This window comes from Durio zibethinus, chromosome 18 (assembly GCF_047325235.1).
Source record: "Durio zibethinus cultivar Kanyao isolate XHJ-2024 chromosome 18, ASM4732523v1, whole genome shotgun sequence".
In the NCBI taxonomy this organism is placed as follows: domain Eukaryota; kingdom Viridiplantae; phylum Streptophyta; class Magnoliopsida; order Malvales; family Malvaceae; genus Durio; species Durio zibethinus.
The window spans coordinates 1,828,430-1,900,518 of NC_143179.1; the positions used below are offsets into that span (position 1 = coordinate 1,828,430).

The 72,089-nt window shown below is 31.7% G+C and overlaps 2 protein-coding genes, 1 long non-coding RNA gene and 1 pseudogene across 5 annotated transcripts; all 4 read left to right on the forward strand.

Moving 5' to 3' along the window:
* The first annotated feature begins 4,231 nt into the window (after positions 1 to 4,231).
* Positions 4,232 to 13,702, forward strand: EMB3011 (RNA helicase family protein). 2 transcript variants are annotated; one of them, XM_022893684.2, is made up of 17 exons: positions 4,232 to 4,392; positions 4,486 to 4,528; positions 4,617 to 4,740; positions 5,578 to 5,799; positions 6,636 to 6,715; positions 6,820 to 7,045; positions 7,376 to 7,549; positions 7,677 to 7,822; positions 8,062 to 8,156; positions 8,553 to 8,661; positions 9,957 to 10,134; positions 10,222 to 10,451; positions 10,546 to 10,722; positions 10,988 to 11,236; positions 11,506 to 11,567; positions 11,669 to 11,821; positions 11,910 to 13,702. In XM_022893684.2, exons 2-17 carry the CDS (start codon positions 4,523 to 4,525, stop codon positions 13,507 to 13,509), a joined length of 3,831 nt encoding a protein of 1,276 aa, XP_022749419.2. In that variant the 5' UTR covers positions 4,232 to 4,392; positions 4,486 to 4,522; the 3' UTR covers positions 13,510 to 13,702. The 2 variants fall into 2 exon arrangements, with proteins under 2 accessions (XP_022749419.2, XP_022749418.2); XM_022893683.2 differs by having other exon boundaries at positions 4,232 to 4,293.
* Positions 13,703 to 15,460: 1,758 nt separating this feature from the next.
* Positions 15,461 to 16,421, forward strand: LOC111300235 (uncharacterized). Its single transcript, XR_016329570.1, has 4 exons — positions 15,461 to 15,572; positions 15,708 to 15,765; positions 16,091 to 16,171; positions 16,308 to 16,421. It is a non-coding gene; the product is annotated as an uncharacterized LOC111300235 (long non-coding RNA).
* A 1,694-nt stretch (positions 16,422 to 18,115) lies between these two features.
* On the forward strand, positions 18,116 to 40,552 carry LOC111300175 (uncharacterized; annotated as a pseudogene). The gene is made up of 17 exons (XR_016329571.1): positions 18,116 to 18,462; positions 18,662 to 18,827; positions 19,707 to 20,010; positions 20,091 to 20,184; positions 29,491 to 29,966; positions 30,104 to 30,211; positions 31,876 to 32,017; positions 32,084 to 32,226; positions 33,902 to 34,265; positions 34,355 to 34,902; positions 34,980 to 35,156; positions 35,240 to 35,396; positions 35,982 to 36,058; positions 37,608 to 37,791; positions 38,652 to 38,802; positions 39,359 to 39,579; positions 39,879 to 40,552. The product of XR_016329571.1 is annotated as an uncharacterized LOC111300175 (transcript).
* A 25,907-nt stretch (positions 40,553 to 66,459) lies between these two features.
* Positions 66,460 to 68,859, forward strand: LOC111300236 (desmethyl-deoxy-podophyllotoxin synthase-like). The gene is made up of 2 exons (XM_022895875.2): positions 66,460 to 67,432; positions 68,120 to 68,859. Exons 1-2 carry the CDS (start codon positions 66,533 to 66,535, stop codon positions 68,744 to 68,746), a joined length of 1,527 nt encoding a protein of 508 aa, XP_022751610.1. The 5' UTR covers positions 66,460 to 66,532; the 3' UTR covers positions 68,747 to 68,859.
* Positions 68,860 to 72,089: the final 3,230 nt, after the last annotated feature.

Here is a 72,089-nt window from a genome sequence, read left to right on the forward strand (position 1 = left end):
CTACTAATTTTTTTTAATTTAGGTGCGATTGGTTACTTAATTGAATTTATTCTTTTTTAAAAAGAAATCTCAAACTTAACTTGAGTATCTTTAAAAAGGTAGATTCTAATTTACGAAATTAAAATTAAGTCTAAAAATACGGTTACGTATGAGAAAAGTTATAGCACTTTCACAACGTCCATCCAAAAGATGAGACAAGTTGATTTTGTGTTATCTAAGCCTTAAAATATATTTGTAATTTTATCAAGTAAATTTAATATTGAAAATTATTGTTAAAATTACTCCAATAGTTTAGTAGTAATTTAAGAAAATTTTTTTCCATTAAAATTATCATGAAGACTAATGTCTCACTGTGAAAAGACTCTATTATCAGATTCATTAATGTGTTTTTTTTTTTTAAAGAACTGATTTCAAAATCAATAAAATTTTTTAATAATTTAGTAAATTTTATTTCGAAGGACATCTTCTAATAGTTTAGTAGGATTTTTATTTAAAAATTTATTTATGAATTTGTTTGAAAGAAACATTAAATCTTTCAATAGTTTGGTAATATTTAACTAAAAAATTTAAAATTTTCAATAGTTTGATAGGATTGAAAATTTTATTTTTTATAAAAATCATTAATTCTTTAAATAGTTTGACAAGATTTAATTGAGATTTAAATCCTCTAATAATTTAGTATGATTAATTCAAAAATATTTAATTTAATTATGAAATCTTCCAATAATTTAATAGAATTCATATTTCAAAAAATATTTTAAACTTCGAAATTTCTCCAATAGTTTAGTAGGATTCATAAATTTATTTAAAAATATTTTTAACAAAAATTAATTTAAATAAAATTTACATAAAATAAATAAAAATAAAAAATACCAAAAAGGCTAATGGTTGGGCTTGGGTTTAACAGCAACTCAGTTACAGAAACAAATGATGGCTTGGCGGCTCAATGCACGACTTGACTCGAGGTTTGTGAGATGTGAGTTGCTGGATCCTAGCACTATGGATCAGGTTTGCAAGTGGATTGATGCTTGAGTTAGGTTGGTTCAGGTTAACGCTTGAGAAAACTGAGAATCGTAGTCAGAATCTGAAAGTATCGTCAAAATCCCGTTGGAAACTTTAACATTCATCGAAAAAAGTCACTGCAATAAAAAATCTTGTCGGAGTCAGGGAATCTCATCAAAAAATTGTAAAAAATTGAAAAAGCCTAAAATTAAAACTTGAATTGTCTAAAACTTTTTTACTTTCAAATTTTCCTTCATGATTGTTGTATGTTTTACTGTTGAATGCTAGACTATTTATAATAATATTACACTGACTTATAAGTTTTCTAAATTGAATAGGAATTAAACTCTTGAAAATTATATCTTATCACCAAAAAATAATAATCCTTAAAAGAATTAGAATTTATCTATAAGAATCCCGACTCAATTTTAACTTTAAAACATGAATTATCACCTAAAGATAAAATCTCTTTTATTTCTCAATTTCTTTAATCATTTTGTGATTGTCAAAATTTTTCTTTTTTTAAAATGTACTTTTTATTATAAAAGAATAAATAAATAACTAAAGATAAATCAAAAAAGGTAAATGGTAAAGATAAACAAATAAGAATATCTAAATAAGAGTAAAAAGATAAATAAAATTAAAAAAATAAAGATAAAGAAAATAAAAAAAATAAATACAACTTAAAATTATAAATTAAAGAATACAAATAAAAAAGTGAAATAAAAAAAAATTGAACATTTGGACTTTGAATTAGACAAAATCGAACTAATTTAAACTTCAAATGAAATGAAATGTCTACAATATAATTTTAAAGATATTTAATTATAGTTATAATTTCTATTTCTAAACCTAATTTCATAGGAATAAAAGTGAGCTTGTAATACGATAATCAAGTTACCAACGATATTGATTTGACATATAGATAGAAGTGGTAGCTATAGAATAAAAATGATTGAATTAAGGAAGACAGCTAATTTGAAAGTGGCAGCTATCAGATAAAAAAAATGATTGAATAAAGGAAGACAGCTAATTGGAAGAGCAATTGTCAATTGGAAATGAAGATTCAGCTTTACTATAAAAAAACAATTACAAAACAACAAGTACATTAAAAAAAAAAAAAAAACTAAACAAGCGTAAGGTCATCTTTTGCTGTCATGATGTTTTAAGGACAATGCCAATTTGTCTTTGCCTTGAAGAGGATATTTGGTGGTGTTTAGGTGTATTGACACTATCACTTAATTCATTACATTGCTCTCACCAACAAAATTTGGAAATTAATGCAAAATGTCAACTACATACCTCAAAAAGATTTTAAAGTTATTGTGGATTTTTTGGTTTTCCCATTTGAATAGCGACCATGACTCTGAAATTTTTATGTGTGGTGTGAAATGCTTAATTTTTTTCTTTAATTATTGGAATTAAAGTTTAGTAATTTATCAATAAATCATATGATTGTTAATAAATACTTAATTTTTTTGAAATAACAAAATGGCTAATTTTAATTATACTATCTTAAATTTAATGGATGGGTGTTTTCTAATATTTAAAAAATTATTAGTTGATTATTAATAATATAATATTTGATTATGAATTTAATTATGCGTGTAATTTTTTTTAAAAAATAGATAGACTAAATTTATGTAATAATTAAAATTCATAAAAAATATGAAAGTATTTTTGGCAATGAAAAAAATATGAAAAATAACTTGTGTATCAACAAAATTTTTTAGCTTCATAAATTAATTTTTCAGATTGTCATTTGATCATATGCTCATTAAATTATAATTAAAATTAAAAAATTATTAAAATTACTAAATAAACACAAATATCAAATAACTAAATCCATTTATTAATTTAAAATTTGATCGTCAAAGTATCCGACAATAATTAAAAAAATATCTTATGAACTGAAATATGAAAGTGGGTAAGGCAAATCATGCGCAGGTTAGGGAAAGATTAACTACTTTAGCATGTTTGTAACGAAAGGCTGCTAAATTGAAAACAACAAATAAAAACATAAGAGAAGACTTGGCGTCTGCCACTAAACCAAAAACTAATGAATATTCCCCATCATTGTTGATTGAACCCTATACGGCTAATCGTGGAAAATTTTGGCAGTGGCATTCAAGTGACGGCTAATTTATGACCAACAGCTCGGGAGCAGGTGTATCGTGTCAATGACCTGGTTGGTTCACCTTCTACCTTTTACTAATAAAAAAACAAAAAAGAAAAAGAAGTTCGGTCGATTTTATTAAATGGAAAAAGCTTTTTGAAAATTTAGGTGTGTTTGGTAGAGTAGAAAAATGAAAGGTAAATAACAAGGGTGAAAAAGTAAAAATTTTTTTTTTTGAATATGTTTGATAAAAAAAAATTAAAAAAATAAAAAATTATTGTTTTTCACACTTATTTAAAAATATAAATTATTTTAAATTAAATAGAAAAGTACAGAAAAAATGAGAAAAATATAAGTAACTGTTCCATATTTATAAGATCATTCTATCATTTAAAAATTTTTCTTTTTACTTAATTTAAAAAAGATCATAAAGATAAACTTATATAATTTTTATTTTTATTTTTCAACTCTAACAAATAATGAATATAAACTAAGTACATTAATAAAAAGAAAAAATATATTTTTCATTTTTTTTTATTTTTTCCTCTTTTTAATTTTAATTTTTCATTTTTTTAATCACCATACCAAGCATAATACTAATAGTATATGATTATGTCTTTTATACCCTTATTTTTATTTTGATGATCGGGCACTATCATAGCCGCATAAAGTCTTTAAGGCTCAACGATTAGAACGTAAAACTTCATTTAAACAAAATTTCAAATTCAAACCTTAAAAATGAACGAGACGAAAGAGGCCTATCATGGAGTTTCCCTTAAGAATTTTTTTTTTTTTTTTTGTTTTCATTTTATATCCTTCTGAATTGGGCCCGATCTTAATTACAACTCTGTTTCGGTCCACATTTGTTTGAAGCTGGGCCCAATGTACTGCTCAACTATTTCCCTCTCTTTGTTTATTTTATATCTTTCCTTTTTAATCGACATCGTTTTGATTCTCCTGCTCGTTTCAGCTAGACCTGGACTCAAAATTTGGGCCGAATTTGTCATAAGCCTACCACAACCGAACCCATTTCCAATTCCTCTATTACTCCAAAAGTCGGTTTCTGGATGCAGCTTCGAATCCTATAAAAGCCCAAAAAAAAAAAAAACAGGTAATAGATAAAAAGGTTTCTTCAAAGATCGTCGACGGTCGATTCTCTCCCGATTTAAGCTTTTGTAAGGATTTTCTTGTTTGAAATCTTACATAACTTTTTCAACATTAAATTTTTTTGGTTGTTCGTTTATTGTTTTCCCACGAAAGCTTCATCTATCACAGTGAGTTTTTTTTTTTTTCCTTTAAAAAATAGTATGATTAGGGTTTCATTAACATAAATTGGTATAAATTTTGTTATTTAATTGTGTTATCAGGTTATATTATTATCCGTAGTTTGGGTGAGCTTGGACGATGGAGGTTGGTTAATTATAAATTGAGTTATTATTTTTTTTAAATATGAAGTTTAGGTTTTGGATTTTGAATTTTTTTTAATGTTTAAAAACAGCCTTTTGATGTGAATAAGACGGTAGAAACGTTGGAGCCTGAAGTGAGCAATGGCGGCAGCGGATTGTTTGTTCCAAAGGATAGACCCAAGTATATAGCTCCTGCTAGCAAGAAGTCTGTTTTAGGTATGTTTGGCATAAACATGGCGCTGTTTTTCCTTTTTACATTCTACAATTTAATGCTATGGGAGGATAGTTTTAAATTGTCCGGAGTATGATTGTGGAACAGAATGTGAGGGTTAACTATCTGCATTGGTGTTTTTTGCTGTTTTTACATTTATGATTTTTAGCATTTTGGTTTATCACTTTAGTCTTATTGTATCTTCTTTCTGAAGAATGTTGGTATCAAACAGGCTGCGGTCAGTGTCTTGCAGTTTGGGAAGTAAAATGTATAATTAGCTATTATTATGTTTCAAATAGTCTTATTTGAGAATAATTTTAGAGAAGATAACAGTCTTGCCGCTTCACTTTCAAAATTTGGTGTGTCTAGAAGGATCATGTCTATATCTTGATGATGAAATTTTTAGGTGAAGCTTTTGGTTTTCTTCTACTTATTGAAGTTGTTATCTGTTTCTTTAGATAGCGGTTTGTCTTTTAAGTTGTGTTTTTTGTGCCCTAATTCAGTTTTTGTGGTGATAGTTGCTATCATGGAGTGTATCTGCTGTTTTGGACAACTTTGTTCTTGAGAGTATTTTGCCTCTCTGTTTTTCTTTTCTATCTTATCATGATTCTAGTCTATTCTCTCTTTGGCTGAGAAAAAATAATAGCATGTTTGCAATGTTGCCTAAATTTACGTGGTGTTTTCACATTTGTAGTTAATCTACGCCACCTAGTTTTTTTCTTCTTCCTTGTTGAAGTTGTGGGTACAATTACAACTTCCAATTGAGTGCCTCTTCTAGGCATTTTCTCCCTCCAAAAAATTAGTCCTGTTGTTTTGTCGATTAAATTTTTATGATTTATTAGGTTTGGACATTCGCGCCAATGAGAAGCAAGGAGGTTCTAAAGTTGATGGTGGATTCAAGGTTCCAAAAGAAAAAATCGCCTCCATTGTGGCATCTATTGGTGAAGATGAGGGATTTGAATCTTCTGGAGTTGAAGAAACTAAAAGTACTATTACAAATGGTACCCGCAGCCACACTAGCAGACGCTATCGTGATAAGGCAGCCAGCACAACAAATAATGCAGGTAATCTATTTATTTTATTTTGTGTCAAATAAGCTTAGCAAGATTTTAAGGTTATGGTTGGTTTTTAATGAAAGAACTGTGCCCTTATTTTATTTTCCTGATTTTCATGTAAAACTCTTATAGAATATGGCAGCATACTCAGTTAAATCATCACATGCTGACTATTAGAAGATTTTATTGCTCACATTCACTCATCTTAAAAAAAAAAAAAAAAAAAAAAAAAAAAAAAACTTGCATGTTTAAGTGCATGCATGGAGTTTCTAGGTAAGGTGGCACAGAAAGAATTTTTATGGTGTATAGCCAGCCTATAGGCCAGGCATTATCTGAGCTTCTGATTTCTGATTGTTTTTCGATCTCTCCACAAACTGGCTAATATATTTTGCAGAATTAGATTTAATTATTTATGCGTACATGTGCATTTTTGTCTGTGTAATGGGTAACCTATCTCTTTGAGGCATAGTAAGATGTATTCCTAGCTTATAGAGGAAGTGACACAGCTGTTGCTTGCATGTAAATGACCAGCATTTACGTTTAAGAATTCAGATGGATTTCCAACTCATGCTTTCTTAACACAGCATTTTCTGTATCCAAGCCCATTTTTGTTTTGAAGCAAAGATTGGGGCTTGGGGTGTGGTGGGGGGGGGGGGGGGGGGGAGGGGGAGGCAAATGTGGTGATTCTGATAATATACACCTTCTTTCACAAGCTTTGAGGTTCTCTTCTGTCTGAAGGACGTGTTCGTTTTTCTGTGCTCTTACAGTGTGTATGTTTTTGGTTGATTCCCTTCTTGAAGCTGATTCTCATAATCTAATTATATTTTGTTTTTCCTACATTGCAGAAAGTACAATTACTGTAGATAGACGAGGCAATGGTGATACATTTGGGACTCCTCGCTCAAGCGAACATAGGAGTTCAGATGTAAGTGAACAACTTGCTTCCGTTATTATGATTATTATTATTATTATTATTATTTTGCAAACACAGCAAACCTTATATGAATCTGATTTTTCTTTCAATTGAAGGTTCCAGCGTCATCTAGTCAGAGTTCCCATGGTGTCTCTTCTAAGAGTCCAAGGTATGAGAAAGATGAGCGTGGTACAGAGAGAAGAGGTTTCAGAGATGATTCTAGAAGTGAGAACAGCTATACAAGAAAAAGGCACTATTATGATGATAGAAGAGACACTCATGGTCGATTTGAAGAAGATTATGGAAGAAGCCGAAGTAGATATGAAAGTAGGAGGACACCTGGTATGTGATACTTCATAGAGTGGATGTGCATGTTTGGATACTATATCTTAGAACTAATGTCATTTGCATTTGGATTGTCGTGCAAAAAAATTCTATTTTGTGCATGTTTTTGAGGCTGGGTGGAATGGCGAAGATGGATTAATCTATCCAAACTTGATTACTTGGAACTATAAGACATAATTTCATTTGAAAAAGTTCTTGATAGCTTATGAATTCATTTGCAGTTAGAGTTTGTACTCTATTGGATTTATGATTTGCTATATTTTTGGCATCTTTGCTGAAGTGGAGTAAGGGTAATTATGTTGATATTCATATCTTAATCTTTTATAGGCAGATCTGATTGGGATGATGGGAGATGGGAATGGGAAGATACTCCACGCCGGGAAAGTTACTCTGGTAGTAGCAGGCGCCATCAACCTTCTCCATCTCCAATGTTAGTTGGGGCTTCTCCTGATGCTAGATTAGTTTCTCCATGGATGGGAGATCGTACTCCTCATTCAAGTGGTATGTTATTCACTAGAAAGCCTTTCTTATCATTGATGGTATTGATTATTTCTGTCTTCTCTTATTTCATTATTTTTAGGTAAAGAGAGTAAACAATTTTTTAACTTCATGCTGAAATTTGGTACAGCTGGCGTTGCCTCTCCCTGGGACCATGCATCTCCTTCTCCAGTTCCGATACGAGCCTCTGGAGCATCAGTGAAATCTTCAAGTTCTAGATATGGTCGGACATCTCATCAGCTTAGCTTTTCAAGGGAAAGTTCACAATCATTTGAGGTAGTATATGTCATTGTCCTTTTATTTCCTTTCCTTTTCTTTTCTCTCTATTTCCCCCTCTTAAATATTAATCTTTAAGTTATATTTCTGGAAACTAATGAACTATTAGTTGATAGTGGGTAATTGCAGGCAATCTTTTCAGAGTAGTTTCTTTCTAATTTTTTTTTCTATATCTTTTTCTTCTTTATAGAAATCTTTTTGCTTCTGTCCATGTTAATTTTATGCCTTAATTTATATAGGATGAAGCAGATAAGACAGGTTCAGCAGAGGAACATAATTACGAGATTACAGAAAGTATGCGCTTGGAGATGGAGTACAATTTTGACCGTGCATGGTAAATTATGTATTCAGTTCATCCTAAGATGGAAGATCCTAGGGTTTCTTTCTGCATTTGGGATTAAAATTTATCATAATTATATGATGAAAATGGCAATATTCTGAAGTTAGCAGCTTAGGAAAATATGTCATACAACAGTAGTGCTCTATATGCCATTTTCGTTTGCTTAGTTACTCTTGGCTTCAAACAAATTGTTGGGAGTTGTTTTCCAAGCATGAAGGAATATCATTTTTCCTTTTTTGACTTTGAAATTGTGATAAAAGTCCCATTATTTGGCCTTAATGTGGTGGCTTTTGACCTTCATTGATTAGTGATTTTCTCATTCATTTGTGGGTTTTATCCATGCTGTTTTAAAGTTATCTTAGCTTTTTTTGTTGGAATGTCCTTGCATAGGTATGATAGAGAAGAAGGAAACACCATGTTCGATGCTGATAGTTCGTCATTTTTTCTAGGGGATGAAGCTTCATTCCAAAAGAAAGAAGCTGACTTGGCCAAAAGACTGGTATTATTTTGGTGCTTTTTTTTTTAAAATGTAGTTTGATGTTCAATGGACGTGTAATATTCCATGGTTATGTCACATGTGATAAACATGTTGGATGCTTGATCTTATGACTATTGTTTCATTTAACCATATTCTGCGTTTGTGCAAATTTGGATATTAACATGGTTTAGCTATTACATTGAAATAAATAAAGACAATAGTGACATGTATTCTTAGACAATGATCAATAATTTTTATGATCTTAGGGTTCCTAATGTTTTACATCTTTGAGTTCAGAATAATGGCTAAATGATTGTGTAATAAGGGAACAGTAATATTTGATCTCTCTTCTTGTTCTGGGTTTCACATTAGTGATAAGATATAAGAAGTAAGACAATTTTATAAAGATAGTATTTTTCCACCTTTTGTTTATTAATTTTCAAGCCAGTGTGGTTAGAGCCAAATGTTTCATAGAGATTTAAAACTGGAGTGGCTGTTCTTTTGTTGTTTTATTTCCCTCAATGTTTCGATATTGAAATAATAGGAATGATAAATTTTTATCTAATTGTCTTTTATTTTCTTGGCTTCAGTTGTCTTAGTTTGAACATGCTAATCTTCTTTATCTTCGTGCTAGTTATTGCTGCTTCTCTGTTTTGCTTGGAGTCTGAAACTATAGTGTATTGTTGCAAATTGAGTAACTGACCATCGGCTAGTTTTACTATGTGGTGAGTGTTGTCTCTTGAGAACAAAGGTTGAAGTTTGTTTTAGTTCAATAGCTTGTAGGTGCAATGTACCAATATTAGATGAAATTTCTATTAGATGTTTTCCTAAGGGGGAGGCTTGTTTTCCTATTTGCATGCATCTTAGGGTTAAATTGATGCTACTTGTACTTGATGATGACCGGTGATAATAACTTGGTACTTTTTGCAAGTTGTATTTAAGTGGTCTTTTGTAAAGGTAGAGATTGACTAATGAACCAGTTTTTTTTTTTTTTTGTGTGTGTGACCGGGTTGAGTGCTCATGTAAAACCATGTGAAGTGTGCTTATCTTTGTCACCAGTTATTTATTTAACTTTGTTTTTTTTTTTTTCTTTTTGTGAATGGGTTGAGTGCTTATGTAAAACCATGTGAAGTGTGCTTATCTTTGTCTACTATGTTTCCTTTCATGATTGCCTTTTGGTGAAAATAATTCCCCCTCCCCACTTTTCTAGGCATTGATATGAATTGATTTTTTTTTTACCATTCTTGGGCTCCTTTCTATTTGTTGTCCTTCGTAGAATACAATGGTTTCTAATACTTGTGTCATCTCATAAACAGGTTCGAAGAGATGGGACTAGGATGTCGCTTGCTCAGAGCAAAAAGTTGTCTCAGCTTACTGCTGATAATGCTCAGTGGGAAGACCGGCAGCTTTTGAGATCTGGAGCTGTTAGAGGTACTGAGGTGCAAACCGAGTTTGATGATGAGGACGAACGCAAGGTGATTCTTCTTGTACATGGTAAGTGAATATTTATAATCTCTGTTAATTGATGAAATGCTTTGTACTTTTAGCTAAAACTTCTTTATATATCTCTCATTGTCATAGATACAAAACCTCCATTCTTGGATGGAAGAATTGTTTTCACCAAACAAGCAGAGCCAATCATGCCCATAAAAGATCCTACATCAGATATGGCTATAATTTCGCGCAAAGGATCTACCTTGGTTAGGGAAATTCATGAGAAGCAAAGCATGAACAAGTCACGCCAACGATTTTGGGAGCTGGCAGGCTCTAAGCTTGGTGATATCCTTGGAGTTGAGAAAACAGCAGAACAGGTATTGTTCATAACATGTAATTTTTTGCCTTTCTTTTTTCTAAAAATTTGATAATGTAGTTCATCAAGTAACTTGTCTCTACATTGGATGCTAGATTGATGCTGACACTGCTAAAGTAGGTGAACATGGTGAAATTGATTTCAAGGAAGATGCCAAATTTGCACAGCATTTGAAAAAGGGGCAGGCTGTTAGTGAATTTGCAACGTCCAAAAGCATAGCAGAACAGCGTCAATACTTGCCCATATATTCTGTGCGAGATGAGTTACTTCAGGTTTGACATTTTTCCGTTAGTATATGTTGGTCTAATTTTGAAATAGACAGCCACTTGCACTCTAAGGTGGTGGGTATTAGCCATCTTGCACATGCAAGATATCTGCAGCCTTCTGAAAGGAATGTTGAAGTTCTCCATTCTAATTTCTTGGATTTTTGTTCTTTTTGACTTTCAAAGCTAAATTTTATCATGTTGACTATACTTTTAAAATATCAAGTATTTTATTGACCATCTCTTATTATATTTTTAATGATATGATTGACAGGTGATTCGAGAAAATCAGGTAGTTGTTGTTGTGGGTGAAACTGGCTCTGGAAAAACAACTCAACTTACACAGTATCTTCAAGAAGATGGGTACACTATGAATGGTATAGTTGGTTGTACCCAACCTAGGCGTGTTGCTGCTATGAGTGTTGCAAAAAGAGTTAGTGAAGAGATGGACACTGAGTTGGGTGATAAAGTTGGCTATGCCGTACGTTTTGAAGATGTTACTGGGCCAAACACCATTATTAAGGTGAGTTGTTGAGTTTACATTAAAAACCAAATGTTAAAATCTTTATACACGTAATATAATCTTGATTGCTTAAATTCTTGTCTTCTTGGATGAGGAGTGCACCAAGTTTTGTGTGTGTGTGTGTTCATGCAGTTTGGCCATCTTTCCATTATCTTGGTCTACAATTGATTTATTAGTTGCTCCAATTAATTGTTGGGAGCATTGTCCAATGTTTCTGTGTCTTCTTCTGATATGACAATCTAAACCTTTTTATTTCTTCAACTTTACAGTATATGACTGAAGGAATCCTCCTTCGTGAAACATTAAAAGATGCTGATCTTGACAAGTATCGGTATGGAGAAACTTCTTAATTTATCTTGTCTATCCCAATTGCAACAAATGAATTAGTGGTAAAACCTATATTATTTACTTTCGATTTTGCAATTATTGCAGCGTCATTGTGATGGATGAGGCACATGAGAGATCACTAAGCACGGATGTGCTTTTTGGAATACTTAAAAAGGTGGTTGCCCAACGCCGCGATTTCAAGCTTATTGTGACCTCCGCAACTCTAAATGCACAGAAATTTTCAAATTTTTTTGGAAGGTAAGCTCATATCTTAATATCGACATATGCTGGCATCTTCTGCCTCTAATCAATCCGGTATAAATAATTATCCTTTCAAATTTTGCAGTGTACCAATTTTCCACATCCCTGGTAGAACATTTCCTGTCAATATTTTGTACAGCAAGACTCCTTGTGAGGATTATGTTGAAGCTGCAGTTAAGCAGGCCATGACCATTCACATCACCAGTGCTCCAGGTGACATCCTCATCTTCATGACTGGCCAAGATGAGATTGAGGCAGCTTGTTATGCCCTTGCAGAACGAATAGAACAGCTCATCTCCTCCACAAAGAAGGGGGTTTCTAAGCTTCTAATACTCCCAATATACTCCCAGTTGCCAGCTGATTTGCAGGCGAAGATTTTCCAGAAGGCTGAAGATGGAGCTCGCAAATGCATTGTTGCCACTAACATTGCTGAGACATCCTTGACTGTAGATGGAATTTTTTATGTTATTGACACTGGTTATGGTAAAATGAAAGTCTATAACCCTAAGATGGGTATGGATGCTCTTCAAGTTTTCCCTGTGAGTCATGCTGCTGCTGACCAGCGTGCAGGACGTGCTGGTAGAACTGGGCCAGGCACATGTTATAGGTTGTATACGGAGAGTGCATACTTAAATGAGATGCTGCCTGCTCCTGTACCCGAGATACAGAGGACCAATCTTGGCAACGTGGTGTTGCTGCTTAAGTCTCTTAAAATAGACAACTTGCTGGATTTTGATTTCATGGATCCACCACCCCAGGAAAATATCCTTAATTCTATGTACCAGTTATGGGTCTTGGGCGCACTTAACAATGTTGGGGGCTTGACTGAAATTGGATGGAAAATGGTGGAGTTCCCATTGGATCCCCCGCTTGCTAAGATGCTATTGATGGGTGAACAGTTAGGATGCTTGGATGAGGTTTTGACCATTGTTTCAATGCTTTCAGTCCCATCAGTGTTCTTCCGACCTAAGGATAGAGCGGAGGAGAGTGATGCAGCAAGAGAAAAATTTTTTGTACCAGAATCTGATCACTTGACATTGCTTAATGTTTATCAGCAATGGAAAGCTAATCAATATCGTGGAGACTGGTGTAATGACCATTTTCTGCATGTTAAAGGATTAAGGAAAGCCAGAGAGGTGAGATCTCAACTATTAGATATTCTGAAGACACTGAAAATCCCACTAACATCCTGTGGATATGATTGGGATGTTGTCAGGAAAGCCATCTGTTCTGCATACTTTCACAATGCTGCTAGATTAAAGGGCGTAGGGGAGTATGTTAATAGCAGGAATGGAATGCCATGCCATTTGCACCCGAGCAGTGCTCTTTATGGTTTAGGTTATACTCCGGAATATGTTGTTTATCATGAATTGATTTTGACAGCAAAGGAGTACATGCAGTGCGTTACAGCAGTGGAGCCTCAGTGGCTGGCTGAACTAGGTCCCATGTTCTTTTCTGTGAAGGACTCAGATACAACGTTGTTGGAGCATAAGAAAAAACAGAAGGAGGAGAAAACAGCCATGGAGGAGGAAATGGAAAATCTGAGGAAGATGCAAGCCGAGGCAGAGAGAGAAGGCAAAAAGAAGGAGAGACAGCAGAGAGCAAAGCAGCAGCAACAAGTTTCAATGCCTGGGTTGCGGCAGGGTTCTTCTACTTATCTAAGACCAAAGAAGTTCGGCTTGTAAATGTAATTACATTGTATTCACTTGTTGAAAATTTACAGAACTGTCCCTAGTGATTTGTAGTTACCCTTGATCTAGAGATTGTTTGTATTTATACATGATACGGCAAAATGAAATTAGTTATTGCTGTGTCATCTAATTGCTTATATAACTTTTTTTGTTTAGGAATAAGAAATTCAACGTTTTATTAGAAGAATATTCCTGCTAGATGATCCTTGTTTATGAATGTACATGTCCAGTGACCAAGATCATCTTTTTCTGTTCATTTAAAGTTCTTGCGTTTGAAACAATGAAGTAGTCTTTCTCTCTTCAGGCTGTAGGTTAACTCTGGATCCTCAATTGTCAATAGTTCTCTTTGTCTCGTTGATTATTTTTGATTGGCTATAGTCTAGTAATCAGAGATTTGAAAGAAGTGATCGATTTAGGAAGAAACCATACAAGGCGAACATTAGTTAGTGATGGCTCTGTGAGTGATTGCTTTTGCTGTTCTTTTTGTTGTTAAGATTCGGCTAAAAAAATGTTAGATTTAAATTTAATTTTGATAAGTTGGCCCTCTCTGGTTTCCCTTTTTTTTTTCCCTAATGGATTTGCTGTTGGGAATTTTTTTGAGACACTGAAACTATTTTCAGCCTTATTCTAAACAGAAATTTTGGTTTGCTCCCGTTTTCTATTAATTTACTTGTTTATTCTTTCTTCTACTGCTTAATATTATAAGCTTATGTTTGAATGACAACGTAGTTTCTTCAACGCTGATATAGTAACTAGAATGAAGAATGGCAAAAATGCTTCATTCCCCTGTAGCTTGCTTTCTATTGTTTCTTGTCTGCCTTGTTAAAGCATTCAATTGTTTTCAATGCATATACATATGAACCCATATGTAAAATGAGTATAATCAAGATGGCCGAGTCAACCTAAGTTATCAATGCAAGCCATGAGATTGTGGTGTTTATAATTGCATGTAAACTTAAGAATTTATATAATTGTATTGCGTAAAATACTAATAATTTGTATATTTATATTGTGTTTTACATGTAAATTTTAATATGAAAAATACAAAATATATATTTTTTTATTTTTATTAAATGATATATGATTTTTATTAAAATTTTAAATCATGTCATCTTCGTATCTTTTTTTTAATTTTTTTTTTTTGTGTAATGTCATCATCTGGTATGTTAAGTTATCAAGTCTAATTGCTTCTTTTTCGGTTTCTCTGATTTCGCATAGATGTTTTTGCTTTTAGATGTAGACTGAGGACTGAAGTTTTAGGATAGGAAGTCTAATGGGATACAAAACAAGGTCGGGGGTGTGAGGCTTATCATATAGGTGTATCCATGAACAAAATTTCAGCTAGCCGCCAAATTGCATTGCCCTCCTGTTGAATAAAGGAAGGAAACAAGTTCCTTGCAAGGTTATTGAAGTTTTGATGATAGACAATGAAACACGGTATTACTATCAGTTATCGGTATTACTATTTACTGGTGATAAACTAAAATACTATTTCTCTATCCCTAAGAGAACAGCATCTATGTTTTCACTTTGCTACACCTCTGATGCAGTCATAAAGAAGCCTTGGATAAAGAAATTGTGTTTTTTATTCTTCAACTTTGTATTTTGATTTAGGTTTCTATGAAATTTTAGTCGTAGGATTCAAGGCTATTTATATGTTGGTTAGTTTGCCAGGGCTGGAAATTTTGTTTAGTTTCATTTGCTTCCTATTATTTAGGGGTTATTTATTGTTCAATATTTTTCATTTAAATCAAAATCAGAGAACTCCACATATATTTTATTATTGTGCTCCTTCATTGTTAGTTTTGGAGTTTGAACATAGAAATCTTATTCTGTCCAACTCTATTTGTTTTCTCTTCTCTATAGTTTCTTGCTTTTCTTCCTTCTCTTTCTCTGTCTCTTTCTGTTCTGTGTATTGTCTCTCTTTCTCCTCTTGTTGGAATTTTGCAATCAAGTCCTCTCACTGATAGCCAAGGTACCAATACAACATACAGAAAACTTGGAATTAGGGTTTTTCTCGGCCCACTGCCTACCACACAAACATCAAGAACTCTGAGGTAATACTCTATAAATGAACCACCTATCGGCGTTAATGCCTATGAAGGCTTAAAATTGGAGCATCTTATGGTGTCTGTCAATGTTGTAGCCTCCATGTCATAATTAAATAATATTCCAGTGCTGGCCTTATGCAGAGTACATCATCAGTTCTCTAAAGTTGTCTTTTGCTGGACAAAACCTGCATTCATAAAGGTAAATCAATGCATCAAATGATTTAAACTTTACTGCATTTAGCATACCAGTTTCTTCAAATTCTGGTGCAACTATGATGGCTTGTCAATTCAGCAATCCAACTTGTTCTCATTAATACTTTGGCTGTAATTCATAGAAAAAGTCAATAAGCAAATATATTTTCCTATATTAGCATGCAATAAAACCTCTATGTTGACACGTTTTGTAAATCAAGTGAATGTCTAAGCCCCTGGGTCTGGGTAATGCTGGGTGTGTTGAATTCTCTTCTTGCGCTACAAACATTGTCTACATATTGTAAATTTCGATCCATCTCTTTTATATCTAGAGAAGAGAAGACATCTGAATTTGACATTACCAAACAGTTGGCATGCTTATTTAGCCTCCTCGGTATTATCTACTCTTCCAGGTATTTTGCACTTGTTTCTCATGTGACATGCAGTTAGTCAGACACATAAGTTCAACATTTGAAGCAAATGCAAGCTGCATTTGTAAAGCTATGCTAGACTAACAACATAAGTTCTTGTTGCTCGTTTGAATTTCAGGTTAAGAGGAGCAACTCTTCAAACTCTACCGTGAACAGTAATCTTTCGGAGCAGGAAGAATGAAAAATTCAGGAAGGTCATGGCATCTTTTTCTCTCTATTTCTATAACTCGCCATAGCAGAAGGAAGGGCTGCAAGTCTTTTTTTTTTTTTTTAACTATAAATTCAGGCATGGTGATACTGAAAATGCTCCAAGTGGAGGAGGTGAGTTCCAAGGAAATGTTTAGAAAAAAAAAAGAGAACCTGAATAAGAGGGATACGGTTGTTTGGGACAATAAGATAAGCTTTTATAGGATACATGGGAATGATTTTGGACGATCTGACTTGATATATACACTCCTTAAATGTACCGATGTCAATTGATTAAAGTGAGACAATCTAATTATGTCTAATTTTATCATAACTAGTGTTGGATCTGATTTTGTTGTTAAATTAAATTTTAATATTTATATTTAATTGAATTATAATTTAGAATAATTTAATGTAAAGTTAGTATTGTTAAGTGTATAAAGCTTTGTTAAAATAATTGACAAAAAAAAATTTACTATAAAACTAAATAAAAAAATATTAAATGTATATTTTAAAGTTATAAATTCTTAAATAAAACATGTGCGAAACAAAAATTTTTAATGAAATATTTAGTTTGTAGCTATAATTTATTATTGAAAAATTTATTTATAATCAAGATAGATAATTATTTTAAAAGTATCGTGTATTATCATAACAAATAAATAATAATAATTAATTTTCAAATGATTATCGATGGTAAATTTTTTTTATTTTTTTGAAAATAATTTATTTTTGACGTTATAGTGTATGATCCATAATTTATTTTTTTAGGATCTAATAGAGTGAGAAAAATATTTATATGGTAGATGCTTATGAAAATACTTAGAATAAACTATAGAACAATGTGATAAGTAATTATTAATAAAAATTTTAAATATATATTTTATTATATTATATGATAATAATATATACATAATTATTTATCAAAATGAGATGACTATTGATATTTGTACTTGTCGTCGAGCAATGAAAGGTAAAATTATCAAAACAATCATCAATTCTCTTAAAAATAATATAAGCTTCCAAATATAAAAAAATTAAATTCAAAATTTAAAAACTTACGCTGCCAAGGCTTAGAATGAAGCAACCCAACGGCAAAGAAAACACTAGAAGCAATCCACCAATAAAAGACAGCTCTCAAGCTATTAATATTTTGGGATACTTTTTATATAGAGTTATATAGATATAAACATAAGGTAGTTTGAATTGGTTAGTTTATTGCATTTGATTGAAGTAGAAAGATGAGTTGCTATTTTTAAAAGTTAGTATTTAGTAAATTTATAATTTGATATTTAAAATTTTTTAATTTCAAGGTTATTATTTTTTTATAAAAGAAAATATTTATGCTTGATATATATAGAAAAGAGAAGCATAAATACAAAGTATTTTATAAGAAAATATTTGATACATAAAATTATAATAAAATAAAATAATGTTATAAATAAAATTATATTAAATAATATTATTTTATATTTTATATATTTAAAGATTAAAATAAAATAATTTATTTATTTATCAAAATTATTTTTTTAAAAATTATATAATTTAAATTATTGATATAATTTTTAAAAATATAATAAAATATATAAATTTAATCTCATAAATTAAAAATAATTTTTTTTACTTCAAAAAAATTAAATCATTTTAATTTTATTTATAATTTTATTTTTTTAAAATTTAAATTAAATATAATATAAAATTACCCGTTAACTAACGATCTACAAATCAGAATCCAATCGCGTCTCTTCTTGGCCTTGGGCCGCTTCACCACTGCTCACCCCTTTTTCCGTTTCTTCTTTCTCTCTGTAACACTTTCTCTTCTTTTCTTTTCTTTTTGATTCATCCAGATTGTAGATTTTATATAGAAGCAGAATGGATATGATGGAAAGTTTTGTTAGAATCACTGGTGGTTCCATGGAATCTAAGGAAGGAGAATAAGAAAGAAGCAAGATATTTTTGTAGCTAAAATCCTACTGTTTAGAGCTTCTAGAACTTTATCAAAACCCTAAAAAACATGCTTCCGCTCTTCAGGCATTACTCCACCTGCTTCGTTCTTCTCCGTCCATTTCTCTCCAGCCCTTCTTCGAGTAATCAATTCCTCATTTTCTCCTCTTCTTCTTTTTATTATTTCTCTTTTTTTTTTTCTAATTTTTAAACTTCATTTAGTTGTTATGTTTACTACTTCTGTACTACTAATTTTTGTTTCTGGAGTTAAAAGATATCAAAGCAATTACTTTAAGGATATTGAATTTGATTTTTGTATTGTTATTTTAATTTTTTTTGTAGCTACACTTTGTTTCCATGGCTGCTTTTGCTGGATGCAGAAGTTGCTTGCAGAAGCTCACAGAATAAAAATGAAAGTAATAATAATAAAAGAGTTAGTGACAAAGTAGGAGTGGTGGAGTATTTGGAAGAGCTTATGAATAAATGCTATTTGCGTTTGGTGGATCAGGTCAATTTCCCCTTTTCTTTTCTCATCTATGTAACTTTCTTTCTCTTATTTTGTTTTATTTTACTTTTCTAATTCTCATCTATGTACTACTACTATTACTACTACTACTACCTTGAGTTTGAATATGAGAAATGCAATCGAGAAATCGCAAGGATCACTGAGGATAGGATTCACCTGGTATTAAAAGGCTGTGCCTGAGGATAGAAAGCAAAAATGAGAAAAACCCAATAAGCGAAACTTCTCAATATGGAAAAAGGAAATAGGCAAAAGAAGTGTAAGATGATACTTGGACAATTCATCAAACACCTTGAACGAAATTATAATGCAAATGAAACATTAGTTCAAACATATTTGTTCCATATAAAGTAAAATCATGCATTTTGTTATCCATGAAAGATATATGCCTTTTGTATTTAATAAATCATATATATATATATATATATATAATATCCAAACCTGTCTTTTGCTTTTGTTAAACAAAAACCAAGTAGCAAAATAACAACCAAATTGAGGTTTAGTAATAAAATGGGATATGAGATTTATTCTTAACAAGAATGACATCAAAAAGAAGATTTCTAGGACTTACGTCACCCCGAGGTAGGAAATTTATCTGTCTTTTTATTTTTGTTTTAGTTTTACTTCTTCAAGTGTTGAACCTTAATGTCTGGCGTGAATATGGTCTCCTATGGGGAGGTCTATTTCTAGAATTCAGTTTTTTCTTATTTCTGTGAGAAAGTTGAGGCTAGCCTTTTGTTTATGGGTTGATTTTCTGTAGTATTTTTTTGTGTTAACCAATATATTAGAATGGTAATGTTGTTGTTACCTGAATATTTTAAGATTCATTTAAGCTTAATGAGATGTGATGCTGTCTAGTCACAGATGGTTGTGATTCTGAAAAAATTGACTTATGCTGCTTTGCTTTCTCCATCTAAGGCATCAGAAGAATTCGTGAAGGAGTGATCAAGTGTTTCAGGGCTCTGCTTCTGAATTTACATCATTGTTCTAATCAGTCTTGCTTGTGTAAACAAAATCATGATCTATCGATGCTCTTAGAAATTAGAGATCTGCTGCCTCCAACTGGATCTATGAAGCTTGACTTGGAACAAGGGGAATGTTTGCTAGCATTTTTGTAGTCAGAAGCAGCTTCGGCAATGTACTTCGATTCCCTTTTATCCATACTTATTTTGGAGTAAATTTAATTTGTATGCTTTGGCTAACTTATTCATTTAATCGTTTATATCAAATTGATGATGGCTCTTGTGCTAAGGCTGCAGATACTGAGGCTGCACGAGGACATCAAGGCAGTGCAAATCTGTGAATTGAACACTTTTTAACCCTATGTGTTCTTGTTGCTAAGGTATTTGTAACATTCATTAGACCCTCAATAAGGGGCTTTTGCATAATGTCTATTATTTTTCTTTATTAATTACTCCATGTGGGAAAACACTTATTTACAGCTGGTTGTAATCTTGTAATCTGTATATTTATATTTGTATCTCTAGAATTAAGTATTTGTATCCCTAGAATTAAGGAAGATTTAGTTTCCTAGTTTAACCCCTAGTTAGTTGTATATAAACCTAAGATTCTTGTATAATTCAGATAAGCAGTTTTTCAATATACATTCAGTTTCCACATGGTATCAGAGCTTTAGGCTCTTCTTGGGAAGCAAAATTTTCAGCCTTCATTGCTGACTTTTTTAGGCCTTCATTGCTGAATCCTGTTTAGGCCTTCATTGCCGAACCCTTTCAAAGAAAGATATCACTACCACTCAATTTGAGAAAATGTTAACTGGGAAAATCACTAGAGTACTACAGATGTCTCAGAAACAAGGAGAGTTCAACAGGGAAGAGATTGAAAAGCTGAGAAACTTATTGAAAATCCTTGAAAAGCCTACTATGGTATGTTCTTTGGGTAAAGTTTCTAGTTCAGGTAAAGCTTCTGGTTCTCATGGATTAAATGTCTCGGCTAAGCCTATTACGAGTTCTTGGGCCATTGACTCAGGAGCCACAGACCACATGACACATTCTTCACAAAAGTTTAGTACATATAACCTGTGTCCTAGTAATAAGAAAATTGTTGTTGCTGATGGTTCACTTACCACAGTGGCAAGATTAGGAGATGTTCAAGTTAATCCCTTGTTTGTTCTAAAAAATGTTCTTCATGTTCCTGGATTATCTATTAATCTGATATCTATACAAAAACTTACCAGAGATATGAATTGCAAAGTAACTTTTTATCCCTTTTATTGTGAATTTCAGGAGCAGAGTTCGGGGAAGATGATTGGACTTGCTAAGGAGAAGGATGGACTATACTATCTTGAGACATCAAATAGCACAAGTAGTATCAAAAATAGTTTACCTTTGTCATTTCTTTCTGAAAAATCTTCCAATAAAGACAAAATTTGGCTTTATCATTTTCGTCTTGGACATCCTTCTTTTGTAACCTTGAAAAACATGTTTCCTTCTTTGTTCAAAGGATTAAATGTTGAAGATTTTCATTGTGATATTTGTGAATTTGCAAAACATAGACGTGTGTCTTTTCCAATCAGTAACAAAAGAAGTTCTACTCCCTTTTACTTGATTCATAGTGACATTTGGGGTCCTTCTACAATTCCTAATATTTCTGGTGCAAGATGGTTTGTTTCATTCATCGATGATTGTACTAGGGTCTCTTGGGTTTTTTTACTTAAATTCAAATCAGATGTGAATAGTGTGTTTTTAAGCTTCCAAAACATGATCCAAAATCAATTTGGAGTGAGAATCAAGAGATTAAGGTTTGATAATGCAAGAGACTACTTCAACCATAGTCTATCCACCTCTTTTCAAAAAGAGGGGATTATCCATGAGTCATCTTGTGTTAATATTCCACAGCAGAATGGAGTGGCAGAGAGGAAAAATAGTCATTTACTAGCCACAACCCGAGCCTTTCTTTTTCAAGCAAATGTACCTAAATCTTATTGGGGGGAAGCTGTTCTCACTGCCACATACATTATAAATAGGTTACCTTCAAGAGTTTTGGGATTTAAAACTCCTATGGAACTACTCTCACAATTTTATCCCAATCTCAATACCACAAACAATCTCACACCTAAGATATTTGGTTGTACATCATTTGTTCATGTTCACAGTTATAACAGGGGAAAGTTGGATCCAAGAGCGATTAAGTGTATTTTTTTGGGGTATTCTTCAACTCAAAAAGGATATAAGTGCTATCATCCTCCTACCAAAAAATTCTATGTGTCTGCAGATGTCACTTTTGAAGAAAATAAACCATTTTTTACTCAACCTTATCTTCAGGGGGAGACTTCATTCATGGAAGATAAGGATAAAGACTTCTTTTTGCTTGATTTGCCCCCTTCTTCAACATTTACACCAATTAATTCTTCTGAGTCGAAACCTGTTTCTGCTGAGCCCAAGTCAAACACTGAATTTGAGTCTGAACCCATTCCAAATACAGAAGATGTGACAAAGGATAATATTGTTCTTGATTCTATGAAGGAATTACAGGTGTACTCAAGAAGGAAAGTTCTAGATCCTGAACCAATGCCAGTCCAAGAACCTGATCCTAACTCTGGAAATGAGGTAATTACAGTTTTTGACTCTGTTTCTCAAAATGAGCATGAATCTCCTAAAACTATAACTAGTGATTATGATTTGCCTATTGCCATTAGGAAAAGAACCAGAGAATGTACCAAGCATCCACTATACCCAATATCTAATTTTGTGTCATTTGAAAAATTCTCACCATCCCACAAAAATTTTCTTGTGAGCCTAAACACTATTTTTGTTTCAACTACATTATCCGAGGCATTATCCAATGAGAAATGGAGGCAAGCCATGAAAATAGAAATGGAGGCCTTAGAGAAAAATCAGACATGGGAACTGGTAGAGTTGCCTAAAGGAAAAAATTCAGTGGGGTGTAAATGGGTTTTCACCGTAAAATACAAGGCAGATGGTACTGTTGAAAGGTATAAAGCCAGGTTAGTGGCTAAGGGCTACACTCAAACCTATGGAGTGGATTACCAGGAAACCTTTGCTCCAGTTGCCAAGATGAATACAGTTAGGATTTTGTTATCATTGGCTGCAAATTACAATTGGCAGCTTCAACAATTTGATGTAAAGAATACTTTTCTACATGGTGATTTGGAAGAAGAAATATATATAAAGGTTCCACCGGGATTTGGAGGTTATCTAGAAGTAAACAAAGTATGCAGGCTAAAAAAGGCTTTATATGGCCTTAAACAGTCTCCTAGAGCTTGGTTCGGGAGATTTGCCAAAGTGATGCTAGCAATGGGATATAAACAGAGTCAAGGAGATCACACATTGTTTATCAAGCACTCTGATTCAGGGAGAGTCACAGTTTTATTAGTGTATGTTGATGATATAATTGTAACTGGAGATGATGAAAAAGAGAGAGAATCTCTAAAACAATGTTTGGCTAGAGAATTTGAGATAAAAGAGCTAGGGAGATTGAAGTACTTCCTAGGAATTGAAGTAGCTCACTCACGGCATGGTATTTTTATCTCACAACAAAAATATGTGATGGATCTTTTGAAGGAAACTGGGAAGCTTGCATGTAAACCTGCAAATACCCCTATGGATCCTAATCATAAAATTGGAGAAGCTAATGAAGATGCTGCTGTAAATAGAGAGATGTACCAAAGATTAGTTGGAAGACTCATTTATCTCTCACATACTAGACCTGATATAGTATATGCTGTGAGTGTGGTAAGTCAATTTATGCATAGTCCTAAAGAAGTGCACCTACAAGCTGTCTACCGTATATTGCACTATTTGAAGGCCAATCCTGGGAGAGGTATCTTATTCAAAAGAAATTCGGGGTTAGTTCTAGAAGCATATACAGATGCTGATTATGCAGGTTCAGTAACTGATAGTAGATCTACCTCAGGCTACTGTACTTTCTTAGGTGGTAATCTTGTGACTTGGAGGAGTAAAAAACAGAATGTGGTGGCAAGATCAAGTGCTGAAGCAGAGTTCAGAGCAATGGCTCAAGGGATTTGTGAACTACTATGGTTAAAGATTATCTTAGAAGACTTGAAGATCAAGTGGGATGGACCAATGAGACTCTACTGTGATAACAAGTCTGCAATAAGCATTGCACACAATCCTGTACAACATGACAGAATAAAACACATTGAAGTAGACCGGCATTTCATAAAGGAGAAACTAGACAGTGGGTTGATTTGTACACCTTATGTATCAACCAAGGGTCAACTTGCAGATGTGTTGACTAAAGGTCTCAGCAGTGCAACATTTCAAGGAATTATTTCCAAGCTGGGAATGGAAAACACTTATTCACCAGCTTGAGGGGGAGTGTGGGAAAACACTTATTTACAGCTGGTTGTAATCTTGTAATCTGTATATTTATATTTGTATCTCTAGAATTAAGTATTTGTATCTCTAGAATTAAGGAAGATTTAGTTTCCTAGTTTAACCCCTAGTTAGTTGTATATAAACCTAAGATTGTTGTATAATTCAGATAAGCAGTTTTTCAATATACATTCAGTTTCCACACTCCATTATGCCTTTCATTCGACATAAGTGCCTACCATGAACACCCTACATATTTTGCGGTTAAACTTTTATTTGGAAGGAATTTAATCATGCCATTTCTTCTAACGTGAGTTTGTTTGTTTTTGTTGCTTTTGCTATGTAAATTTCACTATCTTTGAGAAATACTCTTTGCAATTACCTGCATACAGTTTATATGTATTTGTAATACATTTACTAACATATAAATTTCCAATGATTCCTGTGGGAAAACACTTATTTATATCTGGTTGTAATTTTGTAATCTGTATATTCATATTTGTATATCTAGAATTAAGTATTTGTATCCCTAGAATTAAGTATTTGCATTCTTAGAATTAAGGACAGAAAATTAGGATAGATAATCCCTCAATTATAGGATTAGTTTTAGGAAGATTTAGTTTCCTAGTTTATCCACTAGTTTGTTGTATATGAACCTAAGGTGCTTGTATAATTCTTAAGAATAGTTTTTCAATATACATTTAGTTTTACTCTTAGTTTTTCACACAGTTTTATTTTTTAGTTTTTCACATGGTATTAGAGCTTTAGGTTTTTCTTAGGAAATAAAATTTTCAGCCTTCATTTGTCTACTTCTATTTTAGGCCTTCATTGTTGAACCCTATTAAGGCCTTCATAGCCATTTTATTTTTCCCTTCTTTAGCCTTCATTACTAAGAGTTATTTCTAGTTATATATTAAGACTTGTTTTAGTTCAAAGAAAGATAACAATGTCAAAGATAACATAATTTGCTATCACTATTACCCAATTTGAGGAAGTGTCAACTGGTAAAGCCATCGGAGTACTACAGATGTCTCAGGAACAAGGAGAGTTGAATAGAGAAGAGATCGAGAAGCTGAGAAGCCTATTAAAAACCTTTGAAAAGTCTACTGGAGTATGTTCCTTGGGTAAGGTCTCAAGTTTAGGTAAAGTCTTTGATTCTTATGGATTTAATATCTCGATTAAGCCTATTATAAGTTATTGGGTTATTGACACAGGAGCCATAGACTACATGACATATTTTTCATAGAAGTTTAGTACATATATCTTGTGTCCTAGTAATAAGAAAATTGTTGTTGCATATGGTTCACTTACTGTAGTGGCAGGATTAGGAGATATCTAAGTTAATCCCTCTTTTGTTCTTAAAAATGTTTTTCATGTTTCTCGATTATCTACTAATCTGATAGTTATACAAAAACTTATTAGAGACATGAATAGCAAAGTGACTTTTTATCCCTCCTATTATGAATTTTAAGATCAAAGTTCGGGAAAAAGGATTGGACTTACTAAGGAAAAAGGTGGACTATATTATCTTGAGACATCAAACAATATAAGTAATATCAAGAATAATTTACCTTTATCATTTCTTTCTAAAAAATCTCTCAATAAAGATAAAATCTTGCTTAATCATTTTCATCTTGGACATCTTTCTTTTGGTTTCCTTCTTTGCTCAAATGATTAAAAGTTGAAAATTTTCATTGTGATGTTTGTTAACTTTCTAAGCATAGACGTTTGTTTTTTTCAATTAGTAACAAAAGAAGTTTTACTCCTTTTTACTTTATTCATAGTGACATATGAGGTCCCTCTACAATTTCTAATATTTCTGGTGTAAGGTGGTTTGTTTTTTTCATAAATGATTATACCAGAGTCTCTTGGATATTTTTACTTAAATCCAAATCAGATGTGAATAATATGTTTTTAAGCTTTCAAAACATGATCCAAAATCAATTTGGAGTGAAAATCAAGAGATTTACATTTGATAATGTAAGAGACTATTTCAATTAGAGTCTATCTACCTATTTCCCAAAAGAGGGGATTATCCATGAGTCATCTTATGTTAATACTCCATAGCAAAATGGAGTGGCAAAGAGAAAAAATAGCCATTTACAAGCCATAATCCGAGCTTACTTTTCAAGCAAATGTACCCAAATCTTACTGAGGGGAAGCTATTCTCACTATCACACACATTATAAATATGTTACCTTCAAGGGGGGTTTTGGGATTTAAAACTCCTATGGAATTACTCTCACAATTCTATCTTAACTTTAATAGCACAAACAATCTCACACTTAAGATATTTGTTTGTACATCAGTTGTTCATGTTCATAGTCATAATAGGGAGAAGTTGGATCCTAGAGTAGTTAAGTGCATTTTTTTGGGGGTATTCATCAACTTAGAAAGGATATAAATTGTATTATCCTCCTACAAAAAAATTTTATGTGTTTGCAGATGTCACTTTTGAAGAAAGTAAACCATTTTTTACTTAATCTTATCTTAACGGGGAGACTTTATTCGTGAAAGATAGGGATAAAGACTTCTTTTTGCTTGATTTATCTTCCTCAACATTTTTACCCATTAATTTTTTTGAGTCTAAACGTGTTTCATTTGAGTCCAAGTTAAACATTGAATTTGAGTTTGAACTCAGTCCAAACATAGAAGATATGACAAAGGATGATATTGTTTTTTATTCTATGAAGGAATTATAGGTGTACTCAAGAAAAAAAGTTCCAGCTCCTGAATTGGTGCAAGTCTAAGAACATGATCCTAACTCTAGAAATGAGGTAACTATAGTCTCTGACTCTATTTCTCAAAATGGGCATGAATCTCCTAAAACTCTAACTAGTGATTATGATTTGCCTATTGCCATTAGGAAAGGAACCATAGAACATACCAAGCATCCACAATACCCAATCTCTAATTTTGTGTCATTTGAAAAATTCTCACCATCTCACAAAATTTTTTTTGTGAGCCTAAACACTATTTTTATTCCAACTACATTATTCAAGGCATTATCCAATGAGAAATGGAGGTAAGCCATGAAAATAGAAACGGAGGCCTTAGAGAAAAATAAGACATGCGAACTAGTAGAGTTTTCTAAAGGAAAAAATCTAGTTGGGTGTAAATGGGCTTCATTGTAAAATACAAAGTGGATGGTACTATTGAAAGGTATAAGGCCAGGTTGGTGGCTTTGGTGGCTAAGGGCTACATAAAACTTATGGAGTGGATTATCAGGAAACTTTTGCTCCAATTGCCAAGATGAATGTAGTTAGAATTTTGTTATCCTTAGCTTCAAATTACAATTGGCAGCTTCAACAATTTAATGTAAATAATGCTTTTCTACATAGTGATTTGGAAGAAGAAATATAGATGCAGGTTCCACCGAGATTTAGAGGTCATCTAGAAGCAAACAAAGTATGCAAGCTGAAAAAGATTTTATATGGCCTAAAACAGTCTCCTAGGGCGTGGTTCGGGAGATTTGCCAAAGTGATGCTAGCAATGGGATATAAGCAAAGTCAAGGAGATCACACATTGTCTATTAAGCACTTGGATTCAAAGAGAGTCACAGGTCTATTAGTGTATGTTGATGATGAAAAAAAAGATAGAGAATCTTTAAAACAGTATTTGGCTAGAGAATTTGAGATAAAAAAGCTAGGGAGATTGAAGTACTTCCTAGGAATTGAAGTAGCTCACTTACTACATGGTATTTTCATCTCACAACAGAAATATGTGATGAATCTTTTGAAAGAAATTGAGAAGCTTGCATGTAAACCTGCAAATATCGTATAGATCCTAATTATAAACTTGGAAAAGCTAATGAAGATGTTACTCTAGATAGAGAGATGTACTAGAGATTAGTTGAAAGACTCATTTATCTCTTACATACTAGACCTGATATAGCATATGCTGTGAGTGTGATAAGTCAGTTTATGCATAGTCCTAAAGACATGCACCTATAAACTGTCTACTGTGTATTACATTATTTGAAGGCCAATCCTAGGAGAGGTATGTTGTTAAAAAAAAAATTCGAGGTTGGTTCTAGAGGCTTATATAGATGCGGATTATACAGGTTCGGTAATTGATAGAAGATCCACCTTAAGCTATTGCACTTTCTTAGGTGGTAGTCTTGTGACTTGGAGGAGCAAAAAATAGAATGCGGTGGCAAGATCAAGTGTTGAAGCAGAGTTCAGAGCAATGGCTCAAGGAATTTGTGAGCTACTATGGTTAAAGATTTTCCTAGAAAATTTGAAGATCAAGTGGGATGGATCAATGAGATTCTACTGTGATAACAAGTTTGGAATAAGCATTGCACACAATCTTGTGCAACATGACAGAACAAAACACATAGAAGTATGACCAGCACCTCATAAAGGAGAAACTAGACAGTGGGTTGATTTGTACACCGTATGTATCAACCAAGGGTCAACTTGCAGATGTGTTGACTAAAAGTCTTAGCAGTGCAACATTTCAGGAAATTATTTCCAAGCTGGGAATGGAAAACACCTATTCACCAGTTTGAGAGAGAGTGTGGGAAAACATTTATTTACAGCTGGTTGTAAAATTGTAAACTGTATATTTATATTTGTATCTCTAGAATTAAGTATTTGTATCCCCAGAATCCTTAGAATTAAGTATTTATATCTCTAGAATTAATGGCAAAAAATTAGGATAGACAATTCTTTAATTATAGGAACAGTTTTACGAAGATTTAGTTTCTTAGTTTACCCACTAGTTAGTTGTATATAAACCTAAGGTGCTTATATAATTTTTAAGAGCAGTTTTTTAAAATACATTTAGTTTTACTTTTAATTTTTCACATAGTTGTAGTTTTTAGTTTTTCGACAATTCCATCTGAGAGATGATTTTAGTTCTTAGCAGAAATTACTAGTTTGATAAATGAAATTTGAGTGTGGCCTCATTTACTGCTAACAAAATGGGAATAAATTAAGCTTTATATAAACAGAATCACATCTTTCCATGACCTTTTATGCTGTTTGCTTGTGTCATTTTTGCAGTGTAAATTCCATAGTCTTTTAGGAATTCTCTTTCACTATGAACATGCATACTGTTCATACATATCGAGTATGCATACCAATATATATTCCTAATGATTCGAGTTGTGAGAAGATTTTAGTTTTTGTAGAAATCATTAGATTGGGAAATGAATATTTAGTGTGGTGCTATATATCATTCGTTCTACTGGGAAAAGATTATGGCTTGCAAATGTTTTAGCTCATCTGATTTGAGCTGAGAAGTTTCTTCTAGCTTTTTATTGCAATAGTGCTTCATCACATGTGCAAGGTTGGATTAATTCTGTTGGCATATTACTTCTTTTACAGGTTGGTACTGCAGATGCATTGGCTTTCTTCTTACCTGGTGCTGGTAGTCATTTTGTCAAAGTGTTACACATCCCAAAAACAATGATAAGTGGGGCTGCTGGAAATATAGAAGCTATTGACCAAGCAATTAGGGGCTTGGCTGAGTAACTTATGATAGACCTCCAAGATGATGCCAATTTATCTGGTCTTGATATTTTCATAGATGATTCTGTTGACCATAACTCAAATAAGTACAAATCTATAATATCATTCTTGGAGGAGCTCCATCAATTACCATTAAAGCTCAGAGGAGCACATTGGTGGAAAGTGTAAACGGTGAAGCAGTCAATACAGTTAGTCCTAAGACTGAATCTTGGGAAAAAAGTTGCCCCGACCTTGGCAAAAGAATGGGATCTTTGCATATGGATCGTACAAAAGAGTGGATTGAGAAAACCTCTGGGCATGTGAACAAACCATTATGTGCAACATTTCCCTATGTAGGGATCTATATTTATTGTTGATTGTTACTTTTAAGACTATTTTACAGCCATCAAAATTCGTATCAGAAAATTTATATTCAAAATATGTAATGCACCTTTGTTTTGATAAACTGTTATTATGTTACATGTCCCAGATTTGTGTTCATCAAGCAAAAAAGGTGAGACGCGGACTTTTTTCTGCCATTTGAGGACTGTTATTGAAGTGCAATTTCATGCTAGAAAAGAGCAAACTGATGTATTTGGTAGGTTTTCTTTGGCCAATATGTTTTTGGTAGGTTGAATTCTATGAATTTCATGCTTCTGGCCTGTGAACGCTCAGCTTTGTTTAGTTAATTGGTATGTGATGACTTCTTGGTGGGCACAAGAAATGGACTCTTTAGGTTACAATTTATAGAGATTGGCATTTAGTGTGTTTCTCTTTTTCTTTTTTTTTTTTTTTCGAATTTGGGGAAAATACAAAAGAAATTTCCTATGTAAAGTGAAACAGGAGAGAAATTAACAGGGGGAAGCATTATAACTCTTGGTTATTTGTGACATCTACTTTAATATTTGTAAATGCTATTTTGGTTGTAATCTTTTTGTTATATGCTCATTGATATGAACCAATGCTTAGTTGTTAATTGTAAAAATCCTATGCCTTGCTCTATAATTACCTGATCTGCAAGATTTTGTTTGATGTATTCAGTGTCTTTCGTTTTCTAATATATGGTGAAGTTACTATCACCATAAGTGGGAAAACATCTTTTAAGAGGGATAACTAAATAAGGAGGGTATGTGATGTAGTGTAACATGGATGCGAAGAGGGAGAAAATATAGAAGGAAAATTATAGGGAAAAGGTAACGAAACTAGCAAGAAATAGAGGGGAGAGATGCAAGAACCGAGACGAAGAAAGCCAATTTCAATAGCTAAAATCAATGTCTTCATCAAAAGCTACCGGAAATTGAAATAACATAAGTAACTTTAGGCAATAGCCTAAACCCTAAGATGGAAGAGAGGAAATTGGCAACAATCATTTAGCTCACAATCTTGACTGTACTCATTGGGTGGTAGTGGTACATCATATGATAAATGAAAAGAAAGGATGATTTGCTCTTATGATTGTATTAGTTCTAAGTGACCATCATCTACAGTTTTGGTGGGGGAGTGAAGGAGAGAATCCTCTGTTGTTATTTTCTTTATAAAAAGGATTTATAGCCAAAGTGGAAGGACATTTTTATTATGTTAGGTGATAATTATTTTCGGTGGAGAATTAGGTGTTGCCCTCTTTGGTTTGTACCAGATAGTATTTCTCCTGAGATATATAATTTAACCTAGTATTTCTCCTGAGATATATAATTTAACCTCAGTGGGAGGAGATTTGCATCATGGTGAGGTGAATATACTCACTGGACTTTAATGAATGATTGAATGCTTCATCCAAAATGTGGACTTATTGATTTGATTTTTTATTTTTTTTAATGTTATCTTCCAAGTTCTTGATTATAATTTGAGTATCTGATCATGTGTTCAAAATTTTAAGGGTTGCTTTAATTATCTCATGTTAATTCTTTTGATGTTAGGGCTTTGCCTAGTTATTCTTCTTTCTCAATGTAATTGATTCAATTACTGTGAAATTCTGTCTGAGTTGTAGCCTTTTAGTCACTTTTGATGTTATATATATATATATATATATTGATTTAGCGGTAAGGGGTTTTTGGGTTTTGCCTGGTACATTCCTTCTCCTAGCTGGCCCAAGCAGGCTTATTTATGCCTGGCCTGATGAATTTATGAGAAATTATCTTACACCTCCCAGCGGATTCAAACCCAAGAAACAAAGAGAGGAGCACACTCTCTTTGCCACTTGGGCTAACCATCCTTTGGCTTTTTGGTGTCGTATTTAATATATTTTCTCTGATACTTATGCAGGAGTGCTTATGTGTTTTGGTTGTTGATGACTCTGAAGAGATTTCAGCTGCTGCGCAGGAGTTTTTGGATTATTTGTTCTCGGCCTTAGGGAAACATCTTGTAGAACATGATGTTGCTGTGATCTTTAGCAGGCTTTTTACTTGTGAAATAATGTTGAGCTGTACGTAACAAGGTGAATTTCTCCTTTTTGAAGGTATTCTCTTATAAGTTCCTTTTTAGAACTGGTTTATTGAAAAACTTCCAAAGACAATGCTTGCAAGTGATGAATCATTTGCGCTTTCACATGCTCAGCAATTGCTTACCGTGATATATTACTCTAGTCAGTTTCTGTTGCATCACCTTTGATATCCTGTATGTGCTTTTTTCCACCATTATTTTTGTACATATACGGTGGTCTATGTGGTCTACGTGTTGTTTGTAGTTAGTGATTTATCAAATAGAGATTCCAAGATGTTACTCTTCTAATTGAATATCCAGTTGTTTGGCGGTAATAGTGCTTAGTACCTAAACTTCTTTATCTCCTAATGTGAAATTGAAAAATCTGAAAGGGTTTCACTTGAAAGACATGTTATATCTATGTTTCTCGGACTCAGGTACAGGTTTCAAGTTTCAAAGTACTAGACATGTCAACTACCCTATAACTAAGACATGGGATATGGCTATAAAGGGTTGAAGAAGAGGACATGGGTGCGTGGACTCGTTGTACAATTTTATATTATTGGGATGATTGAAGATAATTCTAAGAAGTTAAGTCTATTATTGAAACTTCACATTCCAATATGCCATAGTTAACATAATAGATTGATAAAGGTAAAGTAAAGCATCAAACATATCTAAGCAAGCGTCAATCCACAATGTCTCAATGTCAATTATCATTCTATCAATTTATGGCAATGAGAACTGAAATGGGATGTGGAATGCCCATGAATAACATACCTTGTTAGTGCTCATTCTTTGACTGCTTTGTTTAATGTTGGCTTCAATTCTACACTTCTAGAGTTCTGCTTCTTTAATATAGGAGTTTGAATATGTATCTTCAAAACACCAGAGAACAAAATGAATATTATTAGAGATGTAGATTCCAATTATTAAAGAAAGTTTATAAGTTTTGAAATTATAAAGTAAAAACTAAATGCAAACTTAAGGAGACATACCTGATACTTTATATTACATAAAATAAATTTCTTTTTCAAAATCTCATGGGTATTTGACCGATCTTCTAAAAGTATAGCTAATTATTCTTTAAGCACTTCCTAAACATTGATTACTTTTGAAGAGCTATCTAGTATTTTCATTCCCTAATTTGCATATTACTCTCAGATGGCATGATTGGTAAACCTGGATGGAAGTGTAATACATATCAGGTTTGAAGATAGTTTTTGGCTGAACTAATGTTATACATCCCAATGATCCTCCTAGTTACAAGCCTATTTAGACTCTAGCAGTTGTCCAAGCATGGATCCTGCACTTACCTTTGGACGACAAAGGAGATTAAATGGTGATTTATTAGTTGCCAATCATAAACGATATCTTGGAGGTAGCTGACTGCAGTACATAGTTAATGACATAAATTTATGTCCACATGCTCATATCTTCCTTCAGGGTTGCTTATTTAAAGGTTTAAAGGTGTAAAGGTGTAATAATATAATTGAATAGCTGTCAAATGGGAGGTTAAAGAGTGGAACTATGATTACCTTGCCACTTTATGGTCGTAGCCATCTTTGACGATATCACTATTTTTTAATACCACTTGTCTGCTTCAAGCCTTCAGCTATCATTCCCTTCATTGGAGTTGTCCTGAAGTATATATAGACATAAATTTGCTGGGAGATTGAAACAGTGTTGTGCATTATACATCCATTATTTCAGTAAAATAATGTGATCATTATAACTACTGCTATGTTTTGGGTAGTCAACTATTTCTTCCTGTTTTTCATGTTATTAATAGTACTACTTTCGGTTGAATTTGATTGACCTAGTTATCGGTGTCTTTCAAAAATTTATTAATAGTCTTTTGCATTGATAGGTTACAGCTGCCAGATTCTTGGATATTTTTGCCCTCTGTCTTAGTCAGAATTCAGCTTTTACTGGTTCCCTAGACAAGCTTGTTTCAGCGGGACCATTGTCTTCATTAAGATACCTTCCCTCTGTTGCTGAGTTGAAAGGCTTGCATGTTGTGGGTGATAGTGAGGTCTTACGCAATGCTGCTTCATCTAAAAGTTCAAAGCTCACGGATATTCATGGAATTGGAAAACAACACACAGCAGAAGCTAGGCAGACATATTTTGAGCTGCCACGCATGCACCCTTCATTTGTTTCTAGTGGTTGTTAGAAGTTATACAAGGTTCTTTCTGGGATTCTTAGACATGTAGGTTTGTCTTTAATGGCAGGTCATTTCGAATCTTGGAACCCCTACTCTTTTATCAAACTTATGCCATGTATGCTTTGTACTTATCTTCTTTTCATTGTTTGCTTCTAGACTATAAAAGTGAAAGTCATTTATCAATTATTGGTGATATTCCCTTGGGCCTCTCGCATAAATTGGTTTTGGAAGTTCGAAGGAAGGAATACATGCACTAAAGAAAGCTAGCAATCTTGGTACAATCGAACTGGTTCACGGCAGTTACTGCACCTGGCTGTACTGCTGTAGGTATTCTAAATGAGATGATATTTGGTATATCAGATCAGGCACCTAATGCTTTTAGAAGAATGTTTCAGAAATCCAGGATAAAAAGGGTAGATTTTCTGGAATCTGATGAAGGATCTACTGGTGGCCAGGTTCACAAACATAAACCTGCTGTGTTTGATGAATCTGTCTGGAAATTGCATTGCAGAAGGATGCTAGGAGTCTCTTCCTTTATTGTATTGGAAAAATCTTACATGAATATCTATGTTCTGAAGTTTGGGATCTTCAAGATCATCAATCTTAGCTAACGGTCTGATGCTGAAGTTGAAGATATTACCTTGTATTTCTTCCGCGTTATTGCTATGTTACATCAGGAAATTACGTTAACATTATTCTTTGAAGTCACTCGTGTATTGTTTTTTGAGTTTTCATGATTTTGAGTTGTATTCTATCGATCGTGTTTCATTTCTTGAAACAGGTTATTATGGACGGAATAACCATCTTCGCTTTGTGCCTTGTAAGCAATTTTGCTTCCGGTGGTTTCCTTCATTCACTCTGTATCTGTTGGTTGAGAGTTATACGTTCAAACTTTGATGTTAGAAGTGCCTCTGATGCCATTTTATATCTTCTTTCCACTACAGCGGGCTATTCAACGGTGTGGTTGTCTAGCATATTATTATCTATAATTTATCCATAGATTATGTAATTGATTCAGTGGTACATGACTTCTTTTTGTAGTTTGGGCAATTGATTTTGGCAAATGCGGATTATATAGTTGATTCTATATGCTGGCAATTATGACATCTGGATCTGAACCCTCTTGTGCCAAATGTGCTTGCTGCTATGCTTTCCTATGTTTGAGTGGTTCATAAAATATTGCCTCTGTTGGAGGAACTGGTACAATTGAATCCTTGGGTGTTATTGATGATGTTTAGCATAGACTGTCTAATATTTGAAGATTTGTTGTTGGTTTTACCATTTGCAAAAGTTTCATCTTTCATACGTTGAGATCATTTGTTGGTTATGGAACCCTTGGGTCTCTTTAGGATGGGGCAGGGGTGGGGTGGTACAAGATTGTATTTAACCTGAGACTTGGAAAAGGAAATTATCAAATATATTGACAATGGAGTTTTTAGATTTTACAAATGGGGTTAACAGGTGTGATACATAAATAAAAAAATTTAATTAAAGAAAAAGTTAGGTATGTGTCAGTTTTTTAATTTCGTTTGTTAAGTTAAAAATTGCATGGACACTGTATCAAATAATTCCCCGAAATAGACCTGCATTTTATTTCAATAAATTTCCAATATGCCTTTTTCATTAAATTGTTTACATGTAGCAGGTTTCCCTACCTTGCATAAGTCCTGGTTTAATGCTGATCACATGCAGGGCCTTAATTTGATTTATTTTGCATTACTGTATCTGCTTGCAGATTTTTTGAACTTATCGCATTATAACTGGTTTATTTTGTATATTTGTACTGTGCGCTCAGTTTCACAGGAACTTGAAATTCTTGGCAGGCGTAAACGCTCAGATTTAACTATCCCCTTTTTAAAGGTCATAAATTTTTATCTTCGCTGCATTTGTTTATTAATGGTTCCTATTATTTTCCATTCCATTTTTTTATGACCTGTGCTATTTTTTCAACAAATTGCCAATAATTAGTGATCAATACTATATTTGCTTGGTTTGCTATGGATTTCAATTATGATCATCACATAAATTTACTCTTGGCTGGACCATAGGACATCTTTATAAAGTTATATGGTGGGAGCAGCAATCTTATCTTTAGCTTGCAATATACTTGTTTGATTAGAAAATGGAGAGTAAAAGGACAAAGATGCTTAGCAAACAAACTACAAAATAATATAATTTATGATCAAACATAAGGAGTATGACTGCTACTTTGATGCACCTGTTAGGGAATAGTGCATTGTAGCAGACATTGTAGGTCCCAATGAGCATGCACGTGCATTTGTGCACACATGTGCACCTAGTACATTGCAAGGAGCCAGAAATGTTCAGGCTATCCACAATTGAAATTCAAGCATCAATAATGATTAATGTAGATGCCTTAGAAGTTAAGAGAGGGATAAAAGTAATTGTGGGTTTTAACTTCTGGACTAAATTTTGCTTACAAGATTGAAGCTTGTTGTTGAGCCTGTTACCTTATAGATAATCCAAAAGCAAGATGGCCCAGCTTTATAGCAAGTTTTGTTGTGAAATTAGGTTAACTTGGTAAATGGTTCAAGTGACCTCTGGTGGCTGTTGGAATTATTTGACTGGTAAATTCAACTCAGCTGATCCTTGATCCCAAATTGTTTATCCAAGTCTTGCTTGATTTAAGGGTTATATCCTTTTAACGATTTAACTAAGCTAAATCCTCTTTTATGAGTTCAATCCAGGAAAGTTTTGGTTTACTTCTACCTCTTTCTATATCCTACTTGGATCAAGTGAATCTTAGGTATTGGTGAATATCTAGGTAAATACTGCCTGGTGCCATAATTTCTATGTTTATCCTCAATTAGTGCCATCTCTATCATTGTATGGACATCTTCGTTTGATATTCTAACATTTCTTATATGGCTATATATCCACTGAACATCCTTATCTCAGCTACAGTTCAATTTTATGAAGATGTTTTCTAGGCACCCAACATCATCATAAATGATATCTGGCCTTATGGCGATTTTATAGCTATTTCCCTTCAACACAGCATCTTATGGTTACGCAATATTATTATTATTATTATTTTTGTTGATGTAATTCATGAAGCTTATTAGATATTAAAGAATAGAGTTCAAATTTAGATGGGACTTTTCATTGTTAATCCGTGTATGTGACTTATTGATTAATATTTTATTATTTGACCTAAAACTTATGTCAAGAGTTTAGGCCTTCTCTGTTTGAACTTTTATGCAGTTGTAATGTCTTTGGTTCTAACTCTTTTAAGTTAGTTCCTATTGTTGTCTTGAACATCATGCTTGCTACTCTCTCTCTTTCTCTCCTCTCCTCTACTGCACATCTGGGGGTGTTTTTTCCCATCCCATGTTTTCCATCGTGGTTATCGTCAAGTTGACTTTGTTGATGGTTGTGCTTTCTTTAGGCTGTGTCTAAGATTGTAAAGACATCTAAGCGTGAGGCTTTTCGCCTGGCCTCTTAAGCACATTGTAATCTGATGCATTTCAAGTCCAAAATATCTCACCGGGAAAAGAAAGTTCGACCAGAATGGAGGCAAGGTTCAAGGTCAGGTTTTGCTGATGAGATTGATGCATTTCTCATCGAATCAGGTGATTGCTTTTTTGTTTCTTTTAACCTGATTTGAAATGTTGTAATCATTGAATATAGGGTTCTTTTGTGAGTTGTTCACTATTTTCATCTTCTCATTAATCCAACTAAACCATGCCAACCCAAGCCACCCATCTCTCTCTATGTGGGATTTCACCCCTAACACGAGTCACGTATCAGCAATTTGCTCACTTTTAATTAAATATTGGTTTACCTTTTAGTGATTACTTTTACTTTATACCTATTTTAAAGGAAGCAAGAAACATTAACAAAAAAGCAACAATCAAATGTGTGATAAAATGGTTAGTGATAGAAGAGAGAGATTAGACCATAAGAGAGTAGAATATGAGTCCAGAAAAGGAAAAAAGAAGTTGAGAGAGAATTCAGTTATAATTTTCATTCATAATCTTGAAATGATCGTTGTCATTCCCAGTATTCCCACTATTGCACGACTATGGCACATTTATTCTCACCCACAACTATTCCCTCTATTTTGAGTATTTCACTATCACTATTCCTACTTATACTTTACGTGACAACTTATGTATCTTTGCTTCTTCCTGTGACTTCATTTCCATTCTGCTGGTAGATTCCTTCATAACCCAGGCCTTTTTATCTTTCAACCCATCGTTCCTGCAACTGGATGATAACATCACATAATGACAGCAAGGCTCCTTGGGATTGATACTTTCCTGACCTGATGTAAAACCAATTTTTTTGCACCAAAAGTCATCTTCCTTTGTTGTTTTTTTCTATTATAATAATTTGGTTGAATTTTTAATATCCTTTTTGATCGTCTTGGATCTATCTTAGAGCAGAAACATTTGGTGCTAATTTGAATGATGGTATCATGATCGTGTAGAGCAATGGGACAATATTTTGTTCAAGTTGAATTATTCCAAAAGGTATAGACAAACAGTTGGATCTATTGCTGGTTCATGCTTTGCAGCTTCAATTCCACTGCTGGCTTCTATGAGTCAAGCAGCGTGCTTGGTGGCGCTGGACATAGTTGAGGTATTTTTTTTGAACATCTTGTTATTTTTAGTGGGTAATTGACTGAGATTTAAACTGTCCAAGGACTGATCTTAAAACCTTGAAAATTTTGTGCAAGTCAGATGCCATATTTCACCTTTTGAAAGTTCATTAACTGGTGTTACTTTGTAATAATGTGTGATACAAAAAAACAAAATGCCTTTTCATTCTTTTGCTTACAAGTCAGTTCCATGTTTTTTTTTTGGTGAGTGGAAAAAAAAAAAAGGGGACGGGGTCGAGAGTGGTTGGATAGTTACTAGTTAACGGTCTATGACGAACCTAATTATGAATAACGAGGAATTATGGCGTACAGAGAATTGCTATGAGCCATAGAATATTAGTGAAAACCGTTAGTTTAAGATGCATAAAACTTAGAGGAAGCAGAATATCATTCAAACAGAGTGATCCGTTACAGTCGATATCACTAAATGCTTGTCGGACTAACAATTAACCATTATTTCTACAAAAAGGAGAAGACACCAAGTTGCGGATATATCAAAATCTTTGTTCTGTATTTTAATTGATGTTTTATTTGTTGGATGGCATAGCAACACTAGGGAAAGTCGAAGAAGCCTATAGGTATGAGAAGGAGACTAAATAAGTAATTGAAGAAGAGCTTCTGTCGTGTTCATTATATCAGCTGAGAGATAATATGAGTGCTGCGGGTGACAGTAATGTTGAGAATAGGTCACCTCCGGCAATGAATAAAATATGGCCACTCTTGGTTGTTTCTGTCCAACAAAGAAACACGGTGGTAAGTATTCATTCTTTTCACCCTGCCAAGTCGCCTCAAAGTAGCATTGTTATTAGTTTAAGTTAATCTTACTCGTTGGTTTGACATTTTTGGAATATTATCTGCTCATTTGCTGCTTGGAAACAAAAGGAATGTAATTTCTATATTTGGGGCCATTATTGATAATGAGTTCAAACTCTTTTCTTGTTGCGATTCCATAGTAGTTTTGTGTACTAACATAGTAGGTTGCAGAAACATGACTTGTTGAGATTTTGTTTTGCATGATATTCGATTATGACTTATGTTCTTTCCACAGGTTGTCAGGAGATGTTTTAAGTGTTGTAAGCAGTTTAGTGCAAAGTTTTGGAGGAGATTTCTTTTTTCACCGCTTTCACACTGATGGTCCGCAACTTATAAGCACATCTCCATTCCAAAAGACGCCAAACCTAAAAGAACGTACCCCATTACAACTTCCCTACAGGAGTGCTAATGTTTCTTTAGAGGACTCCGTAGCAGAAACTTTGAACTTAAAAAGTTCAGGTCGCACTGCCCAATCTGATTGCTGAGTTGTCCCAAAACAAAAGTACTCCAGCATTGGAAGTTGTTTTGAAGAAGGTTAGTGGTCTTGTCGTGGGCATAGCTTGTAGCGGAGTTGTCTGGCTTCACGATGCATCAGTGAATGCACTAAAAGGACTTGCATCTGTTGACCCTGACCTTATATGGCTTCCTTTAGCTGATGTTTATTATTCTGTGACGAAGAATAACTTGCCTTCACTACGGACCTCAGATTTCCCCAGGATCTCTCTAACTCTGCCACCACCTTCGTGTTATAAAGAGTTCCTGTACGTGAAATAAGGAGAATTAGAGTTATGGCCTTGATGTTAGATTTTTCTTGTGTGGAGACTGTATTTAGAGAATTACAAACATTTGGTGTTTTCTAACCAAATGTACGGCTAACACTTTATTAGGGTAAAGCTCAACTTGTTTTTTCTGGTTCTTCTCTCGTTTCCTTCCTGGGAATAGGCTCATCATCAGACATCTGAAGTTGACAGCTTTTATTTTGTGAACGTTTTTACCAGTTCTGTTGGAACAGCCTATCCTGCATCGAGCATTCCAATTCACTGGAATTGTATTCGCATATATATTTTCACATACCAATCAAATTCCATCGCTAAAAACAAATCCAGTAGAATTTGACACGTATCAAACATTATTTATATTAATAATTTAATATTGTTAAATATATTTTAAAATTAAAAAATATATTATTTTTAATAAAATAATTATCATTTTTAGCGCAATCTAGCTTAAAATCAGGTTCATGAGCTTGGGTGGATGTAATTATCTTTGGATATGTAAAGTGAGAAAGGGCAAGTTGAAGAACTCAAAAGATTTTAACTCAGTAGATTCTTCAAATTATTTTTAAGAGTGTCATCTCGCATGTTTATGGCTTAAATATCAGTATCAGTGATTCGTGCTTATTTTGGTTGTTAGTTCGTGAACAACTCTTATTATCTTGGCATGCCAACATTGCAAGTATTTGAACCTAAAATGCTTCAACTTCGTGCTCATACAACCATTAGCAATTAAATTTCCCACCCTAATTGCACTCATTGCTTGAATGCATGCGTGCGTGCATGGGAGTATATAAACATATATATATATATATATGTATATATATATATATATATCCTAAAAACAGAAAAATACAACTAAACTATTGACCTTGAAAATGGAGAATCCACCAAACCAAAAGAAGTCGATTGAATCCGAATCCAAAACCAAAGCCAAAGAAGAGTCGGTTTCATGCTCAACATGTCTCCCTCCAATCCCAAAAGGCAGTAGTAGTAACACAAAGCAGAAAGGTGTTTTAAGCAGCACAACAAAGGCAAACCCTTTGAAACTTAAGCAGCCAAAGGCTAAGGAAGGTAATAGCCGATTAACCTACTACACCCCTTCAGCCTATGCTCAAAACTTTGATGATGGTCGCTTAGACAAAGAAAATGATCTTCATTATCCTACTTTCGCCTCTAGGTTTGTTTCTTCGCAAATTAAATTAACCAAAAACAATAAATAATTTGTGCTTTCTGTCACTGATGAGATCAGATTATTCTTATTTTACATATAATAAATATATGCATACATGAAATTTAAGAAAAAGAAAAGAAAAGAAAACTATTGGATGCTGATTATTTCCTTTTTTATCATCATGGTATATTCGTAATTATTTTACACTTTTTCAGTTTATTTTTGTTTGTCCTTATTTGATTTTTATGGAATTTAAGGAAAAAAAAATTGATTTTAGCATATTTTATATAAAATTTATGTATCACAGTTTTTAATGCCAAAAAATAAAAAAGCATGAAAAATAAGTTTCAGATATAGAAAAAAAAAAAGAGAATTTAATTGGTTAAAAAAAATAATTTTAAGACATTACAATTAAGAAAAAAAATTGAGACGGGGAAAGTGGTATATGACTATGCTCAATCATGAATGAAGACTTGAAGCATGCGTGATCCCAGAATATAATCATTGCCACCATATATATCATGAAAATTGAAGAAGAAATTTCAAATTTAAATATTCTATTTATTAACTATTTTATATTAAAAAAAGACATTCATTATCCATTTATTCAATATTTACAAAATATAGGAATATTGTAATAAAGTTGTTTTTGCTTGATTTACCAAGGCTATTATTTTTCTTTTTTTTTTTTTTAATTTTGACCTTTGAAAAATACAGACAATTAACAACGGTTCTTAGATTTACGATACTCAATATCATATTGAATTAAGTTGAATTAGGTTGGTTAATAATCTTCTCTTTTATTTATATATTTTCAAATTTAACATTATTTATGAATTTTTATGATATTAACTTGGATAATATAGTAATAATAATTTGAACGTTACTAATTATTAACTCTTTTTTTTTTATTTAATGAACGAAAGAATTTGTTATTAATTTTAGTGACAAAGAATCAAATTGTTACTATATATATTCATTCTTTTTAATATTTGAAGATGTTTGAATTAAAATTTTGCTCATTAGAATTAAAAATTTAGTAGTCTATCCATAAATTACATGATTACCGCAAAAAATCTCATACTCATATAAAAAAAACAAGGGGGCTGCTAATGACAAAGGATTTGATTTGGAAATATATATAGGATTAATTAGGGTTTTTATCTTTAGAATGATTGATCAATTAAGTATTCACCATTTTACCTATATATATATTTAAAAAAATCCAAATTTGAAATATATATTTTAATAAATATCAAATTAAGTATTTGACAAGAAAAGATATAATAAAGTCTGAGAGCGAGCTCCACCACAATTGATTAAAAGGTTGGCCTACAGCAAAAGAAAAGGCAATTGTTGTGTCAATTGACATGGCAGGAAATGAAAACTTCGTTTCTTATACACACACACATATATATATATATATATATATATATATATAGGATTGACGTAATCCATTAAAAAAAAATTTAAATTTCATTTAGATAGACGATGAAATTAGTTATGATAAGATTGAAAATAATAATAAAATTTATTATAGTTGCGATTGAAAAAAAATTACTGTAACTGTGATCGAATAAAAATTTTAATGAAAAATTTATGCTAATTTTATTTCACTAAAATTTACATTTAAATTTAATTAAATATGCAATAAACTTAATCGCATTATACTGAAAATGTAATAAAATCCAAACGGGTACTTAGTTTCAAAGTAAGATCTTTATATGCTTCTAAAGACTCATTATTAGGCCAATGAGCGGAGCTCAAACTTTGTTACTTTTCAAAGGGAAGTTACAATTACTATTATTGCTCTTAGCCACTTCTTCCAATAATTAATTCAATCATATTTTCCTTCCCACCTTTTCCTAATTTTCTTCACCACATGCAAGAGTGCAACCCTAACAAGTTGCCCCGTTAATAAGAAACATGGACATACATGTGGCTTTGCTGTGATCAATTTTGTCAAATTTCAATAATATTTCGAGAAGTGATTGAATATAGAACATTTTTTAAATGTTGTAAGTGAAAATTTTAAAATTTAAAGTTCTAAATAAAATAAAATATTATATAAAATTTATGGAGGTTCTGCTGTAATTTAGGATTCATTTGGATATTTATGGTGATATTAGTGTTGATAAGATTGAAAAGTTCATCAATAATTAAATTAATTATTATAATAATGAGATTAAATTTAATAATAAAATATGTATTTAAATAAAAAAAACATTGGCAGTGGTGAAATGATAATAAAAAATTATCAATAAAGAATTTACTCTAAAAAAGTATTAATAAATTATTTTTATATATTTTTTAATATTATGTATAACATTTATCTAATTAATAATTAAAATTTTAAAATATTTATTTTAAAGACATTTGAAATTTTTTATTTGGTCATTAATAAATTATCACTTTTTGATAAATTGGTATATAACATTTATACATTATCATTATGTCAAATATAAATATTAATCTTTCTTTTGTTACATTTAAAAAAAAAAAATTATCTGCTCATAATTATAGATTGGGTGAGGTCCTACGTGCTAGAAAATACTTCATATATGCGTGGCAGTGGAGCATAACAATGTTAGCTTTGTTGATACTCGGCTATCACTCACCACTATAATATTTCAATAAAAAAGGAAAAAAAGAAAGTTCTCTATAATTCATAAAGCAAGCATTTGAAAAGAAAAGGTAATACAGTCCGCAGAAACAAGCTCAACCACAATTGATGTTTTTGCTAGGAAGTGTGGGGTCAGCCCCATCGATTTTGATCAATTAAAAGGCCTAAAGGTTTTTTTTTTTTTTTTGTTTTTGACCTAAGAGACTTAATAAAAAAGAAAAAAAGAGGCCATGTTTTAACGTGAGAAACAGTGAGGCGTCAAATAGAAATAAAAAAAAGCAAAAAAAAAAAAAAAAGGAGAATTGATTAAATGAAAGTTAATTTTCGATCTGATTAAGTTGAAATTTTATTAATATATTTATAATTCAAAATTTTACATTTTAAATGGTGAAAATCGAGTTTGAAGCTTTTTAAAAACAAATCTAAGGTATGTTTGTTGAGTCACCTATTTAGTAATATTTTTTTAATTGTTTATTTAATTATTGATTAGCTCTAATTTTAGCTAAATAAGAATTTTGTATATCTATTATTTGATAGTGAAAATTTTTCTGGTGGTCGGTGATTTTTTTTCTCTACACTGAAAGGTTTTTCATGTAAATTTTAGTGTGTTTTATTTTTTCTGCATTGTTGATTATTGATTTTTGTTTATTGCTATGGGTTTATTGTTATATATTGCTTCTGCATTGTTGTGTTTGTTGCTTTAAACCCAACAAGTGGTATTAGAACGATGGTTATTTTTTAGACATCAATATAGAAATAACCCAGAATAAAAGTAAATTCTATCTGAGATTAAGGAAGATGATATAGGTTTCATGATAAAATTGACAGCATCAAATTATTTAATTTGGAAGCCTATGATGGAAGATCATTTATACTGTAAAGATTTATATGAGCCAGTATTAGATAATTCGGCTAAACTAGTAGATATGAAGATGAAAGCTAGAAAAGTTATGTAAAAAGATGCTAGCTACAATCAAAAAATATGTTGATATTTGTGTGTTCCATCATATCACGCAGGAAATAGATGCCCACACTATTTGAGAAAAATTGGTAGCATTGTATGAGAGAAAAACAAGCATGAATAAAATTATGCTTGTTAAAAAGCTTGTAACTTTATAGTATAGGAATGAACGATTGATTATAGTGCATTTAAGTAATTTTTACGATATATTTAATCGGATGATTACTATAGAACTTAAAATGGATGATGAAATGAAGGCGTTGTTTCTTTTAGGTTCATTACCAGACAGTTGAAATACTCTAATTGTGATTATTCGTAATTCAACTTTCGATTACAAGGTGACATTAAAGATGGTAAATGACAGTATGCTTAATAAAGAAATAAGGTGAAAAGATTTAGACTTTAGGAATCAAACTCTTGTCATAGAGAACAAAGGTAGAAATATTGACAAAGGTCAAAACTCGAAAGACCGTAGTAAGTTTAAACATAGATCCAAGTCTAGAGATAAAGTGAAATGCTTATATTTTAGTAAAACAGGTCATATAAAATGATATTGCAAAATCTTGAAATAAGAGTGAAAAGATGAAAAAAGGCAATAATTCAGATAATGGCAATATTATAGTAATAAATTCAAATAATGATTTGATTACGTTGATTTGTATATATGGTGATTTTAATCATGTTAGTGATCCCAGCATTGAGTGGATAGTTGATATAAGAGCAGTATATCATTGTGTTTCTAAGAAAGAGTTGTTTACAACTTACAAAATAGGAAATTTTAATTATACCAAGATGGAAAACAAGAGTATGTCGTAGATTGTCAGAATTGGTGATATTATTATACAAATTAGTATGGACTTTATGTTAACTTTGAGGGATGTTAGATATATTTTGGATATAAGAATGAACTTACTTGCTATTAATGTCCTTGATAAAGAAAGATATGAGAGTCGATAAAATAATGAACAATGAAAGTTTATCAAAAGATCTATGATAGTTGCAAGGGAAAAACTATGTTACACAATGTACAAGCCATAGATGCAATTGAATGACAACTAGATAAATATCGTTGAAGATAATTCTTCAGTAAACTTATGATACAAAAAGCTGGCACACATGAGCAAGAAGGAGTTACGGGTTTTGGCAAGGCAGTCTCTCATTGCCTTGACCAAAGGTATCTCTCTTGATTCATATGATCATTATTTATTTGGCAAGTATCATAAAGTTTTTTTTTAGTAAGAGTTTTTAGAGAAAAAATAGATTAGAATTGATTTACTTTGACATATGTTGTCCCATTGAGGTTGAGTTATTAGGTTTTGTTCCTTTTATTAATAATGCTTCACATAAGACTTGAGTGTATATATTAAAAAATAAAAGTCAAGTATTATAGTATTTTCAAAAATTTCATACCATGATGGAAAGGATGACAAGATTGCCTTTAAAATGTATTCAGATTGATAATAGTGGAGAATACACATCTAAAGACTTTGAAAAATATAGTTCAAAGCATGGAATTAAGCATAAGATGACAAAACTTAGAACACTGCAGCATAATAGTATAGCTAAAAGGATAAACCGCACCATTGTAGAAAAAGTCAGATGTATATTGAGGATGATAAAATTATCAAGGTCATTCTAAGGTGAAGTAGTCAATATAGCTTGATATTTGATTAATAGATTACCATAAGTTCTTTTGGGCTTTGACATTCCATGAAGAATGTGGATAGGAAAAGATGTTCTATACTTTTACTTGAAAGTTTTTAGGTGTAAAGTACTAATGCATGTACCAAAAGAACAAAAGTCAAAACTTGACAATAAAGCCATACAGTGTGTATTTGTAGGATATGGTGATGAGAAATATGACTACATAGTATGAGATCCAATGAAGAGAAAGATAGTAAAAAATAAAGATATGATCTTCTATGAAAAAAAAATCATAGTAGACCTTGAAAAAAATAAGAAGACTACATGGGTTACTGTTGAGTGTAATGTTTCAACACCTATAAGGGTTCTATAAAAAAGAGCCACAAATGATGAAAATGAGCAAGAGATAAAACTTGGAGATACGAATGAGCCAGTTACAATTAGTGATGAGCCAGATGTAATCAGTTTTGAGCAAGAGGAATAATCTTCTCTACCTGAAAGTGTTGATCTAAGTGAACAGCCTTCTCTACTAGAGAGTATTGAGTAAAGAGAGCTATTTTAGCATCAAATGATGTAGAGACTTAGTTTAAAAAATCTACTAAAGAGCACAGGCCATCCATCAGATATTCAAGTTTAAATTTTATTTTAGTTACCAGCTATGGGAAGCTAGAGAGCTTAAAAAATGTGCGAACTACTCCAAATAGAAAGTACTAGTTAAAAGTAATGAAAAAAAAGATGAAGACATTACGAAAAAATGATACATATGATTTTATTAAACTTTCAAAAAGAAAGAGGTTGTTGAAAAATAAATGGGTGTTCAAGCTGAAAAAAGATGATGACAAACTAGTGAGGTACAAAGCTCAATTGATGGTGAAAAGTTTTTCGTAAAAATCTGGTATCGATTTTGATGAGATATTCTTTTCGGTTGTGAAGGTGAGTTTCATTCAGTGGTACTGAAATTAACAGCTAATTTGAATCTTGAGCTTTAATACTTAATGTTAAGACTGCATTCTTGCATATTGACTTATAAGAGGATATTTATATGGATCAACCTGAGGGTTTTGAAGTGAAATAAAAAAAACACTTAGTTTTCAAACTAAAAAAAAGCTTGTATAGCTTGAAACAAGCTCTACGATAATGGTATAAAAAGTTTAATTTTTTTATGGTGAGCCATAGCTATAAAAAAAGACAATAGATCCTTGTATATATGTCAAAAAAAATTTTGATAGTAACTTCATTATTCTTTTATTATATGTTGATATATTAATTATGGGAAAATATGCTAGTATGGTAGAATATGCTAGTATGGTTCACAAGTTGAAAGAACAATTGTTTAAGTCTTTTGACATAAATGATTTAGGTCCAATAAAGTAGATTCTCAGTATAGATATTATCTGAGATAGGAGAGCTGAAAAGCTATGGTTGTCACAAAAAAAAAAATATTGAACGGGTGCTTAATAGATTCAACATGCAACATACTAAATCAGTTAGCAGTCCACTTGTCAACCATTTTTATATGAGTAAAAAATCTTGTTCAGTGACCAAGAAAAAGTAACTACCTATGTCTAGTATTCTTTATTCTTTTATAGTTGATTCTTTAATGTATTTTATGATTTACACACGGTATGACATTACTCATACAATTGATGTAGTGAGCATATTTCTTTCTAATCCAGGAAAAGTTCATCGTGAAGTAGTGAAATGATTTTTAGATATTTAAGGGGCATCTAAGAATATGCTTGAGTTATGAAGTTTCATAACCAATTTTGGAAGAGTTCACTGATGCTGATATTGTAGGTGATCTTGATGGTATAAAATCTATTTCAAAGTATTTGTTCACTTTTACAAAAAGAGCTATCTCTTGACAATCTAAGTTATAGAAGTGTGTTACTTTGTCAATTACAGAAGCTAAGTATATTGTAGTAACCGAAGTAAGTAAAAAAATACTTTGGATGAAATATTTTCTTCTTAATCGAGGTTGAATTAGAAAGAGTATATGGTGTTTTGTAATAGTTAAAGTACTTTAGATTTGAGTAAAAATGTAATGTGTAATTCTAGAATAAAGCACATTGATGTTAGATATCACTAGTTACGTTCGGTGATTGAGGAACAACAAATGCAGTTGAAAAAAGTTCATACTGATGAGAATGCAGTAGATATATTAACTAAACACTTTTCAGGAAAACGCTTAAACTCTATAGTAACTTGGTAGAAATAGGTTTCTTGATTAAGGTAAGTTTCAAATAAAACTGCTATGGTAATGAATCTCCTTCTAATAAGGCTAGAATGAGAGATTGTTAGGAAGTGTGAGGTCTAGCCCCATCGATTTTAGTTAATTAAAAGGTCTAAAGCTTTTTTTGTCTTTAACCTAAGAAAGTCCTACTTAATAAAAAAGAAGAGGGGAGATATTGTTGGGATAAAGTTCACATATGAGTAAAGAATTTTACATCACTAAAAAATTTGAATGAGATGTCTTATATATACATAGAGGACCCAATAATCTAATAACTTAAACTTTTGGGCTCAAGTGGTGTCTAACAAATATGTATGTGCTCTCTGATGTGCTCTCATGGGCTCTAAGTATGATAAATCTCCCAACAGTTTCCTTAACTAACTTGTCATGTATCTTGCAAAGAAATGAACAAAATGAAAAGCAAATAATTCAGAGTTTAGTTCAATTAATTTATATAATTATTTTTAAAAGGTTGACATTCAATAAATTTGAATTTCAAATTCCACCTTCTACAGTTCACCTTTCCTTTATCATAAGCTATGATTTTCTTTGTAAAAAAAAGATGAAGTATAAAATGTTAATAATCATGAGAGAAAGGATTATATGAAACGATTTTTTAATGTGAACATATATGTCATTTCCATTTAAATCATGCTACTAATCACATTTTTTAAAAAAAGTTAACTATTTATTATACTAATCATTAATGTATTTATTGAAATAGATAATTATTATTTTATTATAACATATGATGTATAATAAGTAGTTTAACTTTTTTTCAGAAATATGATTATATAATATAATTTGAATGAAAGTAACATATACTAACATTGAATAATTGTTTCATATATTCTTTATCTAACAGAGGTAGGTGAAGAGTTGGCAAAAAAAAGGATGATATGTCAATTGATATGTGTAGAAATCTAATTTTATCCGGAATGATCTAATACCGTTAAACTAAGCTCATTTTATGAAATATCAAAATAGAAATCAAAATTAATAATTTTAAAATGACTCATTTTCAGCCCAATTAAAGACCTAAGATGACCATCAAATAGGGCTCATAATTGATAACAAAAAAGCCTAACAAAAGGCCCTTTGCAACTCGAAAAAAACAACCCAATGGATATCTCATCCTTAGAGCCTTTTTTGAGCCCACAAGTTGACTTACTTATATATCCAATAACAAGCCAAAAATGAAGCCCAAGTTAACCCTTATAATGGCCCAAAGCACGACCCAAAACACGGCCCAAACTCAAAGAAAAAAGAGAAGATTTCATTTTTGTCCACGTCAACGAAGGCATGCAAGGACTAAGATGACTCAACATAAACGAAGAGTGCCTTTCCTTCTGTTCACCTTGTGAGTTGGCACCAAAGAGAAAGCTAGCGAAAAACTAGCTAAAGCTACATGGTACTTGCAGCCAACAAAAGCAACGTTAGTGGCTGACCAAACCAGCTGTTGGGTAGTGGGGAAGAAAAGAAAACAGAAGGGTAAGGCTGGGTGAAGGAGAGAGGAATGAGTTTTTGGGAGGAGAGGGTTGTTTGAGAGTTTAAAAGGAGAAGGGTTTTTTAGCGGCTTAGGGTTTTTTTTTTAAAAGGGCAAAATGATAAGAAAAAAAAGTCAAAAGCCAAAAAAAAAAAGAAGGGAGGGCAGTTGGTTCTTTAATGAAAGGGCTTCTGTTTTGGAGTTTTTTTTTTTTTTTTTTTGGGAGAGGGGAAGTTAGAAACAAAACCAAAAAAAAGAAAAAGAAAAAGGCCTGTCGATCAATTCAAAAATAGATAAAAAGAAAGGTTTTAGCAGCGAGCAAAAAAGAGAGAAAGAGAAGGGAAAGCTTTGTCGAAAAAGTAGAAAGCCAGAACCTTTTGAAAAAAGATATTCTTTTTGAACCTTTTTTCTTAAGGCATTTCAAGTGCACGTTTTCCATACAAAGCTTTAAAGGCTAGTCTAGGAATGGTTAAGGTTTTGTCTTGATTCATTCATGAAAGCTTAAAGCTCTATTTTTTCGATTTTGTTATCTTTGATTTAGTGACTTTCTAGTTTGGATAAAAAAAGAAGTTTTAGCAAGAAAACAATCTATGAAATAGAGAAAGAGAGCGGACTGTGCATGAAAACGTTAAGTTTTTTTTTCCTCCTTTTTTTTTCTTTTCTTTGTCTTCTAGTTTGGCGTATCACTTATTGCTATCTGTGTTGTTATTTGTTTGTTCATGTGAAGTTTGCTAACAAAAGCCCAAAGCTTTATCCTTTTTCGTGGTTTTTTTCTGGTTTTCGTTTTTGCATGTGATCTGTACACAGAAGCATAAAGCTCTATCTTCCTTGCGTCTGCTCCTCCCTTTCTTTTGTATGATGGTTAATGGTTTATAAAAAGAATAAATAGGAGGACAACCTTCGTAACTTTTAATTGAAACAGTTTTTTAAATGTGCAACAAGAAGTAAAGGGTTATATTTGTTAGACTAAGAGAGGTAGCTTTGTAAAACTAGAAATGCTTTAGGTTCGGCATTGCTTCATTTTGTTTTATTTGGTTATTATTATTTTTATTATTTCCCTTGCATATGGCCTGTTATGACTTCACTTCTAACGTGCATGATGTACTTGCTCCTACATGATTTTTCTGTTAAAGCTTTTTGTTATATCTGATGATTCCCTTCAAATGTTTAGTCTATTATAAACTTACCGTTACTCTCTTGGTTGTGCTTTTCCTTTTTCTCTTTGTTCTTTGTGTTGGTTTATTGTAGGAAATTATAGTTTGGTTTTGGCCATGTTTGTGAGAAGTGTAAAGTCTGTGCCTTTTATCTTTCTTATGATTGCACTAATATCATCCAGTTTTGCAAATATTCTTTCGCTCACGTCCAATCTGTACACAACAGCTCAATTTTTTTTATGCCCGCACCTATTTGGGTTGTTAGTATAGGGAAGTTTTAGGCTTCAACTTGTTCACTACTCCCGTTTTAGCGTGTTAGGTAGCTTGTTGGAAGGGTCAAACCATTCTATTTCAGATTCTTTTTGGTTAGATGCTAACAGGTTTGCTTTTAAGTTCTTTTGCTTATTACCTTTGGCTTATAGGTGTAGACACCCTAATTGGTCCGGGTTCAAGTTCATTGGCTTAGTTCAATAGGACTTAGGCATGAGCTTATTGGGTTCGATTCAATGGGGTCTAAGTGATAGGTTCAACTGTTTATTTATTTTATTTTATTTTGATTTTGATTTTGATTTTTGATTTTTGATTTTGATTTTTGATTTTATTTTTAGATAATAAGATATTAATAAAAAAAAAGAGAAAAAGTTGAAAATTCTGTCGTGCATAGGCACTGGCAAAATTGTAATTGATTTCAATCTCCCTAGGATAATTCCTAGATTTTCTGATAATGTGGAAACCCAATCAAAGGGGATTTCTTAATTGATCAAAAACTCTTTTGATCTGATTTTATAAATACTACCTTAGATACAACATAGAGAGAGAAACAAAAATAAAAAATCACAAACAGAAAGAAAACAGAGAGAAAATAGAAGGCAGAAGTGGAAAAAAGTGTTTAAGAAGGGATATGAGAATCTTAGTATTTTTTAGAAAATTTTTTAGAATTTTTGGGCTTTTTTTTTTGGAAAATTTTTGAAAAAATTTTAATTTTTGATGAATTTTTCGACATCGGTTGAATTTTTCGATATGATTTTCAGAATCTAGTGGGACATTCCGGTGTTGGTTGAATTTACTAGCGACCATTCGACAACCCAACTCTGAAATTGACGATCATTCTAGCAATGTCTGACGAAAAACGGTGATCGAAAATTGCCTAGAGAGAGAGGCATAAGAGTAGAGTGAGGAAGAAAATGAGCGATCTGAAGAAAAGAACTGATTTTTAACTTTTATACTAAAATGAAACGACGTCGTTTTGAAGAGTTATAAAGTGGGTAAAATTCGCGCGTCGCCTGAAATCTGACCTGACCCGTAGCGTGACCCAAACTAGCAACTCGTGTCCTTGCCTAGGCTCCAGCTGAGCCGAGCCGTGAACATTGCCAAGCCACACCTTTGAGCCGGACTTTGTGCCTCAAGCCGAGTCGTTTCAGCCAAGCCGAATCGCGCCAAAGGTTTTTTTTTTCATCTAGTTTTATTATTTATTTTTTGATTATTTTTTCCTTTATTTATTAAATGACTAAATTTAAATAAATTATTTATTTAATTAAACATATTTTAATTTTCAATGATCTCTTTAAAATAATAATTTGAAAAAAATATTTTTGAAGGAAAGTTGAATGTATCAATTTTCTTTAAACATAAAAACATAAAAAATATTTTTAAGAAAAAATTGAAAGTATCAATTTTTCTTAAAAATAAAAAAAAATATTTCAAGAAGGGATTTTTAAGAAAAAGTTGAAAGTATCAATTTTCTTTGAAAATAAAAATTTTCAAAAAAAACATTCTTGAGGAAAAGTTGGAAGTACCAATTTTTCTTGAAAATAAAAACCTTAAAATGCTTTAAGGAAAAGTTGAAAGTATCAATTTTCTTTATATAAAAGCATGAGTTTTTTTCTTATAAAATAAAGAAGAGATTTATATCAAAAGTCGAATCATCATTCCTTTTTCCTTTGGTCATTTTCTTTTATTAGAAAAATTTTAATGTTAAATCATCCGACGATAGAGCCTATACAAGCGAAACAGTAGTTTTCTTGCATACTCTTGAGGTGAGAGAATTTTCTTAATTTTTTACAACAAGTATTGGAGTCAATTAAACATAATTTTTAATAATTAATTACTTGGTAATTTTTAAAGCTTATTGGATAACACGAAATTGAGCCGGTACCATTTTTTGATGGGCGTTGTGAGGGTGTTATAACCTTCTTCACACGTAATCATACTTTTGAACCTAGTTTTGATTTCGTAGATATTGAATCTACCTTTTAGAGATACCTAAGTCGAACTTAGGATTCCTCTTTAAAAGGGACATATTCTTTAGGTGATCAATCGCACCTAAACAAAAAAGATTAGTGACGACCCCTTAAGTCAATATCTAGAGATAAATCCCTAAATCTATGCGTTATGACAGTTTGACGACTCCACTGGGGATAGTTGAGAGTTAGGCTAGCAAATAAATTCATGTTATCCAAAAAGCCTAATAAAATTAAATTCTTTGTAAGGAATTTTTTTCTTTTTCTTTCTTTTTCATTCATTTTATTTATTTATGTTGCAAACTACGTCATTCATATGCATATGCATAATATGAGCTCTATACCCGAGTTTCGTTCTTCTAGGAGAGAGTAAAGTACCTATGCTTTCGTGAGGTTCTAATGCCTCCGTAGTAGCTAACGAAATACTCTCACTCAAATTGAATCCTTTCTGCTTGCAACCTATAATGGGTGAATATTAGGGTGCCTTACTAGTTTGTGATGGACAATGATGTAAGAAGCAATTTGAGAACCTTTAGACTTTAGCTTTGAACCATATATAATGAACCTTAGAAGTGCTTAACCCTAAGATAGAGTCTTTTCTATCCAATGATAGATATACCTCAAAATTAAGACATAAGAAGGAATAAGTTTTGTTGATCTAACCGTTTTGATTGTTTGATTTTGTGTATTTGCATTATTATATCATGCATCATTTTTATTGTCATATGTAATATTGTGCATCATTTTCATTTTCATATTAGATTTCATCCATGAAAATATACATTTCATTTGTGCATCAACATATCATACATAAAGCATAGGATGCCATTTCTAATCATAATTGTGGTGCTAAAGGTTTAAGGATAGCTCCACCAAGCAACCTCACTCATCAATACAATACAAGAGCTCAAGCCAGACAAATAGAACAAGAAAATTTTAATCATCTTGAGAGGATAAAGAAAGCTCAAGAGAAACTAGAAAGAAAGTTGAATAAGATTTTATAGGCTTTGAACAAGTTAAATAAGGGAAAGAGTGTAAAAGAGAATACCAGCCAACAAGACCATCTTTTATAAGAAGAGAATGACCCACTGTACCTTTTTTATTTTAGGTCACATCAAGCCCAACCCGCACAAGGTCTATCTCCACAGCAGTTCACCTATCTTTTAAGGCACACATATCCTAGAGTGCCATCAGCTTTAAATCCTAGACAGTGTCAGAGTTATGTAAATCTTATCTTTATAAAAAGGTAGTAAAACTAGTCAGGTCCTTGATTTAGATGATCCTAAAGAGAATGAAAAGTTAAAATCAAAAGGGGTGAGTCACTGAGGGACTCCAAAGTTGATAAGAAGATTAATATGCTAAAAAAGAGGCTGCAAGCAGTGAAAAAAAATTAGCTTTTATGGTTTAGTAGATGCAGCTAGGCTCTGTTCAGTCTTAGATGTTGTTATTCCTTCGAAGTTCAAAGTGTCAGAGTTTAAAAAATACGATGGTATAAAATATCTGAAGACTTATATTATCATGTACTGTCAGAAAATGACTGTCCATGCTAATAATGAGAAGTTATTAATACATATGTTTTAAAACAGCCTCATGAGCTCTGCTGTTAGATGGTATATACAGTTGGATAGGACCCGTATTTATTCTTGAAGCGATATGCCCCATGCCTTCATTAGTTAGTACCAACATATTATAGACTTGGCCCCTGATTGTCTTTCTTTACAGAATATGAAGAAGAAAGCAACTGAATCATTCAAGAAATATGTCCAGAGATAGAGGAACATAGCCTCTCAAGTACAACCTTTATTAACTAAGAAAGAGATCACGATATTGTTCGTCAGTACTTTGAAATCTCTCTATTATGAAAAAATGATAGAGAATGCCACGAAAAAATTTTCCAACATGGTAATCTCAGGCGAAATAATTGAAAATGCTATTAAAAATGACAAGTTGAAAGAAAGGGAAACCAAAAAGATGTCAGAGAAGAAAAAGACTGAAGCCAAGCTGTGAGCTTTGATAAATAATTCAAGGGATATCAACCCTAATTACCACAAAGTTATTCCATATTCTATCTTGCTAGGAACAATATCTCACCTTACCCATATCAACCATATCTATAACCAGCTTACTCACTAACTTACTAATTAGCCTTTCAAATACCTGCATATGATTCTAGTCATATCATTGCATTAGTTTCAAGGCCTAACAACCAAGCAAGTGGTTCAAAGAGATCTCGAGATAATCAAGAAAGGGCACATATTGACCTCATCCCCATGACTTACATTGAGTTATTCCCAGAATTGATGAAGAACAATTTGGTATCTTCAGTTATACTAGAACCATTAAAGCCACCTTATCCAAAGTGGTATGATGCTAATGTGACGTACGATTATCATAATAGAAATGTGAGTCATTCTATTGAAACTTGCCCTGCTTTTAAACATTAAGTGTAAAGTTTGATCCAGAAAGGCTTAGTGAGTTTCGATGAATCGGGGGGGGGGTAAGATGTCATAGGGGCATAATTTTAGAGAAGGATGTCAAAGCTGGTTGGAAGCTACGTGTCATTTTAGGATTTCTTTTAAAGTAATGTTAGGATTTTTTTTATGCAATAAGATTTTATTTGTTATCATTTTAATAAAAAGCAAGGATAATGCATTTCATTACATTTTCTCTTTCATTCAATCAGTGTTCCATTCTTTGTCACCTTTCATAACTTTTCATTCCTATTTTTGAACTCCAAATGATGAATGTTTAGATAATGATGCTAACAATAATTATGAGATTTAATTTTGAGAACTCATTCATATTGATTTTGAGGTGATTATTTGAAAAAAAGTTACTGAAAGATATGAGATGAATATATCTTGAAGATGCAATCTTTTATGAAAATCCATGAGTTTGTTTTTGTTCGATAGATGATTTTCAAAGAAAGCAATCACATTTGAGATGAAAAATGGTCATTTTTCTTTTACCATTCAAAAAATCATTCATTACTACCCCTTTGAGCTTATTATGATTTCTTTTTTTAAAGAACCCTGACCAAGGATCACTCTTTACATTAGAGGGTATTTAAAAAAAAAAAAATCGTAAAAGGTCTCAAAGATAGAAAGAAAAAAAAGAAAAAAAAGTAAAATGAAAGAGAAAAGAAAAGAAAAAAGTCACAAACAAGTTGGGGCAAAGTAATGAGAATCTTTTTGTGAGGAATGAGATGGAAAAAGGAAAAAAACAGTAAAATGAAGTGGAAAGGGGCAAAATGCCAAGTTGTTTCAAATGATAAAAAATGATCTTTTGGTTTTAAACCCTTTAAACATATGTTTTGAGCCTATTTAATCCATTTCTTTCATGATCCCTCACCATGGCCTATATTACAACCTTTAAAAGTCCATTTGGATTAAGTGCAAATACTTGAATTGAATGATCATATATTGGACTAAGGCATGCTCGTGATGGAATAATAAAATCATGCTACATTATTTTAGAGATTGAAGTGTGAGAGATACCACTAATGGATGAAAAAAGATGAAAAAAAAAGAAAAAAATGAAAAAATAAAAAAATGAAAGAAAAAGAAAATGAAAAATGAAAAATGAAAGAATAAATAAGAAAAAATAAGAAAAAAAATGAAAGAAAAAAAAGAAGACTCAAATTGAAAACCCAAAAGGCCGATTTGGGTAGACAAATCTCTGAGCTGAAAGTTGGATGAATAGTTTAAATATATAGAAAATCAAAGACATCTGAAGATTTCCCAAAGCTGGGGTAAAATTTGATGAGCTCAAAATAATTTTAACAGTCAATGGAATAAGTTTTCAAAAAAGAATCTTGGATTAATGTTCAAAATTATCTGAATATTCATTGTTTGGATATACCATTCATCCTAATGACATGCATCTAATTTGTTTCTTTCCTCAATTATTTTTGTATCAAACTCACTCCTTATTGATTGCTTTTTTTTCCAATGTACCTTATGTTATTTTATTTTTATATCCCTAGAATGAATCAAAGAAATGATGATTGCATTATATTCGTCACGATTTGAAATGATGATGAATGAATGATAATGTGCATAAAAGATTCTTGCATACCTTTGAAAGAAATCCAAGATGATAAGGTAAAAATGATGAAAAAATGGTAAAAACTTGAGAAAATGACACATGGGATGGCCAAATGATGAACATGGGGATAGATTGCTCAACAAAATGAATAGAGGGCAAAAATCTAAAAAAAATGATGTGATCAAGAAATGAATATGGTGATAGATTGATCGATATAACTTGTGTATTACGATCAAATGATAAGGATCAATGGACAAAATTCATTCTAGAATGTCTATTGCTGAAAAACCTGTGAATGGTGATCAAGCGATAAAAATAGTTTGGATTAATGGATAGAATTTGTTCTAAAATAGTTACTACTGATAAGCCTATGAATGGTGATCAAGTGATGGAAATAATGAAGATCAGTTGATGAAACTTGTGAAATGTGAGATGATGGGGTCTTGAGAATCATATTACCATAATTTTATGACATTTATCTGCATTACATGCATTATGTCTGCTTCATCATTTGAACGGTACATGCACATGATTCAGTGAATATTTAAAGCTTTGTTTAGACATACATCAACCAGCAAACATTGAAATCATGATTTAGGATATCGTATCTACATTATTATGTGAATCTAGATTGTTGCACTTGTATCTTTAATCATGACATATAAAATTTTGAGTCACCTGAAAAAAAAATTGTGAATCTTTTGATAAGAATCTTGATTTCTTAAATGAGAATCTTTAAGAAATCTTCAAATAAGAATCATTGAGTGTCAAATGAGAATCTTTGAGGTATGAAATCCAAAATATTTCAAATGAGAATCTTTGAGTTGTGATATCCAAAATTTGTCGAATGTGAATCTTCGAATTCAAATGAGAATATTTAAATTTCAAATGAGAATTTTTGAGGTGTGAAACCCAAAATTTGTCAAATGTGAATATTTGAATTCAAATCAGAATTTTCAAATTTCAAATGAGAATCTTTGAGGTGTGAAACTCAAAATTTATCGAATGTGAATCTTTGAATTCAAATGAGAATCTTTGAATTTCAAGTGAGAATCTTTGAAATGTGAAATCCAAAATTTGTTGAATGTGAATCTTCGAACTCAAATGAGAATCTTTGAATTCCAAATAAGAATCTTTGAGGTGTGAAATCCAAAATTTATCGAATGTGAATTTTCAAATTCAAATGACAATATTTGAATTTCAAATGAGAATCTTTGATATGTGAAACCCTAAAGTTTGTTTGGTGTGAATCTTTGAACTAATGAAAAGTTTTGAACTTTTGGATGTGAATTTCCAAAATTCAAATGAAAAGCTTTGAACTCAACTTTTAGATATGAATCTCTAAATTTTTTAGTGAGAACCTTTGAACTTAGATGTGAAACTCTAAGATTTCTTGAATATGAATCTTTAAAATTCAAATGAAAAGTTTTGAACTCAACTTTTGGATACGAATCTCTAAATTTTTTAGTGAGAACCTTTGAACTTAGATATGAAACTCTAAGATTTCTTGAATGTGAACCTTTGAATTCAAACAAAAAGCTTTAAACTTTTAGATGAGAATCTCCAAAATTTAAATAAGAATCTTTAAATGTTATATGCGAATCTTACAATTTGCAAATGTGAATCTTGAGAAACTAAAATTTTGAAAATCAAATTTTAGTGAATTCTTGCGAAGCCAAAAAGTTCTTGCGAATCTGAACCTTTGATTTTCGAACTTAAATTGTGAATCCTTGAGTTCCTATTATAAATTTCATCATATCTGATCTACGATTCCTTTGGATATGATCGTTAAGGAGTAATTTATTTTTCAAAGTTGCGGTGCCTCTATTTAGAGGAGTAATTTATTTTTTGAAAGTTGTGGTGCCTCTATTTAAAAGAGCTTTATCTATTTTCAAAGTTGTTGTGCCTCTGTTTAGAGGAGCATTTATTTTTCATAAGGTCGTTGAGCCTTTGTTTAGAGGAGCGTTGTTTATTTTCGAAAGTTGTTGAGCCCTGTTTAGAGGAGCTTTATTTAATAAAAAAAAATATTGAGTTGAGTCTTGCTTAAATGTCTACGTCTTTGCATAATTCCTGTTGCATAGTAAATGTGCAAAGAAGGGCAACTGTAGACACCCTAATTGATTCGGGCCCAAGCCCATTAGGCCTGGTTCAATAGGCCTCGGGCCTAAGCCTATTGGACCCGATTCAATGAGGTCCAAGTGATAGGCCCAACTATTTATTTTTTATTTTATTTTATTTTTATTCTGATTTTTATTTTTGATTTATTATTATTATTATTTTTTATTTTATTTTTAGATAATAAGGTATTAATAAAAAAAAAGAGAAAAAGTTACAAATTCTGTCGTGCATAGGCTCTGGTAGAATTGCAATTGATTTCAATCTCCTTAGGATAATTCCTTAATTTTTTGATAATGTGGAAACTCAATCGAATGGAGATTCCTAATAGATCAAAAACTCTTTTGATCTGGTTCTATAAATACAGCCTTAGACACAACACAGAGAATGGAGAGAGAAACAAAAATCAAAAATCATAAAAAAAAAGAAAATGGAGAGAAAATAGAAGGCAGAAGTGGGGAAATGTGTTTAAAAAGGGCTATGAGAATCCTAATATTTTTTATAATTTTTGGGCATTTTTTTTTTTGAAAAATTTTTGAAAAAATTTCAACTTTCAATGAATTTTTCGGTATCGGTTGAATTTTTTGGCAGGATTCCTAAAATTTGGTGGGAATTCTAACGCTGGTTGAATTTATTGGCAATCGTCCGACAACCCAACCCAGAAACCAACGATCATTTCGGCAACGTTTGACGAAAAATGACGATTGAAAATCGCCTAGAGAGAAAGGCAGAAGAGTAGAGAGAGGAAGAAAATGAGCGATATGAAGGAAAGAACTAATTTTTAGCTTTTATACTAAAGCAAAATGACGTTGTTTTGAAGAGTTATAAAGTGGGTAGGATTCACGCTTCGCTCGAAATCTGACTCTACTTGTAGCGTGACCCAAACCTACAACCCGCGTCCCTACCTAGGCTCTAGTTTTAGCCGAGCCATGAATCGAGCCACCAGGCCACACCTCTGAGTTGGTCTTTATGCCTCAAGCCGAGCTGTTTCAGCTGAGCTGAGCTACGCCAAAGGTTTTGTTTTCATTTAGTTTTATTATTTATTTATTGATTATTTTTTTCTTTATTTATTAAATGACTAAATTTAAATAAGTTATTTATTTAATTAAACATCTTTTAATTTTCAATGATCTCTTTAAAATGAAAATTTGAAAAAAAATATTTTTGAAAAAAAGTTTAATGTATCAATTTTCTTTGCACATAAAAATTAAAAAAATATATATTTTTGAGGGAAAGTTGAAAGTATCAATTTTTCTTAAAAATAAAAATTTTTCAAAAATATTTTTAAGAAAAAATTGAAAGTATTAATTTTTTTTGAAAATAAAAATTTTCAAAAAAAGCATTTCCTGAAGAAAAGTTAAAAGTACCAATTTTTTTTAAAAAAAAATTTGAAGAAAAATATTTTTAAGGAAGAGTTGAAAGTATCAATTTTTCTTGTATAAAAGCATAAGTTTTTTTTCTTATAAAATAAAGAAGAGATTTATATCAAAAGTCAAATTATCATTCTTTTTTCCTTTGATTCTTTTCTTTTCTTAAAAAATTTTTAATATTAAATCATTCGACGATAGAGCTTATGCAAGCAAAATAATAGTTTTCTTGTATACTCTTAAGGTGAGAGAATTTTGTTAATTTCTTACCAAAAGTATTAGAGTCAATTAAAGATAATTTTCAATAATTAATTACTTGATAATTTTTAAGGCTTATTGAATAACATAAAATTGAGCTTGTACCATCTTTTGATGGGCGTTGTGAGAGTGCTATAATATTTCTCACACGTAACCATACTCTCGAACCTAGTTTTGGTTTCGTAACTATTGAATCTACCTTTTAGAGATACTTAAGTCGAACTTAGGATTTTTCTTTAAAAGAGACAGATTCTTTAGGTGACCAATCGTACCTAAACAAAAAAGATTGGTGGTCACTCCTTAAGTCAATGTCTAGTTATAGATCTCCAGATCTATACGTTATGACAATAGGTCTGGCTAGGTTGAAATCTTCTTATAATAATGGAGGGCTTTAAGAAAAACTTCTGGACTCGTAACAAAAGGTTTCCAAAGCCAGCTTTCGTCCCTTTCATCGCTTGGGAAGCTCACCTTTTGGGTTTCTCTTCTAGGTTTTAGTTTGTAGAGAAAATTATTTGAAGAATGTAGAAACCTTGCAAAATAGAATGGGGTTTAGGCTATTAGAAAGCCACTACATTATCAGATTATCTCATCCTAGTATTGTCTAATCTAAAATAAGGTCAAAGGTGACATAGGTAGGTAAAGGTCTAACATGGCTTTGTATTTTCATACTTTTTCTTCCTGGTTTATTAATATAAGAAAACCATAAAGCATTTGATTGAAAATGAAGCTGCTCTTGATTGATTTCGTATGGATCTCATACATGTCCTTTGTTCATTTCTTTCATGTTACCCAAGTCACTAAGTTTAAGCATCTTGTGTTTGGATCTCTTAATAATTGAATGTTTTACGATAACTTCATGCAAATTAATATTTTATGCTATCATTTTTTATGCAATTTATACCCTATGTACTATAGCTTGATACAACAAAAAAAAAGTAATAATAACAATAAATTGAATAAAAATTTCTAAGGACGAGATTTTAGAGAAGTCTGAACAACGATTTGTTAAAATCTTTAGGTGAGAAAATTTTATAAAAAAATATTACCAAAGTAATAGAGTATTAAGGAAAATATTCAATACTCAAAATTTTCATTCGTTTATCTTCCTAAGAATATATTTATAGTTAAATGATTTTATAAAAAAATAAAAAAGGAAGAAATAATGAAAAAGTAAAATCAATCTTCCTTGTAATACAATGATGCTTGAATATTATGACTAACTATTTTTATTTTTTGATAAAAATAATAACCAAAACTAAAAATTAGGATTAGAATAAAAATTAAATAAGAAAGGAAAAAGTGAATGAAATTTTTAATCATGGGATTCCGGGAAGTTCAAGTAGTGATTCCCGAGAATTTGCTAATTGAGAAAAGTTTTTTAAAAATTACCAAAGTATTAGGATATTTAAAATTTCTTTTCAATATGAAAAATTTTCATTTTATCATTATTTTTAATTTGAATAGTTTTTTTAATAATATAAAAATATACATTTTTTGAAAATAAATTTATTTACAAATAATTATATTTTTACATGATTTTTAAATATTAATAATTATTATAAAAGCAAATGAAAAATCTCCGAGGATGAAATCCAAAAGAAATCTAAAAAGTGATTCTTTATGAATCTTTGAATAAAAAATTTATCTAAAATGCCGCTAATGTATTAGAGTATTTAGATTAATATTCGATAATTTTTTTTTATAAATGGCATAAAAATGAATTTAAAAATTTTTTTTTTGTTTTTAAATTATAGATATTATACTTTAAGTTTTTAAATATAAGTATTGAAGATAAATATGAACTATTGAGGATATGATTTTTGAGAATTTAGAGTAGTGATTCTTAAATATTCTTTAGGTGAGATGATTCCTTTTAATTGTTTGAGTATTGAAATATTTTTATTGATTTTTCAATATGACAAGTTTTTATTTATTTTTCAAGTATACTAAAAATAATAATAATAATAATAATAATAATAATAATAATAATAATAATATGTTTTCAAATAAAATTAAAGAAATTAAATTTTAAATACCAAAATTAAAACCCTTTTTGTCCAAATTGAAAGATAGCATATAATTAATTAGTACTGTTTTTAACAAACACTATGTAGGTGTTGATCTTTCCCATGCATAATCAGTTCATGAACCCAAATTATTTCTCAAACTTAAAAATTATCTTTTTGATAAAGTTTTAATTAATTTTAAAATTTTACTAAAAAAATAATTTTGATAAATGATTAATCATACTTAATCAAAAAAAAAATTGATAGGAATTTTTTTTTAATTTTTAAATTTGTCTAGCAGACTTCAAAATTATTACGACAATATGTCCTTGGTTTTAAACTATAACCGATCATCATTTACCAATAATTGTGGGCCAAAAGGCAAAATTTGAATGAATATGGAGTAGCCACTTGTTTGAATCTATTAGCAATAACTTGGGCCAACAAGGGATGAAAAAAAAAAAAAACGAGAAAAAAAAAGTAAACTGATAAATGTGCATTAATGGAAAAGGAACCATGATGCTGTAACTGTAGGAAAGTCAAACAATATAACCTAAACTTTCAATTGATATTTAAGGACGGATAGCTCATTTGTGAACAATAAAAGTAAAATTTTGGTATTTTATTGACCAAGTAATTAAATGAAGACTTTTTTGTATTATTGAAAAGTCTTTTTTTTTGCTTGTTTTAGTAAAACTCTTTGTTTTTATTTTTATTTTTTTAATTTTGGAGTGATAAAAATACACACAATTAATAATGGGTTCTTAAATTTTTGCTACTCAATATCATATCGAGTTTCAGTTAAGTTGAATTAGAATGGTTCAATAATTTTCTCTTTTATTTATATTTTTTCAAATTTAATATTATTTATGAATTTCTATAATGTTAGTATGAATAATTTAGTAACAATAATTTGAACGTTACTGATTAATCTACTCTTTTTTTTTTTTTTTCTTTTTAAAGATGAACGAAAGAATTTGTTATTAATTTTGGTGATAAAGAATCAAATTGTTATTATATCCATTCATTTTTTTATATTTAATGATGTCTGCATTAAAATTCTATTCACTACAATTAAAAATTTTACATTTTTTCCATAAATTACATGATTATCGCAAAAAATCATCATATTCAAACAAAAAACCAAAGGGGGCTGCTAATGAAAAAGGATTTGATTTGGGAATATGCAGAGAATTAATTAGGGTTTCTATCTTTTGAATGAATAATGATTGATCATTTAAGTGTTCACCTAAATATATATATATATATATATATATACATTTAAAAAATCCAAAATTCTATTGATAGCATGACATAATAGATATATGTTACAATATATATCAAATTAAGTGTTTGACCAGAAAGATAAAATAAAGTCTGAGAGCAAGCTCCACCACAATTGATTAAAAGGTTGGTGGCCGACTACAAAAGAATAGGCAAGTATTGTGCCAATTGATATGGGAGGAAATTAAAATTTCGTTACTTTTTTTTCTACAAAGTGGGCATAACCTTGACAAAATACAGAAGGAGATCTTGGTTTTGAACTAACATCTTTATATTCTTCTAAGGGCTCTTTAGCTTTAGCTACTAACGCAACGCATGAAGGGCAAACTTTGTTACTTTTCAAAAGTAAGTTATTATTACTATTTATGCTCTTAACCACTGCTTCGACTAATTAATTCAATCATCTTCACCACATGCAAGACTTCTAAATGTTAATAGTCGTAGGAAAAAGGATAAAATGAAACGGTTATTTAATATCGATAAATATATTATTTTTATTTAAATTATATCACACAATTATATTTTCAAAAAATCAATTATAATAAATTTATTGAAATAGATGTTTATTATTTAATTATAATATTTGATATATAATAAAAAAAATTATTTTTTTGATATAATTTAAATGGTAATAACATGTATTAATGTAGAATAATTATTTCATATTATCTTTTCACGAGGCGGTGATAGTGGCAAAAGAAAATACGATATGTAAATTGGTACGGACTTGGTTTTTAGATTACCACCATTAATTATATATCAATAATTGTGTGGCAAGATGAAATGATAAAATTTGAATGGACATGGAGTAACCACTTGTTTGAATATTTTAGCAATAACGTGAGCCGACAAGAAACAAAGACAGAAAAATAACAAGAAAAAGGTCAACTGATAAATCTACGTCAATGGAAAGGGGCCGTGATGTTGTCTACATCACGAAAGTCAAACAATATAACCTAAGTTTTCAATTGATATTTGAGTAGGGATTTCTCATTTGGAAAAAAAAAAGTAAAAATTTGGTTATTTATTAATTAAGTAATTAAATGAAGATATTTTTTTTAAAAAAATTAAAATAAATATATTTTTTAATTTTTTAAATTAAAATAAAATATATTATACTTAACCATCTAAGGCATATAATTATAAATAATATATTTGAAATTATCTCAACAAATGATCATCGATAAGATTAGAACTCAAAATTTTTTGTTAAAAAAAACGAATCTTATTCAATTAAATCAATTACTGTATTATTGAAAAAAGTCATTATAATTACTATTTTATCTTTATTACTTTTTCCCTTTAATTTTTATTTACCTTTCCCATTTATTTTTTTAACGAAAAAATTTTCAAAATTTTTTTTCCTATAATATTTTTACTTTTTAACTTTAAAATCATAGAATTTTAATTCTATAATTCTTTTAAAAATTTTATAATACTATAAAAATCAAACCGTTGTTTCCAAAATTAGGAACCTGTGATTGGGAATCACCTATTCCTTAGATCTCGCGGAACTACTCCTCTTTGCTCTAATGGAAAACCATCTTCCCTACTTTTTAACCCTTTTCCCCTTGGTCTACTTCATATTCATGGCCTTGAGGACATGGATGAAACCCAAAGCCAATGGCTCTGCATCAAGGCTCCCACCAGGTCCACCGAAATTACCTCTCATAGGAAACTTGCACCTCTTCATCGACACCGAAATTCATCGCTGCCTTGCTCGCCTGGCCCAGAAGTATGGTCCCGTGATGCACATGCAACTTGGAGAAGTACCGACGGTCGTTATTTCATCACCAGAAGGAGCTAAAGAAGTGATGAAAACCCATGACTCCATTTTTTCCGAGAGGCCTTATCTCTATGCTGCTGAGTCGTTAACTTACAATTTTAAAGATATTGCGTTTTCCCGTGGTGAATACTTGAGACAGATACGTAAAATTTGTGCAACGGAGCTGTTGAGTCAGAGAAGAGTTCAATCATTCAGATCAATCAGAGAAGAAGAGATGACTAATTTAATTAGAACCATCTCATCAAAAGCTGGACAGTCAATTAAACTGAGAAACATGTTGTTTTCTTCGGCACTTAGCATAATCTCAAGGACAGCCTTCGGTGGCAAATGCAAATACCAAGAAGCATTTCAGAAACTTCTCCCTGAAATTGCAGAAGTGTTCGGTGGTCTCAGTATTGTTGATATGTATCCTTCCATCAAATTGCTGCATCTAATCAATAAAATGAGGCCTAAAAATCAGAGATTGTGTCAGAAAGTGGATGAGATTCTTGAAAACATCATTCGTGAACATAGGGTTAGAAAATCAACAGCAAAGGGAGGTGAAGATGAAGTAGCTGATGATCTTGTGCAAGTTCTTCTGGATATTCAGGATCATGGAGACCTTGAACTTCCCTTATCAACCTCTAGCGTCAAAGCAATTACCTTGGTTAGTTATTTTATTAATTGTTTTAAATCATGCTCATCATCATGCACAATATGCCACCATAAATTACATCAATATAGTCTTATATTTTTATTAAAATTAATTAACTTTTATATTTTTTTAATTATAAATTTTTTGATATACGGTTTATTCTGTTTCTGTTTAATAAATTAGGGATAATTAAAGAATAAAAAGTTAATTTTATTAAATAGAACTTTACTTGAATTTAATTCAATTATAAAAATTTTAATAGAAACGAATATAAAAGTTATAATAATATTTGTTAGTTAAATATAAAAGATAATATTCAATAAATTTAAAATTTAATTCAGTTAATTTATATAATTATCTTTAAAAGATGATATCTAATATACTCAAAGTTCGAATCCCAACCTCTGCAATTTTTTCTCTTATTTTCAAACTACAGCCCTTCATATGTAAAAAAAAAGAAAAGACAATATTCAATTAGACTACAAGTCTATAGCTTGGAATAATTAATTAAATAGGTCTAAACTCTATTATTAAATTTATCAGAAATGTAAAAATACATCAATGATATATATATTTTAAATACGCTAACATTTGGTTAAATGATAAGTGCATGTATATCATTTAAAAAAAAAACAAGATTTACATCTTTATTATCCAAATAATAAAAAAAGTTAATTGAAATTAATAATCAAATTCCAGAATATGTTCGCTGCTGGAGGTGATACATCATCTACAGTTGTAGAGTGGGCGATGGCAGAAATGTTGAGAAATCCAAAAATAATGGAGAAAGCACAAGCAGAGGTAAGGTGTGTCTTTGCTGGAAAAAGAGATATAGATGAAGCACGAGTTCATGATTTGAAGTACCTCAATCAAGTCATCAAAGAGACACTAAGATTTCACCCTCCTGCTCCTTTGCTACTTCCAAGAGAATGCCAAGAAAGCTGTGAGGTAAATGGGTGGGTGATACCTGCCAAAACCAGGATCATGGTGAATGCGTGGGCAATCTGTCGGGATCAAAATTATTGGGCTGAAGCTGAAAAGTTTCATCCTGAGAGATTTAATGACAACTCAATTAGCTATAAGGGAACAGATTTTCACTACATTCCATTTGGTGCTGGAAGAAGAATTTGCCCAGGAATGTCCTTCGGAATTGCCAATGTTGAGCTTACACTTGCAAATTTACTCTTCCATTTCGATTGGCAGCTTCCCCATGGAATGAAACCTGAGGATCTAGACATGACCGAAGTGTTAGCTGGTGTAGTGCGAAGAAAGGTTGATTTGTGCTTAGTTCCCATTCCACGTGATTTTGGGATCACTTCGGAATAATATATTTCTTCAGCCAATAAATGTTTATTACAACTTCAATAGTGATTAATTATTGTGCTTGGTCGAATACTTGCCGTTTCACTCGTAATAGTTTTCTTATCATGTCTTACGCACGTGATTAATGTTTTGTCTCATTTGCAAGATATTATTATAAATTTATAATAAAATATAGATACTTGTGCTAATTTAATCAACAATTATAAACATATAATAAGAAAAAAAGAGAAAACTCCATATGAGTAATTGTAACCAGACTGAGGAGGATGTCCAAGTCGCTGATGCGCAAAAGTCAGTTTTGAGACCAATCATGGCTAAGGCAGATGGTTTGATCAATGGCTTGGCTGCTTGGAATTGGAATTCATAGACTCCATTGCTATTCAGGCTTTGACCAAGTGGCTTCCTCGAGTGAAAATCTTTGATCAAGAAACAAGAAGGAAAAGTTCCATGTTATCTTGTTAGAATCAAAGTTTAGAGATTGAAATAAGGTTCTTTGAGGCTTTAGGTACGCAAAGAATATCATTTAACATAAATGATTGAATTTGGTAAAAGAACCAAACCTGGAGTGTTTTAGCGTAGAAACAAAAAATGTGTTTGATTGAGCAACAAAGAGAGCCAAAGTATTGTTCCAATATGTTGGTAGAGTACTGGAGTACTAGGTCTAGTGACCGGGGTTCCAATTCGTATAGTCTCAAATACCAAAAAAAAATTGAGCAAAAGTAATGACCAGGTAAGAGGTAGAGTTTTGGTGTTTAAGCAGTTCTTCATATTCAGATAATTTGTCAAGAAATTCTTCAAAGGAGATGTAGGTCTCTCCTTTGAAAATTTTTTTAAATATTGTATAGGGTATGACAATGTTTTATATTTGGCATGTAAATACGAATTTAACATGATAGTTTTTCATGTTGTAAACGTGTTTGACACAGTAAAAATATAAGAATTATCAAATCTAATTTTGAGTTGTGAAATGATACCTAATGAGAATTAAGCACAAATCATGTTTTCTTTGCATTGTAGTTCTGAAAAACTCGGTCGTGTCGAGAACTTCAGGCTTCTTTCCGTCAGGAAGCTTCCAGTCAAAACAGTAGAGTAGATTTGCAAGCGTAAGTGCAACATAGGCAATACCAAATGACATCCCAGGACACATCCTTCTTCCAGCACCAAAAGGAATAGATTCAAAATACGTTTCTTTATAGTTAACTCAAGTATCAGAAAATCTGTCTGGATAAAACTTGTCAGCTTCAATCCAATAGTTTTGGTTTCGTCCTATTGCCCATGCATTAACCATGACCCTAGTTTTGGCAGGTATTTGACATCCGTAAATCACACAGTTCTCTTGGCATTCTCTTGGAAATAGCAAAGGATTAGGAGGGTGTAATCTCAATGTCACTTTAATAACTAAATTGAGGTACTTCAAATCATGAATTCTTACTTCATCAACACCTCATCTAGAAGCAAGGAGAGTCCTAACTTTTGCTTGTGCCTTATCCAATACTTTAATATTGCTTAGCATTTCTGACATATCCCATTCTACAGCTGCAGATGAGGTTTGACCCCCGCAAAGAGCAGATCCTGACATAGGATTAAGTCTAATTAATTAGGCATGTAATAAAGACTGATTTTATGTATGAGATGCATATGTCAACATTATGATCGATCACATATATATAGCCAACAATAACTATTTCTTCAGTTGATAACTATCGAATTAACCCTTTTGAACGCAACTTCAAATATTGACAGAGGTTATTATCAGTTGTAGACGAAGACAAAAGTTTATCACGTGAGAAACTTAGAAAAATAATAGATGGAAGTAACTAACAAAAACCAGGGCTACGATACCATGTTAAACTTTCAACCTACAATCAATTATCTACAGATGGAGGGGTCTAACTTAACTATAATATTGCAAAAATTCAATATTTAACATATATAAGATAACATTAATTTAACAGCATACGGTATGAAACTAGAAAATAACTAACTAGAATGATTGCTTTGGTGCTGGATCTTGTTAAGGGAACTTCAATGTCTCCACCATCATGAATATACGGTAGGACTCGGACAAGATCATCGATTTCATTTTCTTTTGTCATTGTTGTTAATTTTGTAGCTCTATATTCCTGAATGATGTTTTCAAGAATCTCGCCTACTTTTTTCACCAATCTCCTATGTTTAGTCCTCATCGCATTGATCAGATGCAGTCATTTGATCGAAGGATATTTATCAACGACACTTAGACCACCAAACAATGCTACAATGTCAGGCAGAAGTTTCTGAAATGCATCTTGATGCTTGCATTTCCCACCAAAGGCTGCCCTGGAGACTATACTGACTGCTGAAGAACGCAACATGTTTTTAAGGTTGTTAGGCAAGCCTGCTTTTGATGAGATGGTTCTTACTAACCTGGAGATCTCTTCTTCCCTGATTAATCTAGTGACGTACAATATTCAACCATGTCAATCTTGTCTATACGAAAGGTCAGCCCTTCCAGCATAGTTCCGAGAATTATTTTGACACCCTGGCTAAACTTTGAATATTCTTTTTCTTCTTTCTAGCATTAATTAGTTGTTTAAGTAATTATGGATTCGATGGGAGCAGAACTCATTGGAGGTCAAGTTGGTGAGTTTGTAGAACTCGTCAAGAGAAGAAAAAAATTAGAAGGCATCAAAATTAAGATTTTGAAATGCGTTTTGATACTCATATGTGCCTCAGAAGAGAGGTAGTGAATCTCTCGATGTGAACTGTGTGATACATGTCATCCATCTTATGAGTAAGGTTTGACTAAGACATGTGATAAACACGTTATATTCCTCGAGGTATTTTCCTCTTGTGGGCCTCATAGGTTGGGTATGATATAACAAATGTCGCCCAAGCGTGATCGTGATTATAAAATGACCATCCTTAAGCCTGTTTAAGGTTGGGTAAGCATTGTGCTCGGGTGAGCATCTAAGAGATGGGAAATGATCGTCTGGGGCAATTAAATTGCATGATTAAATGGCATGATCTTTGTGGGGCTAGACAGTTCGCCTAATTGCCCTTAACGCATTGAGATCGTGCCTTCAGACCTTTTACCTTTACTTTTCAGACTTTGTATGGCTCAAGCCATGTGTAGTACATGTAATACTTGGTTGTTACGCTCTTTCCGTAAAGTAAGTTTATTAGAGAGTGTATCGCTAATATTTATATGTTTAACGATCTTTTTTTTTTTATTCTATATGAGATTAATACGTTTTACTTGCTTTCAAAAGTGTTTGTTATGATATTTTCTTTTATTAAATCTCATAACATCCTTTTTATAATTGTCACTCTACTCTTTTGAATTGTTTTGACTAGAAGCTTCCTG

What these genes read in the sequence shown, in the direction of transcription:
- EMB3011 (XM_022893684.2), top strand. An exon ending in TAGCAAGAAGTCTGTTTTAG is followed by an intron (nt 4,741 to 5,577) that starts GTATGTTTGGCA and finishes ATGATTTATTAG; the next exon opens with GTTTGGACATTCGCGCCAAT. An exon ending in TGCGAGATGAGTTACTTCAG is followed by an intron (nt 10,723 to 10,987) that starts GTTTGACATTTT and finishes TATGATTGACAG; the next exon opens with GTGATTCGAGAAAATCAGGT.
- LOC111300236 (XM_022895875.2), top strand. Translation starts at nt 66,533, where the DNA reads ATGGAAAACCATCTTCCCTACTTTTTAACCCTTTTCCCCTTGGTCTAC. An exon ending in GCGTCAAAGCAATTACCTTG is followed by an intron (nt 67,433 to 68,119) that starts GTTAGTTATTTT and finishes ATCAAATTCCAG; the next exon opens with AATATGTTCGCTGCTGGAGG.